This window comes from Jaculus jaculus, chromosome 17, assembly GCF_020740685.1.
Source record: "Jaculus jaculus isolate mJacJac1 chromosome 17, mJacJac1.mat.Y.cur, whole genome shotgun sequence".
NCBI lineage: Eukaryota > Metazoa > Chordata > Mammalia > Rodentia > Dipodidae > Jaculus > Jaculus jaculus.
In genome coordinates, this window is record NC_059118.1 from 40,260,434 (window position 1) to 40,331,667 (window position 71,234).

At 44.4% G+C, this 71,234-nt stretch overlaps 2 protein-coding genes across 7 annotated transcripts; one reads left to right on the plus strand and one right to left on the minus strand.

Moving 5' to 3' along the window:
• Nucleotides 1-21,653: 21,653 nt before the first annotated feature.
• Nucleotides 21,654-55,522, minus strand: Zic4 (Zic family member 4). Of its 6 annotated transcripts, none has more exons than XM_045136867.1 (8): nt 44,492-44,648; nt 43,952-44,140; nt 42,333-42,419; nt 41,199-41,449; nt 37,638-37,722; nt 31,164-31,772; nt 26,582-26,903; nt 21,654-24,286 (listed from the first exon to the last, which is right to left on the minus strand). In XM_045136867.1, coding segments are annotated over exons 5-8 (1,002 nt in total). In that variant the 5' UTR covers nt 37,708-37,722; nt 41,199-41,449; nt 42,333-42,419; nt 43,952-44,140; nt 44,492-44,648; the 3' UTR covers nt 21,654-24,285. The 6 variants fall into 6 exon arrangements, with proteins under 6 accessions (XP_044992802.1, XP_044992801.1, XP_044992805.1 ...); XM_045136866.1 differs by lacking the exons at nt 43,952-44,140; nt 44,492-44,648 and adding exons at nt 43,206-43,276; nt 43,370-43,792; XM_045136870.1 differs by lacking the exons at nt 42,333-42,419; nt 43,952-44,140; nt 44,492-44,648 and adding an exon at nt 55,421-55,522.
• Nucleotides 44,683-48,592, plus strand: Zic1 (Zic family member 1). Its single transcript, XM_004663634.3, has 3 exons — nt 44,683-45,866; nt 47,233-47,396; nt 48,019-48,592. Exons 1-3 carry the CDS (start codon nt 44,888-44,890, stop codon nt 48,214-48,216), a joined length of 1,341 nt encoding a protein of 446 aa, XP_004663691.1. The 5' UTR covers nt 44,683-44,887; the 3' UTR covers nt 48,217-48,592.
• Nucleotides 55,523-71,234: the final 15,712 nt, after the last annotated feature.

Below are 71,234 nucleotides of genomic sequence, written 5' to 3' on the forward strand. Positions count from 1 at the left end.
AGAGACACATTCATACACACACACACAAAAAAAAAAAAAATCAGTTAAGGATCCTTACATTTTTCTTTCATGGACACAGGATCACTTAGGAAGACTTAGGAACATAGATGTCTAGAGCACATGTCCCCTACCCTCCTCTTTATTTATTTGTTTGTTTGTGTTTTTTTTTTTTTTTGAGAAGTTAAAAATTCCTTAACTTTTTATTCCTGGTACCACTACCATAATTTACATGTCTTGATCATTTCTTGTCTGAGTAACTGAATGCTCATCAGGATGAATACATAATATTCAAAATAACTTCTTGTTTCAGAAATATTTTTCAGATCAGCAATCAAGTAGCCAGTGTCACTCTCCTGAGTTCCTAGAACATTCGCCCCCACCCCCCACACAAACACCCAGTATTCTAAATGCAGCAAAACTTCTTTCATTATTTCAAGTGCCTTTAAATATTTTCCCACAATGATAGCTTCAGCATTGTCTGGGAGCTTATTAGAAATGTAAATTCTCAGAAATTCTGAGAATGGAGCCCCACAATCTGGCTGTTATATTTGCATTATTTTTAAGGGAGTGAGTGATTCTGTAGTTGGTCAAACTGAAGATTCACCAGTGTAAAGGAAAATCCCAACAACTTAGTTGGCAAAATTGTTTAAGTTTTACCCACTGGAATCTGGAGACAAGTTTGAAAAAAGAGCAAAGGTGAAGCTCTGTAAAGCTGTGCACTGAGAGGTCAAGACTTCCCTCCAGCTCCTACCCCAGCTCAGGTCACTGTAGAACAACCTCAGATTCCCAGCTCCAGTCTGCTGGAACTATGAGGAAAAAGGAAGTAGCTGTCACCTGCCTTCCAAGGCAAACTCCAGAATGGGGAAGGAAAAACACTTATGGGCTCCTCAGGAAAGGCAGCTGTGGGTCAAAGGTTAAGACACTGGAGATTTATCTAAAACAGATGGATAAACTAGCTCAAATACCACCTGCAAATAGCACCTGCAAAACACTGGAGACTAAGTTACCCAAAAAATAGTTGCAGCAGCTCAAACACCTCCTGCAAAAGGCAGGTGGAGCCCTGCCTTGTGTGCAAGAAGGGGACTAGGACGGAGGAGTGGTGGAGGTGTGTGAGGGACTTGAGGGGCAGTGAATATGCAGAAGTGAGAATTGAAGGGGAGGGAGTACCAGGAAGCACGTGAGCAGTGTGAAGACATGCCTGAGGTGAAGGGGAGGACAATATAGGGATATCTGTAGCACTTTGAAAAAAAGTGTGTAGGAATATATACGGAGGTTGTGATGAAAGGTGAGGAGGTGGGAAGGGTATGAAAGAACTGAAGAAGATGTACTACATGGGGAGGGGCAGTCGTGGATGGTGAGGAGTGGAAAGCAAAGGAAGGGGTCAAAACGGGTAGGAGAGCCGAGTAGATGTATGTCTGTGGAGAGGGCTTGAGACACTGAGTGGGACAGGTGAGGAATGTGGGAAATAGGGGAAAGTGGGGGAAAGATAGGTATTAGCAAGGTGAAATGGGGATCTGACAATTGTGAATTATGCAGGAAAAAGCCAAGAAAATCCTATTTAGGGCCCCTTGCTAGGCACCACCTGCTTTCAAAACAGTCCGGATCAGCGCAGCCCTACCCTTGCTTTAGGTGCCTGCCAAGCTGACGCTGCCTGCAGAGGTGGTCTTCTGCCAGTCTGATGAGCAGGAGCGCCTGCTATGCAGGTTGGCAAATTAAGGGGCTCCTGAAATGTCAGGTGGAATTGCGGTTTTCTTCATCATTGGGCGGGCCCTGCACTTCCTCTCTATTACTAGCCCCGCACGAATTCTATACAAAATGGTTTTAAAGAGGGGACCCAAGTCCCGGATTTTGTAAGACCGCATTTAGGAGTGCTTTCTATGCACAGCGATCATGAATCTCACCTCATGGCCAAAGCTTGGCCCTGAATCCAATAGTCTCTGGATTCAGTTCCTGGACAGTATTGGGCCACTCAGAATTCTCCGCTAGAAGTGGATAATTACGGTATTGGCAATCACTGCCGCCGTTTATTTTGACTGCACTCCAAAACGGAACTGAGAAGAACTCTTGTTCTGCAGTAAGAAAGCCTAGACCGGTCATTCATCAGGAAACGCGTGCATTTTTACACCCAAATAAAGCACCTGGGTGTAACACATCTGGCGATTTCAACTCAAATGCAGTAATTCATAGTTAAATTTTCATGTCCAAAACCATCCCAGAGTGCAGCGGAATTCAAATAAGTGTACGTGCTAGAGCGCCTATTAGAGCCACTGACACATTTATAGGGAAAAATCCTTTGAGAAAATGGAATGGACTGGATTCTAAGGTGCTTCCTCCCATACTTAACTTGGCTTCTTCATTCTAATTTCAACGTATGATAAAATGTATGTATAATACAATAGGTCATGGCAAGTATCATTTTCTAATCAAGTCAGTATGAAAGTCATTGAGGTTAATGCATGCTATGCAGCCATTCAATAAATACATTCTAACTTTAAGGAACATTAATTTCAAATACACATGACTTTTAGTAGTAAGCCAGCAAATATTTAACTCATCAGAGTAAGTCAACCCCCTTCAAATTTTCAGATGTAAATATTAGCATGACTTTACATCTTTCTTACTCTAGGCAGAATAAAATTATTGTGATCAGCCTATTATTTCTGAAAATAAAAAAAATCCCTGCATCCCTGTCATAGTAATTATTCATTTGAATTACAAAAGTTTGGGTAATTATATTGTCTCTTCATTTATATCAATAAATTACTATAGGACCCCTTGAACACTTCTTATAGATAAAGCCACCTACAGATTAAACAACATAAATACTTAATTTTCTTTTATCTTTGGCCAGAAACAAGCACAAAACCTAGAATGCCAATCAGCAAGAGAAAAATTTCACCATCTCTCATATTCAACTTGAATCATCATAACTCAATAACTAAATTAATAGAAAGATTAAGTATTTGAACTATTGATGGCTGAAGTGCATCTGAAATATTTTACATAATATATGGATGTTATTCTAACTTTCTGCATTTTATTAGGACATTTCTATCACAAGATAAACAAATTTGGGTTTTTTATTCTTATGCTGATTTTTATAACAATTAACCTAAAGTTTAAATTCCCCTATTCCTCATCACAGACTATAGATTGGATTTCCCAGTTCACTCGTAAGTTTGAACTGACATTATTCAACACAAAGCACAGATGCAGAAAAGCTGAGGCTAGAAACATATTCCTACTTGGCTTTATTCATATCATTATGGAGTGTTTCAGGGAATAAAACCCTAGCATGTTTGTTTCTGTATCTTCCATTCACAAATTCTCTAAAAGATATTGTTCTGGGGGAAGGGAAAGAAAGAATAGACCGCCTAATCATTTTATTTTAAATTAACAAGTTAAAAAATAGTTAAGATTACACAAAATGGACAAATGCCTGGAAGAACCCACAATACCATTTTCAAGCATATTCAGTTACCTGCAATTATAAATCTATGCCAAAATACACCTTACCAATCATATTGGTTTCCAGAAAACACAATTCTGATGTGGTTTATACCAATCATGATGCTAATTAGGTAACAAGAATGAACTTTAAAAAAAAAATCTGGCCTGTTAATTCAGACATGGGTGACCTGGGGTTTGAAAAATAGTAAAGTCTTCAGAAGGGTCATTGAGAAATGAAGGGAGGTATGCTTAATTTTCTTCCATATTACTTTTATCTACTTTCCTTGAAAGCCTTCTTGTATTCTCTAGAAGGTGCTTATTTAAAATGGGTCATCTTTTTTGCACTCTGGAATTGCTGTGTTTACCTTTCTGCTACTTTTGCACGCACCTGTATTCGATCTGGAAAGTGGCTTGTGCTAAACTCTCTTTGGCCATGAACCACAGCCCAATAGAAAGAAGGTGATTTCTGTGCAGAGATCATGCAAAAGGACACCAAGGGATAGTTGGCAAGAGGAAAAGAATGTCCTCTCCTCCACCTGAAGACAATTAAGGCAGTGTGGCTCAGTGTGGCTCTTAGGTGTTCAAGTCTGTATTCCTAAACTGGATGCCAGTTAGTCCTGACTGGATAACTGCATCCCTTTGGGAAGGAAGTAAATCTCCCTGTCCCAAAGGATGCTCCTGAAACTATTCTAGTTTTGTCTGAATGTCTTTGACCTATCTCAATGAGCTCTGGTAACTGGGGAGGTTTTGTCCTCTTTTTGATAATGACAAGAGTGTGAAAATTTCTGAAGCAGGTAGGAAAACACAGCCAAGGATGATTTACAGTTTATTTTTCTGTGGCAAAGTTTAAGAAAAGGCAACGCAGCCCTCTGAATCAATTCAAATCTACAGGTTATGGTTTATAAGGGGGTTAGGCTAATTTTAGATTTTTGCCTACTGAAGCACTTGGTCTTATTGGAGGAAGTGTCCCGAACGATAAATTTCAGGAAGACTTCCTGAGTCCAAAGAGATCTTTAAGGTCCCCAGGATCCTCGTGAGTGGCCTCGCCCCTTCAGGAGTATCAACCCTCTGGGGTTTCCAGTTAGTATCTCCAGCTTCCCTGTTTCTAATTATCCTAAGCATCGGTTCCTAGCAGTTTTCTCCACCTTCCTCTCTCCTCTCTCCAAACTGACTTTCTTGTACCCATTGGATCAAACAAGAAGCTGTTAACTGCAAAAATGCCAATTTCCCTACACTGTTTCTGTTATTTCTGGTGATCTTACTATTTTGGAGGGGGAAAAAGAGGCCAGAGAATTGAATCTCAGATATAAATGGTCTTTTATTTATCCAGTAACTGGCAATCATCCGACATTAATTTATTGGTTTTAACAAATACCTAAGGTATTTACAAGACTGCTCTGGGTCGTGTGTGGCGAGGAACATCTATCTGGTGAATAGATGGTGTCACACGGTAGCATGCTCCCTTGTCAGGCACGATTGTGTTTTAGGCAAACATTTGCGCAAACATAAAGAAAAGGTCAAGGGCCGCTCGGCCTTGGTGTGCGCCAGTCACCCAACGAGCCAATGGGCAGAGGCTGCATTTCACGCGCTTGTCCCGCCAGACTGAGTCACAGTTGCTAACGAACAGAATCACCTCTGACACTTCCCTTGCCAATTCTCTCCCGCTCCCTAGTCCCTATCTTGGGCATCCTCCGTAATGCAACTGGCAAAGGTTTCATTTGTTTGACAACACCTGGATCAACTCTGCCCGATCTCTAACGCCCCACGGTCCTGGATGAGAGAAACTCGTAGTAAGGAACCGCAGGTCTGCGGCCAAGAGCGCAGCGCGCTGGCCTTGCTGTGTACGGAGCTACGGGCTTCAGGGCGCTCCTCGCAGTGGCGTCTGAATACACCACAGATCAACAGTTCACTTTACAGAACTGAATGCGGAAGCTGCGGTAGGACCATCGGGAAAGCGCATATTACTCGTACCCTGAGCCTCCTTTCGAGTTTCTCTGGGGCCACTTTTCTGCACTCAGGAAACAAAGCCATCGCTTGCTTGTGAAATCATGCCTCTCACACCATCTTGTCCACACCGTCACTCCTTGCTATTTTCCCAGTTACTGAGGAAAAACCAAATGATTTCGAGTGGATAACAACTTGAGCAACTCGGAAGTGGAGTATTTTTAGGGATAAGCAAACACTGGTGCCCGCTCCAACCCATAGCGTTTACTTTGCATCAATAATCATCTGGCTGGAGCCAATGACGAAGTTTTTCCAAATCGAACATTGAAGGGAAGAGACTTTCCCCTGAGAAGGCGCAAGTCGTCTACGCGTGCAGGGTACGCGGGGCCCTGGCGTCGGCGGGCTCAGCTGCTAGCTCAGCCAGGCTCCACAACCTGTTGCTGCGCAGCCCGCTAGCGGCTGTCCAAACCCGCATTCTCGGGCTGGCGGCGCTCCTGGACCAGATGACAGGGCAGGAAAAGAAATGAGCTGCTTTTAAAACACCCACGAATCCAGAAAGAAGTCGCAGGAGACAGCCATCCCAGGAAGAGGCTTGTAATTACTTCCTAATCTCTAAAAGCAACAGGAAAACCTTGCCCAAGTGCGATTTCACTGCATTGCAAAACCAAAATGAAAACAAAACAAAAGAAAGTGTAACTTACCCCGACCTGCCACAATACTACATTTTGAGCATCCTTTAAACACTGTGGATCTTCCTTGATCGCTTCGGCCTTTTCTTTCCTTTTGCCAGAAACTAATTCTCAACCCAACATTCGTTACATGAAACAAAAAAAAAAATCACTAACAAATAAAATAAAGTCAATTTCTCCAGTTTTCATATCTTTCTGGCTGGACTCTACATCAAATATTTCTTTCTTTCTCTCTCTCTTTCCTTCTTTCTTTCTCACCTGCTTGCTTGCCTACATGCTTGCCTGCTTGCTTGCTTGCTTGCTTGCTTGCTTTCTTTCTTTCTTTCTTTCTTTCTTTCTTTCTTTCTTTCTTTTTTCTTTCTTTCTTTCTCTTTTCTTTCCCCAAATCCTCCAAACACCACCTGGGCAGCTTCTCAGGCTTGAAGTTTGCATCGTTTGTGTGAGCAAGTGTACTAGCCTATGTGTGAGTGTGTGTGGGTCTAGTAGAGTTAGTTGCTTTTTAAAAAGACTTCGTGTCCTTGCAAGTAATAAAAGTATGACCCCCATCTTTGGTGTGGAGATTTTACATGCACCTCTCATTTCATTTAACTTTTTTCCAAGCTGAGAAAAGCTGCTAGCTTACTTTCGCCAGACTTCGCTCGTTATTCATCTGTTTAGTCGCTTCAGAAGCACAAAAGCAGATCCGCGCGTTATGAAAAATGGCCTGGGCGCGGAGAATGTCACAGTGGTCGGCGTATTATTTTAGCCTTCTTGAAAAAAGAACTCAGGGAAAGTTTGCTTTTGATGAATTCAATAAAAGGCAAAGCTGCAACGGAAGAGATTTTCACGAAAATCATACAGCATGGGGCAGAGCTTAGAGGGGCCAGATGGCCAAAGGTAGAGGGGTCCTCTCGTTTTCAAAACCCAGATCTAGAATTCCACAGAAAGTCCCTTAGTTTATTGAATCCTACGTGTATCTTTTCTTTTAATTGGTCTCCCACTCTTGTTTCCACTACATTTTTGGTTCTCTGTCCTACTTCCCACTGCATCAGTGCTGGTAAAACCCCCACCTTGGAATTTGCAGAAGTCACTTTTTAATTCTTCCTTTGATAATAGAATTAAACTTTGGAACAGTGCCCTGCCTGGAGGGACACTAAATTCAAAAGTTGTGGGCAGGCTCACTGGGGACCACTGTCAGGGTCTAGATTCAAATTCCTCTATCCTTTGACGTCTCAGAGAAGCTCAAATTTTTGAGCATAGAGTTAAAATCTTGGCCCCAAACACCTACACACACACACAACCTCAAAAGATGGCTCATCAAGTACCCTGGACACCATCCTTTTCTCAGCTTCTACCTCAGAGTCCATTTTCTGACCCATTTCTTTACATTTTCCCTATAACTTTCTTAGGGGTGATGGGCACAAACTGGGGTAGCCTCAGTGGTTTCTCTGACTTGGAAAATCAGTTTATGAAGTTAATATGTATTCTGTTTTAGGCCATAATTTTGGGACTACATACTGATCAAGTAGAAAAATGTCTGGCATGAAGCTGTGGGTGGAGGGTAGAGTTTCTGTTGGAAATCTAACTTTATGACCATTCTTCAGGAGATGGGAAGAGAATATCCAAAGCCCCCACCTGCCAAACCATCCTTAGCATCCACTCTGACAAGGTTGAGTGCAGCTTCTACCTGCAAGAAGCCTAGAACTGAGAAGAGACTGTAAATGTGGTCCTGCCCAGGTCAGAGGATCACCCCTCCTTCCCTTGAAAGCAATTTGAAAGCAGGGGCTACAGACTGTAGAGTAAAGACATAGAGGTGGAGAGAGGGAGGCATAGCTTGGGAATGTTCAGGCTTCTGAGAACCTAGGAGGGAGAAACCAAAGGCAGTTATTGAGCCTCAGTCTTCTCACTGGGACAGGCAGCCCAGGAAGAAAGACAGCAGGCCATTTTTAGGGCACTACTGTGCTGCACAGTCCTCCTTTGCTACACCAAAACTAAGTGACCCCTAGCCAAGTCCTTTGACTACTGCTCAACCTTTAGTTTCTTCATCTGTAAATGCACACAGGAATATAATCCATTTCAGAGTAGGATTTTTGTACATTTGATTTATTTTAAACAGAACTGTGAACATAAGTGTCTCTAGAACATGCAAAATAAATACTTTCTGATGTGGTAGGTGTGTCATTATGCTTGCTTTATTACAAACATTGGCATAGACTTGGCTACAGGGGGCTAGGAAACTGACTTGCTAACCTGAGTTTCCTGTGCTCAGGAAGGCCTGCTGTCTAGACTCAGGCTGACTCCAGAAGCAAAAAGTAGGTCTCTACCACTCTGGATGTCTCACAAGCTGACAGACTCTTTCTGTCAGCACCAGACCTGTCCCATCAGGACCTGGACACCTCCTCCTTTCCCTTTCTATGTGTGAACAGCAGTCCTGGCTTTTTTAGAGCCTGGTCCCTCATAGCACCAAGCACTGGAAAAAAAAAATCCTCCAAAGCTTAGCTGGACATTGACCTTACAACAAGAATCAGAGTTCAATTTTCGTTTTTGGAAAGGCAAGTCAACAATTGCTGGTGGGAAGCCTAGGGAGAAAAAGGGATGGATGAAAGTGTACTCCAGACTCTCACCTTAATTCTTTTCTCTCAAGTGTGATTGTTTGCTTGTTTAACTGTAGTGCAGAGGGTCTAGCCCATGGCCTTTGCTCAAGCCAAAGCAAGTGCTTTACCATTGAACTATATCATTTTGCCCCAGTACAAGTATTTTGTGCAGAGTATATTGGAAGGAAAGCTCTTCTGCAAGGCAAATTACCAAGGGTGTGGTGGTAATTAGCCCCTAAGAAGAAACCCAACCACATTAATAGTGCTTACCTCTCACAGTATCCCTCAGTCACTAGGCTACAACCCCATCCTGGGTTTGTGAGGTTTAAAATGGGGAATGAATGATTTCTGGTCCCCCAGATTTGAGGAGGCAGGGAGTACATAGCTGTCAATATTTCTCTGACCTGTATAATCACAGTAACTCCACAGCATCTAACTCCTGAGACACCAAACTGAGCTTTCTGGGTCTCAAAAGTAGAAGTGGAACAAATACCCTAGTCCTTGAAGGGAAGCTAAACCAAGGGTCCAGCCCCCACCTTGGTGCTCATTCTCACTCCAGCACCAGCTTGGAAAAGGGATCTAGGGCTGCTGGTTTGGAATGCAGGCACTGTAAGCCTGGTTACTCTCCATCCCTGCCACCAAGACTAAAACAGCATTTGCAGGCACATCAAGCAGGGAACACTCACACAGTAAAGAGAGGTATGGAGCATAAAGAAATTCCCAAGAACTTTGGATCTTATTCATTTATAAATAGGAAAAATTAACTGAGTTTCCTATGAAGTTGCCTATAATTTCAATGAAGAAAAATGAACTATGATATGCTGGAAAGATGTGTTTTGAAGTTGGATAGAACTGATTTAAACATCTGCCCCAACAGACCTATCACACCCTGGGCTAAAGATTTCTTATTAGTAAGGACTGGGCTTTGCACCAATTGTTTTAATGAAACTATAGGCAGCTCTGTCCCATAGCAACAGGACCAATTCCTACACAAGTGTCTACAGCATTTGCTTTGCCTCAACTATACTCCATCCTATCCCCGCTCTGTCTCTCACTCTTAATTTTCATTTTTACTGGTTTTCTGTCTTGAGCTGTATCAATCAAAAAGAACTCGGGTGTTTGAAGTGATGCTCCTCTGGAGGTAGGTTCTCTGGCATTAATTGTCCCAATAAACTGAGATACAGTGTTCATAATGCAATGGCACAATACAGAAGAGTCCACATGTTTGACTTAGTTAAGCTATTTGTAGCTTGATACTTCTAGTCAATGGTTGTGCATGTGGGTAACAATCATGTGCTCTATTTTCCTTGGGATGGCACACAATTACTTTACTGGTAGCACATAACAATTTTTGATGATTGCGGAAGCAATGCTTGCTTCACCAAGAAGTAACTCTCCTCTGTGTATTTTTAAACATAGTGGTTGGAAACATGTTAAAGTCACTCCCAACATCTTTATAGGTTATCATTGTGACTGTCAATGGGACATTTTATTACTAATGTATTTTTTTATAAAGGAGAAAAGGCTAAACATTAAGTTCCTGTTCATGGTGGAAGTTGGAAATACCTCCAGCCTTCTTGCCAGCCACCTGCCTGACCAGTGCTGTGTTCAAAGAAAGAATGGTAGAGAATGATGACAGGAAACCTTATAAAATTTTGTCAGGTGGGGATGGAGGAGTAGCCACCTCAAAAATTCATTTTCAGTGTTGGAGAGATGCTTCCTTGCCTGCAAAGGCTAAGGACCCGACTTCAATTTCCCACATAGAGCTAGGTGCACAAAGTGGCACATGCGTCTGGAGTTTGTTTGCGGGGGCTAGAGGCCCTGAAGTGCCCATATCCCCCCCCCTTTGTAAATACATAAATAACATATTTTTAATTTCATGTTCTTCTCCCTTAATGCCACCCATATAAACAGATCTTGTCCCTCTTAGACATAATCAAGGAAGATCAGGAGTACCCTACCCCTAATAGAGTGCTTTTCCCACATCCACCAATACCAGCAATGTTCTGAATGATGTATAATTCTCACAGACCAGTACAAGAGAAAAAGCAAGGAGTCTGGTGGCACAGCAGGGGTGGCGTGTGCTAACATGGGTTGATGAAATTTGCACTAAAGCTAATAAAATTATGCAACCTGATGACAGCGACATTGACATTCCACTTTCTGGGCCCCTTGTCCTTTGTTTAGAATCAGATGACATTAAAGCCCCTACTCTCCCCCACACTGGCTGGAGTGGGTGGCAATGATATGCATTTGTTCTATGTGATTTACTACTTGAATCTTAAGTTAAAGCTGATCATTTAACCCCTCTGGATTGAAATAAATTCACCATCTATAATTTTATTAAAAAGCTGAATGGCAATCAATCATAAGGAGAGCATGGGGAGTCAAAATTTTCCAGGGAATTATGTCAACTTATAGACACATGGTACTTCTGTGTGTTTTTTTTTTTTAATCTGTTTGTATGCTTGTTTGTTTTTTCTCTCATGGGCCAAACAGACACATATCTAGAGCTTTCTGTGAGGATCCAAGATTAGCACAGTACCAGTAATGAGTATAATTTAAGAAAAGGAGTTTTAATTTAATCAGGTAAAGAACAGTTTGAGATGGACTCTTGACCTAGGCACAGTTCTAAATGATCCCATTAATCTTTGAATTCAAAAACCTGTAAGACAATTAACAAGCTATGTCTCATTTTATCTAAAGAAAAACTTATAAAATTTTAAAAAGTGAAGTCCAATCAGGGCTCCTCTCCCCCATTCTGATAGTTCAAATAACTGCTCATCTTTGACTGCCTGTCAGAGGATTGACACTATGGCATAGCATTGGGATTAAAAACAGTGGCTCCTCATGAAAACATCCAGAGCAGGGAAAAGTTCCTAGTTGTCTTTGAAACTGAACTTGGCATTCATCCCTTTTTGGAGGATTTCTGATCAAAGTTGGTTTCTTGTACCTGAGCAGGTGATGTTTCTGCACAGATATCTGAATGACAGTGGGAGTGAATGGCAAGTCTAATAAAGCATGAGCATCAACATATCATTAAACTTACCAAGATGAGACTCAAAAATCACCAAAAAGGTAAATGTCTTCATTAGTCTGATCTCTGAAGACTGTCAAACATTTCATTAATTTATAATTTATGATTGTTTGACAAATATTGAAAAGTATGTAAATATGAGCCAGATAATGTCTTTCCTGCGGGAGATGAGGAAATGACCCAAACTGTGTGTGCCTGCTAGATTACACCAGGACCCAGCTCTCCGCTGTCACACTGTGTCGCCCCTTTAGCCAACATATTGTGCAAGTGACAAGTGAAATAGTGCAGATAAACCAATGGCTTAAAACGTAATAAAGACAACAGCCATTTGCATTTTTTACATTTTATTACAAAGGTAATTTACTATGACACATTTCTGAATGTAATTTATGAAAACATGTTAAAGCAATTACATAGTGTATACAGTCCTCAGAGCTACAAATTTCAGATAAATAATAATATTATGGATCTTTAGAGAATTTCACTATTAAAACATACTATAAAAGGGAATCTTTTATTTCAAAAATGGATTTTACATGAGAAAATAATGTCATTAAAATTTAAACTTAAGAATCAAATCTTGAAAAACAATATAAAGTACATGAATAACATTCCTTGCTGGAGTTGTGAAATTATATCTCCATGATGTCAGTTTTCTTATTTTACAGTACATTATAAATATCTATTTTTTTTTCTTTCCTGGAGTCAATGTTAAGTGCAAACTATGAAATGCTTCTTTGGAAACAAGTACAAGAGGAATACATGTCTCCTCTTTAAATTTCCTGAGATCATTTTTTTCTTTATCTATTTCTTCTCTAAAGCACAAGACCTTTTCAGTTTTGAAAAGTAAAAGAGAAATCCACTCCCTGGTGGCCAGTACTTCCTGAGCCCATTCTTCAAGCACACTAACCTGTCAGGAATTATCAAAAGGAGAGAAAATTCCATGGGGACAGAGAGACAAGAAAAGTTTACATAATAAACGATAACATAAAAACTAGGGATATTTCCTTACTTTTTTTAATCCCTACACATTAATTTATTTTGTAGTAGTTCTATATGTCCTGAGCCTTGGGATGCATGGTAAGCTATTTTATATTAAGCCCTCAACTGTTTTTGTTAACATTTTCTGGAAAGGAAAAATTTTCTCTTCCTTCTGTATTTATATTCTTTCAAAAATAATTCATAATGCAAACCTGAAAATGGACCCTTATCCTGACTTCAAAGAAATGTCCTAGGTCTATTCCACAACTTTCCTGTAGTCTTCATGACGGGCGCTGTGCTCCCACAAACTATAGAGCCCAACACCACACCCCTAGCCACACTAATCTCTCCAAGCTAAGAAAACAGGCCCTAGACACAGCTCAGATTCAAATGTATGACATCATCAGGATCTTGCAATGCCTATGTCTAGTCTTCCCTTTTTCAGCTGGGAGTCATAGTAATTCACAACTTTTGGTCTTAAAGGCTATAACCTCCTTCCAGTTAGGACACCCACAAAGGCACTGGGCCTTTTGAAAAGTGCTTGAGGTTGCCCAATGCAACTATTGAAAGTAGGCCATTGCTAATGATGGGTCACTGCCTTATTCAGAAGGTCATAATTTTCTTAGAGTGGGCAGCAGTGGGCAAGCGAATTCTGGAGTAGCTATCCTGAAAGGTCTTGCCTATAAATACTTCTAGCTAACCACCTACAAGATATTTTGTGACCAATTGAACTGGCCATGTGCCCTGTGGCTCACATAGTGGTCCTTTTCCACCAAGGACTATAAAAATAAACCTTTCCAGTGGGAGACCGACAGCCCACCAGGCTTTAGATTCAGGATAAGATCACTGTGTTCTCTTTGTAGGAGTATATCATCCTTCTACCCCACATTGCAGTGGATTCTCACTATACTACTAAAAATTGCTTCAGTCACTGATCCTTATCCCAGTTCACACTCAAGCCTAAATGCCTAAATTCAAAGTCTCCTGCCCCTAGCGAAGTCTCAAAGCTTAATCTCCAGACCCAGACTATGCAATACTTTAACTCAGTCCTGTGATCTAGTCTTTTTCTTGACAGGAGCATGGTTTCCCTGGACAACTGTGGTTGAGTGGAGGACTCACTACAAGCTTCAGCTTGGTGCAGGCTGGCTGCCACAGTCACAGTGCCGATTCAGACATGCAGCACATGGACAGAGAGAAGTTCCCTCTTCCTTGAGGGAGAAAAGAGGGGTATGGAAAGGAATAGGAGAGAGGGTAGATTTAAGAATGAGTTTAACAAATGGAAAACTACTTGCATGCTGGAGGATAGGGAAGACATGTAACAGGAAAGGAGAGCAAGAAAGAGAGAGAATGATATTTGCTTTGCTCTCAAGTCCAATGGACAATCTACTAGTGCCTAAGAAACCACCAAAAGGCCTCGCGGCTTCCTACTATGTTCTCTGTGTAGGACATTTCTGTGTGTGCCACCAAGTTTGATGGTCTGCAGTAAGTGAAAATGCAAACTTTCCTCTGTTTGTCAAGCTGTTGTTTCCAGATTGTCAGATGATTTGAAAGGAAGGCAAAAGACATGAAAAAACCTATACCATTGCCACCCAAGAAATGATAAATAGCGTCCCATAGCTAATCGCTGGAGGGTGCATTTACCAATTCATAATCATTTATTCTTGCTGATGTATGGCTTTTACTCTGAAATCTGAACTGTTTCTATCCGAAGGTGTAAATAGCTTCCCTTCCTTGCAGTAAACCTTCCTGCATTAGCAGTGATTGATCTCATGTTCAATTTGTCCCAGAGTGCTGTTTTACAGGGGGAGCACAGCTTTTGGAGATTAACTGGGAAGTGTGTTACATATTAATGAAGCCCAAAGATATGCTAACGTTTTGGTAATTTAGTTATTTGTGTCTATAGCCATCACAGTTATTCTCTTTGCCACCCCTGCGGTTGCTAGCCATCGAATTAAAAAGTATTCCTTAGAATTATTTTTTTCAAGTAGCAACTAAATTCCCTTCAATGCAAAAGCAAATGCTGATTTCTTTCTTAAGGGATGTATGCTGCTTGGCAAGATGTCAAAGTGTTTTCAGTGGTATTCGAGGGTCATGATAGTTTTCTTACCCCGCAACAGTGCAAAAGCAATAACTGACAAGGTGAAGAAAAAAATTCCAAGTCCGCCTCTATTCACAAAAGTGTTATTGGTATAGATTAGAGGAGGTAATAAAGTCTCTAGTAGAAAATGTGTTCTGGCAAGCAGTTCCCCAAAATATTGAGAAATATAAACTGGAACAGTGTTAGGAGTGGTCCTGCAAAGGGAGGCCAGTGGGCTTGCCACTGATTTGCACTCTGACAATTAATATGCCACCAAGTGAGACATCAAAGTCATTGTTTCCTTATGCTCCTGCATGGGGACTTTGGGTGAATTCTAAATTCAAATAAAAGCCACGTCCTGCAAAGAAATTGCTTTGCAACTCACAACTCAGAATGAACCAACTTGGCACTAATCAGTTCTTTAGGGAGGGTGGTAGTCTTGGAATGTTTTCTGGTTTCCCACAAAAGATTTGGGTTTGTCTGAAGATATGAATCCTCCAGCTCTGTGTAGGACTCAGGACCAGGATTCAGGAACACAGCCAGCTAACAGAGAAAACAAGAAGGGCAGAGAAGTGTGTGTCCACGCTCCTATATAAAGAAGATGATTCACTCACTTCCACTTCCACAAACTCTGAGTGCCCGCCTGAGCACCGAGTTAGGAAAGACCCAGAACCGTCTGTAGAGGCACGTAGAACCTAGATTCGATCACCAAAGAATCATCTCAACCGGCTGCTTGCAGCGCATTGCCTCTTCCTCCAGCAAAGGGGCTCCATAGCTTCTCCCCCTCCCCCCCCCCCGCCCCAATAACCTCACCTCCTCCTCCAAGAAGAGGAGTCTGCAGCTCTGAATCCTAGGGCCTTGGCAGTGATGTCAAGGGCAGTTTCAAGAACCCACACTCGTCCCAAAGCAGAGAGCCGATGGCGTGTTAGTGCCACTCGGCCAGGACACACCCTTTTTGTTTTCTCGGCGCGATTTACGTTCTTTTTAAAAATGTGATGAGGAAAAATAGAAAGGGTCTTGAAAACGTTGTTACAATGAAAAAGGGACAAATTAGACGACATTTTCCCTGATCAAAGGCGAGAGGGAGAGTGCGCATGGATATTCACAAAGCTTGACTTATTCACTTCCCTCCTTTGCAAGCAGGGGCAACAAGCGTGTCCCCCATTGACAAGGGACCCTATTCAGCCTGCAGGTGCGAAGTGGGCCAGAGCGCTTGGCCACATTATGTCAAGGTTGTTGGAGATTAGTGTTAGGCCTTAATAACTAAAGCGCTTGATTTACATTGGAAAAAAGCCCCGCCAGCCGTGAAAACAAAATCGTTGAACACGTGATCATTGGGAGGGTGGCTGATATCCTAATACTTGCATTGTTCTCTGTCAGGCCCACGCTGTCCTGGCCTCCCCAGGAGTGGCAAGGCCTGTGCTGTTGTAAGGACCAGATCACCTATCACAGCTCCTGCAGAAGCCTGGGAGAAAAGGTGATATACCAGAGGAAAAATCCACATGTGAGCTCCCAACTTTGGCAAAGCCTGGAAATGGAAGAGTGGGACTTGCTATGTTAGGACTTCATGTTCCTGGCAGCCTTGTGTTGCAAGATGTAGGAAGCTCTAGCTTCACTACAGTGGAAGAACTGGAGAATTCTTCTTAAAGTGTTGTAGGCAAGAACAGTTTACTCGCAGGTGAAATCAATTGTGGGTAACTGGGAAACAGAGGGAACTTACAAAGGACCTGGGTTCACCCGCTCAAGGAGGCTGCCTGGTGAAGGCCAAATTTGTTTCCCAAGAGAAAGCCTGACTTACTCAGTGACCTGTAGCTGCAGCCTGGGCCGCATCCAAGTTTCCCTGATTTGTTCTCTTCATGAGGCAGGAGGAGTCCACCTTGGCCTTGGCACTACTGGTCCCCTATCTTTTTACTTGAGGGCAGATTTCGTCCCCCCTCTCTATATTCTGTGTCTTCCATATAAACTCCTTCCCCCACCAAACCCTTGAGAAGGGTCCTAGAGGACAAGAGATCTGTAGTAGGAACCTAAAAGCAGGCATTTCAGTCTGGACATATATCCATTCAAATTGTGATATCTTTTGTGGAAGTCTAGCTACTTTAGGCAATTTCCATAAGATATGTCCTGGGAGAAAAGGTTCTGTTGGGGACTAGGTGAGAAAGCTGTTAACTATTGTCTGACCATGAAAAGGTCGTAAGTCAGTGCCTCAGTAGCTGACCTGTCAGTGAAATGTATAAAAGCTTTATTCATGCAGTGTTCTCAGCTCTCACAAAAGTGTTTTTATGATTCGATTTTCTTACCTCTTTTCTTAATTAAAAAGCTGAACCATTAGAATAGCACCTGCATCGTGTCCTGACAGTGCCTGCATACTAATTCCAGAGCCTTTACAGCCAGTAATTATAACATAAAATGAGAGATTGAATAAAACAGAAGGATTTTGCTCGCAAAGCCCTGCTAATCCCCCTTTAAAAGGGTTTGGTGAAATAATTCAGAACGATTTCCGGAAGTTGGATTACCACTCCTTTAAAAGAAAAAAAAACTTCTTACAATGAAATGATATTTCACACCTAAAAGAGGCTTATTTTCTACAACAGTATTGTCATCAAAAGTGATTGGAAGGTTGTTTTTTTATGAACAATGGAAAATATCTCATTACTAATTTCTTACTAAACACAAAGGCAGAAAATGCTGAACATCTTTTAATGGTATAGTTAAAACACTGACATTTTCTCAGGTGAAAGTATGGCATATGAACAGGAATCAGATGCTCAGGGAACTAACTCCTCATTTCCCTCAGAGGAAATAAAGAAGAAAACCTAAGGCAAGTATATTCTTCATAACCTAGAAAAACATTTCAGAGAAAAGCACATTTTACTAAGACACTGGGGCTATTTTTTAACCCCTAGTTAATGCGTTGTTCACTTCAAATTCTACAGAATTATACGAAGTAAGCCCTTAGGCACAAGTAGTGACCTTAAGCTGTCTGTAGTCATTCCCTAATTCTGGAAAATAATGCCATCTTCACCTGAAGAGCCTCATCTTTCATGGGTCAGCCAGTGAGAGACATGTCATAGGTGTCGTCTGAGTAAGCTGGAATAGATTATCTTTCCTCCTTTCTGATATCTCTATATAAATCTATGGCACAGCCCTATAGTTATTGGATGTGTGTGTGTGTGTGTGTGTGTGTACAACAGGATCTCTTGTTGCAGTAAATGAATGTCTATCCAAATTTTTGTGGGTGACTGAAGAATTGAACCCATGTCTATAGGCTTTCCAAGCAAGACTATTTAACTGCTGAGCCATCTCCCATTTTCACTGAATTATTTGTTTTGTTTTATTTTTTTCCATCTGCAGACATTCTCTGAAGCAGTCCATTTACTATGAGGTACATTTCTTTCCATTTTGCTTTAAATTGACCAATATTGTGACTCTATTTTTTGGTTCATGAAGAGAACAAGAAGAGGAAACTATAGAAAAAGTTTCAATATATACCTTCCCAGTCATACTGCATTAGATTAATCTGTACCACTTTTCTTTCTCCTATTTTCCACAAGGAAGCTTTCAGTTATATGCACAACCACTAGATCATTCAGGGGCAAAACCCAAGATCCCTTCTCCAAATTGGGCATTAAATTTCTCTTTTCCTGAATGATTTTGGGATCGCCACTCCACAGCTTTTCCAGAAAGCTCTAAGTCTTTCTCCTTGCTAGAGATATTTGGGTGAAAAGGCCAAGCTGGAAACCAGTAACAAGCAGACTATTATGTTAGAATACTTGGTTTCTGCGTGACTGAGATGTTACTAATTTTTACTGCAATGAAGATTTATTAAAATAAAACGATGGCTGTATTTAAAAGTTTTGATTATTTTTTGCTAGAAAGTTGTATTTTTGTCTGAACTTGCCTCCAAATGCCCTATCATTAGCCTTCTAGCTGCCAGCTCTCTCTTTCCACTTATGTTTTCTTTCCCCCTCATGTAGCTATGAGATGTTCACACAAGACTTACAATCAACTACAGGGACTTGTAATGAAATCAGCATCTGGGCCCACTGGGATGTTTAGTACAATGCCAAAGTCTTAACAAGTCATAAGGGTGACATTACAGTGATTGGCTTCTTCAGTTTCCTTCTGTTCTGAAAGACATTCCATTCTCACTAATTTTTCTTGGGCCTTTAGAAAATTATGTCGCTACTTCAGTGTTGGGCTGCATGGAGCTCTGAAATTATGAAAAAAGCAAGTTTAATCCATCCTTAGGGTTGCACGAAAGGGTATCATACTGACATGGAGTTTGGGCTCCCTTTGCATACCTTTTTTAAGAGTGGTCTGGGAATAACTGTCTAATTGAGAAACCATGGGACATATGTGAAAAATGGAGTCATAGATATCAGTTACTGTAATAGCTAGTATATATTTATAAATGTTTCAAGGATTATTTTACTTACCACTCCAAAGACAATACAGCAATTTGAAAATAAAATTTGTGAAGGACATTCATTTTAATTCTATTGTAGAAGTAACAGAGCTAAATCAGAGGCCAGTAGGCAAAAAGCAGGGCAAGCTGGCTCTTTCGTTGTAAAGTCACCACCCTCCTTACACAGTCTTGACCTCATGCTCTTGCATGGAATAGCAAGAGAGGAAACTGTGGGTAGGGGGAGTGTCATAAGCAGTCTGAAGTGTCCTCAAGCTTCCCTATGTACTGTCAGCTCAGGGTGGGTAGTGTGTGTGAGTTTAATAGAGGACAAGGGAAGTGACTCTAGGGTGAGGTTTGCCAAAGACTCACTTGGGTACCACTTAGTTCAAACCTGTGATAAAGGTTGCCCCATTCCACTCTGCATAAAAAGCTTGAGCAGGGCTGGAGAGATGGCTTAGCGGTTAAGCGCTTGCCTGTGAAGCCTAAGGACCCTGGTTCGAGGCTCGGTTCCCCAGGTCCCACGTTAGCCAGATGTACAAGGGGGCGCACGCGTCTGGAGTTCGTTTGCAGAGGCTGGAAGCCCTGGCGCGCCCATTCTCTCTCTCCCTCTATCTGTCTTTCTCTCTGTGTCTGTCACTCTCAAATAAATAAATAAAAAATTTTAAAAAAATTAAAAAAAAAAAAAGCTTGAGCAATGCATACCTGTAATCTCAACACTTGAGAAGTGAAGGCAGGAAGAGCAACAGTTCAAGGCCAGTTTAGGCTATACAAGACCCTTTCAGAAAGAAAGAATTAATGAAAGAAAGAAAGAAGGAAGGAAAGATAGAAGGGAAGAAGGAGTAAGAAATTAGTTTTGAACAAGGCTAGAGGGTAGTTTTAATGTCCCCTTGACCTTCAGCTGAGTTCTCTAGCACTGTCTCTGTCCTCCCTCCCTAACTCTTGGCTCTGCTGCCATATGTGGGACCAAGAATGTTCAAAGGTAAGACTTTCCTTCTCCAAAAGTCCAGCATGACATGCTTGGGAAGCCACACCTCCAAACATTGCCCTTTCCATTAAGGGAAGTGGTTGTAGCAAGGTGGTATGTAATCCATGACGTGGCAACTAGCACTGAGATGGATGGGAAGGTGCAAATTGGAATGGTTGAGATCTCCTGTAAAGTCCAAGGTAGGTGCATCTTTAAGGACTCTAAAAAGCTAGACTCTGCAGAAAGTCCTGAAACTTCTAAGAGCCTGGTTGAGGGTGGCAGATTCATTACTAACCTCCACTTTTCCCCACCACAGTTTCCCCCAAAAAAGATTTTTCATCAGGAAGTGCTCTTTCTAAGATATGGGTTCCATGAGACCAAAACAATGTGGAAGAGGCCCCTTTAGCCTGCCCTTGAGTCAAAGAGGGACAGGGTTCATCCAGGACAGGAATCTGATGCCCATGTACTTCCTCCGTCTGAGCCTTGACTGATTCTTACTGGCTTAGATTTCCTGTGGTGGCTGGCTGCCCTTTTAACCCAGGTCCTTCACCATACATCCTCTGACTTCTAGGCTTCCTTCCTTACCTGTGCTCTTCAGGATAGCCATCCTTGACCTGTGAGCTAATATTCTAGGGTACTCTCTAAATAGAGCTAACATTCCCACCCAGAGCTAAGAAGCCTTCATTCTCCACTGGGTGCAGCCTCCACTGGAATCAAGATTGCCTGGACCCAACTCAGTGGTTGGAGAGGAGTAAGGAATACAGAACCAAGATGTGGCACCTGCACAGAGAGGGGAAGGGGGACTAGAAGTGTGATGGTGATGGTTTCTACAGACTCAATGATCCAAATGAAGTCAGAGAGGATGGATGCAATGATTCGGATGATTCTGGTAATTTGGGAAATGTTCCTCATTGAAACCTGGATCAGATTCTAAAACTCACTAGATAGTCCAAATGGAATTCAAGGAAGAGTAGTATGGAAACATAGGACCTTCACAGATATCTGAAGAAGTTTTTGATCACCTGTGGGTTAGCAAGGATCCTATAGGCAACTGTGCCTGAGTTTAAGCAGGGCTTGGGTCCTACTTACTCCCACTTTTTTTTCTAAGCTTCTCCACTTCCTGCACAATACCAGGCATTTCTCTCTGGGAATCACAGGTGGTTTGTGGCAGGGCATGACAGGAAGGCAGCCTTACCTTACAAAGCTCACAGCTGAGCAGGGATTTGCCCTTCTTCCCTTTTATAATATATATTAGTTACTGACTTCAGAGTCATTAGGATTAAATTGTGGCCAGAGAGTTCTCTCCCATAATGATCATTTTGGCAGGTCCCCTATTTTTCTGTCTCAAGTGGCAAGGTCCCAAAGATGTTTCTGTCAAACCATGAAGAAAGACAAGGGAGTGATGACACTGTGGGAGAGTCACAGAGCTCTCCTAGGATGATGAAGCAATAACTGGACACTATGATTCAGAAGAGAAAGAAAAATATCACATCATTTATTTCCACATGAAATGGCAAATGGAGTTCCGTGGACATAAAGGCTTTTGCAGGAGATTTTATTTCATGTACATTCATATGTTTTCAAGACCATGTCTCTGCTTTCAACTTTGTTTTTCATTCAACAACCACAGTCAAATACATAACATTTTTCATGTTAGTTCATAATTTAACTTATGCTAAAGGGACATATGATAAATTACAAACAGTGTAGGTAGATAGAAAACAAAATAAACTAAGGTTTGACTTGGACTTCTGTGTGTAAGTTATGATTACAAAATATTCAACTGTGTGTATAATTCACATAAATTTAATCATCACATTTTCCCATAAATTAGTGAGATAAATAGACATATGGAGACCTAGAGTAAACAAATCAAATCAATACAAAAGGCATTTTGTAGCAACTACTAATAATCACATAGGTTGGGGGTAAGTTCTCTACAAATCATTTAGTCAGTGCACAGAGTTGGGTGATGGGCACACCCTTATTTATTTAAACCACCTTTAAAACTACAACAGGAGTTTGAAAACCTGAACAGCATGAAAGTTTCTTTTCTGGGCACAACACAAAATGTAGAACTATATATGTGGGTGGGGTGGGAGTTAGGAATATGCATGCATTTTTGGTCACTATCTTATAGACCAAATCTTCTGAACTCCAAGATTATGAAGAAACAGGAAAACATTAAAATGCCTCTTTTCCTTTAGGTTAATGACAGAAAGGGGAGACTGATTCCTGTCACTGGGAAGGACACACAACAGGTCCATTTATAGTAAAGTTTCTTTAAAGGAAAAACAACCTAAAAAGTTTCTTAGCTATAGCATTAGGTTCTAAGTATCCCAGGCAAGATTATTTGGAGCCCAAGGGTCCATTCCCCAAGGAGGCTTGTCCAGATCATTCAACCTGTGCTGATGGAAAGAAGCAGATTCACAGTTTGGGGTATGTACTTTCTGTTTGCAATCTCTCTGTACTATAGGGTCCTCATGTCCCAGAGCTGGTACAAAGTACCCCCCCCCAACATCTACACACTGCACCAAGTCCTAGCCCTGAGGGCTAGACCATGCTTTTGTTTATCGATTAGCAAGACTTACCCTAACGTTACCTATTGGTGGAGTGTGTGGATAGTTTTTTTTTAAAGAAGTTTGATTTTTATCTCTTTAGAAACGGTTTGAAACTAAGAGAACTGAGAGAGTTTGACAGAGAGGGAGAACAAATCGCTGACAAAGAACCTTTTCTGTTTCATCAGCGTTGTTAGGACAACAAGCAGGAATGTCTCAGATAATAACTCCCACTTCAAAGATTTCTCAGCTCAATCAAAAGCGGACCATCCTTTTTATTCAACCACAAGGACTGGCACTAAAGAAGACTCCACTGTTTGATTTTTTTTTTCCACGGTGTTTATTTTTCCCCTATTCACTGGGGTACTTGGATAAAATAAACAACAAGACAATTAAGGGAACATGGGCTTCTAACTTTCTTGCCACCTTCCATATCCCCTTGGCCTTGGGCTTTTGCGTTTGTGCCAAGGCCAGCCCAGGCCTACAGACACCACACACTGGCCTTTGGGTAGAAAAATTTAGAGGACTGCAAGAGATTGTCAGGATGGAGGAGGAGTAGAGCAATACTGGGGACCACAGTGGAAATAAACGTCCCTAGAACACAACGGGAACTCCCTAGATATCCCCAGATTGACCTTCTTCCTTCATCTTAAGTCCCCATCCAATTGTGTTCTGCCAAAAGTTGAGTTGGGGATGCTCCTTGGCTGTTTCTCAGGTTGTCCTAAAGTCGTGTACTGTGTCCCTCTGTCTTTGGGACACTGTCAAGATGCATGGAGTCCTCTGGCTCCTTCCTTTCTTGGAAGTCCTCACCGCCAAAGCCCCCTACAAGAGGGTGCAGGGTGAACCCCTAAACACTTGCGAGGCAGGTTCTGGGGAGGAAGTATATACTGGAGAGCAGTGACAGTATTAAATGGCGTGAAAGCAAAGGTCAGCACAAATGTATCTTAATAGAGTGTCTGCAGTGAAGTGTGCCGCCTTTGAAGCGGCCGCTCCCCGCGCGCATTTCCATGGCGAGCCTAACGCGGCATGCTGATGCACCGTCAAACTCACACTTTCAACCCCAAAACCCAACTCTTTGAACAACCCGAGCTTGATTAGACCTTTCTCCTTTTCTTTTACGTCTTACAAACCATTTCCTCGGCTTTAGAAACTCGCCATCAAGCCCAAATACGCCCTCTGATCACCGCAGAAAGCGGAAACAAAGAGGCCGAGCGGCGATTCAAGCGGCCCTTTTCTTCTCTCGCATTATTATCCATTTTTATTATGATCGGGAACAAGTGCCCATTCGCGTGGGTTTTGTTTACCGGAAATTAAATGAAAATGATTTAGTCTGCGTCAAACAAAAATATATACTTGTATACACAAGAAAAAAGGCCTGTTAGACGTAAATATTATGTCCTTGATGAAAAAGCCTGGATGGGCTCCAGGATCGCCCTTTCAGGATTTCAGTACAACTTGCCCATTGCCATAGAAATCCTAACTTACCATGAAGATGCACCGTGGCGTAGAAACCCTGCTTTGTGCGCGAGCCCTTTGATGTTGCGGGCGTGAGATGTGGGCGCTCAGCTGCGCAGAGCAAGATTACCTTGTGCGCAACGCGGTGGACATCTGTAACAAGCAAATGAAAAATTAAAGGCGATTAGTGATTGACCAAACTTTTTAAAATTTCATTGCATTATTTTGGATTGGGTGAAAAACAAAATGGGATGCCTTGAAAGAGAGAAGAAAGAAATGAGTCCTATTTGAGGAGGGGTGCCTTTAAAAACATCTAAAGAAGCAGGAAATTTCTGTATGTCTGTAATGTCTGTAAGGTCAATGCTTACACATGGGAACAAGTTGCTTGCTCCCAACTGTCATATCAAGCATGGCAGTCTCTGAGCCATGTTGTATTCGAGTCAAGGAGATGGCCATATCCCTGAAGACAGATTTATTAGAGATGATTTTAGAGGATTCTGGTTTGTCTTGGGGTAAAGAAAACAGGCCCACTCTAGTAAAGTAGATTCTAAGAAAGAAACGAGAGAAAACAGCAGGACACAGGTGCTTGTTGCAGCCTTATTCATCCTCTTACTTATTTATCTATTTATTATTTGCTATGGTACTGGAGATTTTCCTAGGGCTTCCTGGGAGCTAAGTGAGTGCTTTACCATTAAGTTATACTCCCTCTTTCCAGTCTCTGGGCTCCATCTGTAAAATGGAGCACCCAGAGGCTTCCTCCCAGGGAGAAATATTCCCCTCCCCGATACATCCATCTAATTTCTTGGAGAGCTAGGGCAAGTCTCCCAAAATTTTCTCCTCCCCCCCTCCGAGATCCTTCCTTCAGTTTGTTTCCATCTTCAAATCTCAGTTTGGCAGCAGCATCTTCCCCACAGTGGGAGACACACTGAGAAGCAGATCCCTGTCTTTCCTTTGGGCCAGAATAGCAAAGACCTTGATATCCTCTGCCCTCAACATCTGTTTGTTTTATTTCTGAAGACTTCACATTTAATATCAAATGTGTATTCACTCTCTAGACCCACTGTGCTTGCCTGTATAATACTTATTCCTGCTATAGTTCAGTTCTTCAAACCCCCAACACAGACTTTGAAAATAAGTCCAACATTGTGTGATTTTGTTTGTTTGTTTGTTTGCTTTTTAAAATAGGCCATCATAGAATTAATGCAGTCCACTCAGACACATTGTGGACACTGGGCTCAGTGACTCTGAGGACATTGGCTAGTGTCACACCCCAGCTCAAGCACCTGTGAGATTCCTAAACTGGTGAGGTGGGCCACACTGAATCTTTGAAGGTTCTCTGATGCTCTTTTGTACTTCCTGACAGTTGCACTTTGTCTGCACCCACAGTATTCAGCTGAAGTGGAAACCAGGCTGAAAGGCAGACTAGACTCATCTGTGTGCTGCATAAGGGACTAGGGTTGGAGGTAGGAGGCTCCTCATAAGGAGAAAATAAGCCAGGTATGGTGGTACAAGCCTTTAATTCCAGCATTGGGGAGGCAGAGGTAGGATTGCTGTGAGTTTGAGGCCAGCCTGAGACAACATAGTGAATTCCAGGTCAGCTTGGGCTAGAGCTAAAGCCCTACCTGGGGGCGGGGGGTGGTGGTGTTGAAAGAAACAGAAAAGAAAGAAAGAGAGAGAGGGGGGGGGGAGAGAAAGAGAGAGAGTAGAAGGAGGAGAAGAACAACAAGAAGAAAGATACCCTCCTTAAAAGAAGAGGTTGGAAAATGAAGGAGTTAGCAGGGTTTTGTTTTGTTTTAATTTCAGTGGAAGGGGAGAGGGTAGGGAAGTAAAAGAGAAAATAAATGGGAGGCAAGGAGGTGTTTGTACAATTCTGTCTGCCGCCTCCAGGGGTCTGAACTCCTCAGGTGGGGATTGAAGGAAGAGAGCCTGAAAAGGGGGCTGTGAGTGGGGGCTGAGAAAGGAGTAGCCTAGGATGCAAGGAAAGTTTCTCTGCTCTACAAGACATATGGGGAATTTGTGTCTCACTTTTGAGAACTGCAGTTTCCAGAATTACACATAAATTCTAGTAAGATTTTTGTTTCATCTGTTGGTTTCTATCTTCAACACTCAGTTGAGGGCCAGGTGGCACAGGATATGACTGCAGAATAAATATGGGGCCAATATTTGTGTTTTAAAATGGAGGATCGCTTTTATTGTTGTGCCTGCTTGCCTCCCATCCTTCTCCTTTTGTCTGTCTTCCTCCTTCTCACACTCCTCCTGCCTTTTCTCCCTCCCGGTGTTCTGCTCCAAAATAACCAGGCCTAGAGTCTTTGGCGTAAGTCACGCCAGGAAGTAGCCTTGGAAGTGGAGGCAATGGAGATGGTAGCAGCAGCAGGGCCCAGAGATAAAGAGGGGCAAGAGGGAGGGTGCTGCAGGGTCAGCAAACAGCCGGCGCCCTGACACACGTACCATTCGCTCTTGTCAGGGCCACACACCGCCACCGCTGCTGAGGAGACTACCGGGGGCTCCTGGCTGCAGTCTGACGAGGGTGACACAAGAGCAGATGACATAGGCATAGTCGAGTTGTAGCAAGAGCCGGGTGGCGGCGAGCGACCGTGCACCTTCATGTGCTTCCGCAGAGAGCTAGGGTGCGTGTAGCACTTGTCACAGCCCCGCACCTTGCACGTATAAGGCTTGTCGCTTGTGTGCACGTGTGAATGCTTCTTGCGGTCACTGCTGTTGGCGAAACGTCGCTCACAGCCCTCGAACTCACACCGGAAAGGCTTCTCGCCTGGGGGGAGGTAATGTGGAGACATTAGTGGGTGTGGGCCATGTTCCAGTCACAGGATTGCCACCCCACATTCCTCTTTTGTTTTCTGCAAAAGAAACCCAAAAATGATTTAAGAAATCTCTTTCCTCATCACCCCACGTCCGGCACCCCTCCCCCACGCAGAGCGCCCCTCTCTACCAGCCTCTATTCCTCCCCTCGCCTGCCTGAACCTGCAAGAGGGCGGGGGGGCTGAGGTCGGAGGAGGAGCGACTAGGACTCCATCTTAGTTGCTTTCTTGAAAATCCTGATCCCCTCCTATCCTTGTACTCCAACTTTTATCCGCACAGAACACCTCTGCCTGAAACATGGAGTTGATTGAAAACCACATCTGCTGGATTTAAAGTTGCTGTCCCCGCCAAATGTCTCTGCTCCCACAAGCCCTGCCCAGCAGCCCACCCCGCACACTCCAACCGGGCCCAAACTGTTTCCTAAAATAAATTTTGTGCAAACGCTAAGGAAACGAAAGAATTTAGGACAATGAACCATGGAGGTATGCACATGATATGTGCACAATATGGGTTATTTTGTAAAGGAACATTCTGAGCAATGATTCCCCTAAAAGGAAAATAAGGGGGGGGGAATGGAACCTCTCCCCTTTTCCCCTTCACCCTCTGAAGACACACTTTCGGCCCCATTCTTCAAATCTTCCGTAAACTACCCGAATCCCTCCAGCTAACGTTTCAGCAGTCGTAACACTTTATTTTGTGTATCCAGGATATAACGGAGATTCGGTTGTGTGGAGCGGGCTCTCTAAGTCCAAATTAACAGTACAAAGTCGGCCAGCGTCCCTCGACACTCCCGCCCCCGGCGGTCCGACCTCACGGGCCCCAGGCACGGGGCTGCTAGGAGGATCAGCTCGGGCGAGGTAGGATCTGAGGTTTCGGAAAAGCGCCCCTGAGCGCCGCAGGCTTCGGGCTGCGAGCCGCTGCAGTGGTCAGGCCAGGTCCAGGTCTCCAGACCTCAGAACAAGCTGCCGGTCTAGTTGGGCCAGCGGAGGCTTGGATTGGCGGAGGCGATGCACTGTAGAACCGAAGCAAGGTGTGAACGTTCACAAGGCTGGAAATGTTGACTGGACCAAGTTCCAATCCTAAACTGACTGCCGCCTGAATCGCTGCCCCGCAGGGGCCGACAGGAAGCCGAGACCCGGAATCCTAACTTCCCGGAGGAGCGGCGAACGCCGCGGAAAGGGAAGGGGGAGGTGTGGGGCGCTTTTAGCAAATGATTGTAGTCGGGCGCTCTGGGTTTCGGGAAACCACCGCTAGCATCTGGCTGAAGAGCAAGAGACGCTTCGCGGTTGGCTTTGTGGTTGTTTCTCCCGCCGTTTTCAGGGAAGACGGAGCTCTCCAGCAGCAGGTTACGACAAACAAAGCCGCCATTCTAGAGCTCTGCCGAGCCTGAGGTTTGCACAAAAGCCCACCCTCCTCGCGGGCAGCGGGCTGGGGAACCCCTGGCCTTCTCCCACCCGAACTAGAATACTGCTAACACATTACTAGGTTCTCTGAAAGATCTTAAATCCGGCCATTTTACAAGACATGACATCGTTTACGAAAAAGTGGGGGAAATGTACAGTAAATCCGTGTCTACTTGTTCCTTGTCTTCTTTCCTGATTGGTACCAGCATCTACAAACTCAAAACTTCTAAAATAACTTCTAAAAATCAATCAGTACAAGCCAGCAAAACAACGAGGGTTTGGTAGCAGTAGTAGTAGTTGTTGTTTTGTCTTTAGGTTCGCTTATGTATTTATTTTGCTTTGGTTTGGTTGAGAAACGGCAGAAATCCATTTTAGGTTGGGTCTCTCCCGCCCTGGAAAAGAAAATAATTTCTGCCAAACAGGTATCCCATCCTGTGAGCGCCTCGCTGGACAGTAATGTAAGATAGGAAACGATGTCGCTCCAGACATGGAACTGAGGAGCAAAGAAAGGGTTGACTCGGGAAGCCGGCCGCCGACAGGCCCGGGGCTGCCAGGTGCGGCCGCGCCCGGGTCTCCGTCTGGACCGCCCTCCCGCCCCTGTGCGCGGCGCCCGCCGTCCCCTCCCCTCGGTGCCTGCGCGCCCGCGCGCCGGGTGGGAGGACGCGCCGGGGCGGCCGGCCTGGGTCCCGCCTGCAGCCCGCCCCGCGGTCAGCGTGGGGAGCGCCCGACTCTGCCCGCCGCCAGGCCCCGGGCGCTCCAAAGTTCGCCGGCCGCGGGCGCCCGGCCGCGCCATTTTCTCGCACTTGTGGCTGAGACGTCTTTCCCGTTGGCTCCGCCCCGGCACGGCCTCTTCGCCACTTCGAGTCCCGAGCCCGACGGTCTGGCCACCCCGGAAGGTGGGGCGAGCAGGGCCGCGGGTCCCGGAGCAGCGCTTGGCGGGCGGCGGGGTTGGCCGTCCTGGCCCGCGCCGCCCTCGCCGCCGCACCATTGTTTCTGGAAGGCTATGGCTGCGGCAGAGAGAAACCTCCGCAGCCTCCAAAGCCAGGCCTGAGATCCTGGAGAATCCCAGCTCCTGAGAAACCTGCTCCTGTTCGCCACGACTCGAGGAAATGAAATACCATTAATATTTGAAAAGGCAATTATTCTCCTGTTGAATCCAGAACTGTCTTCATGAATAATTTGTGGCTAGCTCTATTGCCATTTGAGAAACATTTTGCGGCTGCGTTTCCTCCCCCTTTTCTTCCCATTACTTAGGAGGTTTGAGGGAGACAGCAGAGCAAGGGAGGCTCTGTGGATATTTAAAATATAGCCAGACAGTCATGATTCAAGACTGCGAGCGAAAAGGACGCTCAGAATTCTATCCTGCGTCGATGCAAACCTGCGAGCCCGCCTGGCACACTGAATCTACTTCTCTCATGCAGGCCTATTGAGCTAAGAATTTAACCGTTTTCTGCGTCACAGACTTCAATGGGAGGGCCAGCAAAGAGCAGTATAAGTTGGTTTGCTTCAAAATTCCTGTCATTAAAAATGAGTTCCTTCTCCAGCTCCAGATTATGCACCCCGCCTTCCATGTGGCGGCCACCACTAGTTCCTCCCGGAACAGCAGGGCTGTGCTGGGGTCAGCGTCTTACTCCTGCCCCTGTCCTTGGGGATAGAACTCGGAGAGAGAGGCAGCTGCATGCCAATGGGAGGCAGAAAGAACTCAGGGAAAGACGTTTGCAGACATATTTCAAAATACAGTACAAGATTCAAAGTATACAGTGGACTTGTCTTCAACTATGTCAGTGTTCTAGACCTCCCAGGAAAGAGATTTGGGAGTCTGCTTCTTCCCAGCACTTCAGCCTCGGAGACTTAGACATTAACAAACGTTGCTATTTCTGCAAGAATCGGATCCAGGCAGGACTGCACAACATATAAGTGGAGTGCGGCGGTGGAAATCTCCTGATATCCCTCCAGTCTCCTTTCCCGCCTCCAAAGTGGGGGAGGGGAGAAAGTCCGACTTCTTAAACTTCCAGAGAGGAGGAGTAAGCGGAGTCAAACAGTGGCTGCTAAACTAATTAATGTAACATCACAGGCTGTTCAAGAGGTGTGAAAACTTTCTTCTTGCAATTGTATTAATTACAGAAGCTTCTGGCCAGAGGAGTTCAACTTGCAGACTCATGTGCAGGATTTCTGATCGCCCCGTTAACTAGAACAAACAGATGTAGTTGACACACGTTGCTATTTCACTTCACAGCTCGGTAAATGACATTTAAGATGATGGGTCTAGATTGGTCTCTCTGTTGAAGTAAGAGTGAGGGCTACCAAATACACCTTCTGTGTGGCCAGCAAGACAAAAGAGGGGCAAGAGTTAGCCCACAAGTCCTAAAGAAAGCATTAAGGGCGAATCCCTCATTCCAAGTGATGTCAGGTGGTCAGAGTAAAACAGGCTATTTTCCCAAAGTGATCTTCGAATGTTAGACAATTAAATCAAACTCCAGAGACTGGGGATATAGTGCAGTGGTAGGGATCTCGCCTGTAGTGCTTCAAGCCCTGTGCTTGATCTCCACATCCAGGAAAAAGAAAATCAAACTCCCTAAGCTAGGAGCATGTGTTTACCATCGGAGATCCCAGAAATCCGGCCCACACTGCACCTGGAAAACTGTGAGTCTAAGAACAGAAGCACTTAATTACTTTATGGATTTAGCTCATGGAAACAATACCGAAATAGCCCCCTTCCCCACCTCCTCCCCTCAGTTGGATCTTAAGGGAATCCAGACCCAAGGGCCTGCTTCCTCAGAGGGTCGCAGAAGACAGCGCGGAGTACTGACCTGTGTGAGTTCGTTTGTGTATTTTGAGATTTTCTGATCTAGCAAAGACCTTCCCACACCCCGGGAAAGGACAGGGAAAGGGCTTCTCGCCCGTGTGCACACGGATGTGATTTACAAGTTTGTATTTGGCTTTGAAGGGCTTGCCCTGTCGCAGACACTCTTCCCAGAAGCAAACGTGGTTGGCTTGCTCTGGGCCACCGACGTGTTCCACCGTGATGTGCGTGACCAGCTCATGCATGGTGCTGAAAGTTTTAGAGCAGAAGCGCTGGGGCCCCGGGCTGTCGCCGGCCAGCCACTTGCAGATGAGCTCTTGCTTGATGGGCTGGCGCATGTAGCGAAAAAAAGCGCCAGGGCCATGGGGTGCGGCTAGGTTCACGGTCAGGTTCACACCGCCATAGCCGTGGAGTGTCGCGGCTGCCGCCAGAGTGTCGCTGCGGGCCGCAGGGGCTGACGTGAAGGGTTCGGGCTGCTCGTACACTTCTCCAGGGAGTCCCAGACGCTGGATTCCATTCAAAGGACGGCCATGGGAGGCCTGGTGAGGCTGTTCCTGAAGGCCCGTGAAGACCGAGGGGTTGGCGAGCTGAGGCCCATGGTATCCAGAACTGCTACCTGTTGTCGAGACAAATAACCTGCATGAGAACCCGTGGTGTGGGCTGCACAGTTCCCTGTCAGGGGGAAAGCAGGCCCGCACAATCGCACAGAAGTTTCTGCTATAAACGTTGTGGTCAAAAGCTAGTTGGCGCTATCAGGGAAGCCTGGAGGATGAAGCAAGGCCTAATGCCTCTGGCCAGGCTGCGGTTCTGGGATCACCTGCCTCGCCAGGAGCTGAAGAGGGATGGTGGTGGGGAGATAGGTGGAAGGGGCAGCAAGGATGAGAATGTGGGTTCCTGGTGATTGGGTTTCTGCCCCATAGGCCTCTGACCAGTGCCTTAAGCTCTCTTTGGCTGCCAAAATCGGAGGGTCACAGCTCCCTGCCCAGATGTGAAGGTGAATAGAAACCATCATTTTGGAGGAGGTGAAGTTGGACGTAGTGGTGAGTTTGAAGCGCCTACACACATTTATTAATTTTAGTGCCCGACTGGGCCAGGAGAGGACAGCCTGCTGCAAGCCTGTCTGGGTCCCCTGAGCGCCCCATAGCCAGCCACATATGCTGCTGTTTACTGACAGTGCAGAAGAGAAAGAACATACACATACACACGCACACACATATTTGTGGAAAAGTGTTTTTTTTTTCCTTAAAGTTCTGCATGTATCCCCCCCCCTCCCTTCTTTAATGTCTATGTGAAATCCTGAACTCAGCAGTGGCGGCAGCAGGGCGATTGAGGGATGAATAGATTAGGCTGGCCGGGCCACCAAGAGAAACAATTGCGTAGTTCGCCCATTGGCCCACAGCTCTACACGACGTCAGCAATGACAGGTTCTTCCCTCTCACTCTCCTACCCTCCCTCCCAACTTCACCCCTACCTCCATAACATTTCACGCATCTACTGATCATGTGCTCTGACCCTGGCATAGATTCTTTTATAGATTCATTTTTCTTCCATTAGGCAGCCTCTCCTTTCCAGAAAGCTGGGTGATGGCTGTGCCTCCCTGCCACTGAAAGTGAGCAGGGCTGGATTCCACTTCTATTCATTAGTCACTGGACCGAGGAAGCTGCCAGTATGTGCTGATCTTTGGGCACTTCTTACTCAGGCCTTTAGAAGGGTGCGGAGCTTTGAGTGGGCTTGGACACTTTTGTCAAGGGAGCTGAAGGGAGCAGAGAGTGAGGTTGGAGGCAGAAAAGGAGGTTGCAGAAAAAGCTGGCAGGAGTAGAGCAATTCTTCTCAGGTAGAGGAGTCTAGAGCCCAATGTTATGCTCTTACTTTCTCTTTCCTTTTAACTTTCTTCCTTCTTTCTCTTTCTCATCTTCCTTTACTCCAACCCACCCTCACTCCACACATTGCTGTATTTGGATCCTTTATTTTTCCCTCCCCTCTCCTTCCTCTATGCTTTTGTCTCAGTAGCCTAGCCAGTCTGTCCTCCCTGGTGACTGGACACTGGAATTCCTGAATTTCTCACTGACTAAAGTCAGGATTGTGCTAGAGGTGGTGATCTAAAATCCACCTCAGATCCTTCTCTCACAAATCATATCCTTCCACAGACCAACTGCCCAAAGAAACAAAGGAGCCTGGGTCTCTAGTAGGAGGAACAGTTCCCCTTTCCCTAAGCTTCTTGAACACTCTGGAGTCCTGAGCTGTGTAGCATTAAGCCACATGAAGTTTCTGGAAAGAGGATTGGAATCACTTCCACTTTCAGCTCTGGCCACTTGTTGCCTGCAGGTCAAGCTACTATTCCACCCTTGTTAGCCTTAGGAATCTAAGTAGTGGACACATTTCCCAAAAAAGGTTCCAGAGGGCCTAGACCTATAGTATAACCCAGGAATTGCCACTGGGATTGGTGAGGGAAAGCTGATTGAAGAAATCCTCAATTCTAGCATAAACAAAAGTAAATGTCCCTTTTCTAAGCAAAGCTAGGGTCTGCTGCATCTTCCCATAAGTTAAAGGGCTGCTGGACCCAGACCCTGCCTGTTCACTGTAGTTAGGAAAAAAAAGAAAAAAAAGAAAAAGAAAAAAAGCAGAGGATCTGAGACCTTCCTGGCATGGTAAAATGCCCTCAAGGCACAGAAAAATCTTAGACTTTTAAAAGGAAGTCCTATAGATCTACTGCCCTTCAGGAGAGGGAAGAAATCGGTGCTGATTATAAGAAATACTAATTTGGAATTGCCCACAGCACTGAGAACTATTACATATTTCATGATCTCTAAATTAAGATGATTTTTGCTTTGTTTTGTTTTTGAGACAGGATCTCATGTAGTAGAGGCTGGCCTCAAATATTGCAGCTAGCCAAAAATAACCTTCAACTTCAGATCCTCTTTCTTTCACCTCCTGAGAACTGGAATATCAGATGGTGCTGGAAATGGACTCAGGATTCAGTACTTGCTAGCAAACACTCTACAAACTGGCCTACATACACCAGTACCTTAAAAAGGTTTTTGTTCAAACTGATAACCTATAAAGCTTGGTAAAGTCTTAATTTAGCACCTCATCTTTGCTTGGTGTTGAACTTTAGCAAGGGATTAACTTCCACAATAATTTCTAAGGGCTTAGAAAATTACCAACTACCAGTGGAGTCCTCCTAAGCATCAACAAAAGGAGAGCATTTTCCTTCTGCTCTCTAATCAAGGCTTCCCACACATATTTTTAAAACTATACTCCAACAATGTGTCTTCTCTTCTGCCTCACTTTCTCTCAGTGCTTCACTTTCTGAGTTTGCCCCTTTACACACTGACACTTCCATCTCTTCCCCAAGATTGATCAGGCCTGGTCTCTAAAGAGTCATTCCTAAGTCTCAGTGAAGTGTTTCAAGTCTTCCCTCTGATCAGAAGGGAACACTTTTTTCAGGTGAGTGAAAGAGGAACCTATGAAGGACTCAAAATGCAAACATACAAGCAGTCAAAAGAAAACAAAAGGGTGTTCCTCCTTGCCCAGCTATTTCTGTTATCCATGCTTACCTCAATACAAAGATTAGTCAGCCTTTGGTTTCCAAATCTGAATGGAGTGCACTTCTAAAGTAGTCAAGTAATTAAAATATTTTTCAGTCACCTGTACCTGGATGACCTAGTAAAACTGGGATGGTTATCAAATCCACCACCCACTTTAGCTTTAAATAAGTCTCTGGATTCTTTAATACATACATCATCACTCCATCCCCAGCAACTCTGAATGACAATATAACCTGATCAGTGTTTTTAAAAACATTTTCAGCTGTGTTAGGACCCATTTGGAAGCCTGCTGAGCATGTTAAAGTAACAATTATGTGCTTGGTGCCTGTTTTCATAATAGAAGAACATGCTCACTTTCCATTAGCATGTTATAGAGAGCTGTACTATTTTTATTCATCCTAGTTCATGGATCTCCTAAATTCTAAGCACTCATCCATGGACCACAGGGATTTAAAAAAAAAAAAAAAGCAGACGTAGTATATACACAGACTGTTGATATATAGCCTAACATTGCACTTGGAAAGCCATGAACATGTGTAAGACTTTTCATGCCAGCAGTAAAAGGGCAAACACATCTGATTCAGCCAGAATCACTGACAGTACCTCACCCCATGGAATTCCTTCCCAGATGCAGCCTTCTCCTGAAGCACTGAAAACATCTGGACCCATCCTGAGCAGATACTTCTTGGGTAGCCAGGGGTCAGTTGACCTGCAGGTCACAGAGGTTGCCTGATCCTTGTAAGTTCCTTGGATCCATATGGTCCATACTTCAGCTGGCTAAGCATAACAATGGGACCAGAAATTCCTGGACAAGTCCATTTCCCCAAAGTCAGTAAGAAGAAAAAGATTCTTTTGCATCCATTAATATTTACAGACAAGGAATTCTGAGCAATTACATAAGGGTCTTCAAGGTGTCTCTCTAAAATAAGCCCCACAGCAGTAACCATATAATCACAATCATGAGACACCAATATTTTGGAGGTGTATTTTAGTCATACTAGGGACTTTTTTGAGACCCCAGAAAGCAGAGATCTCTAGGTTAAGACACTGTCAACTGACAAGAAGTATCTCCTTACTGGTGCCCACATTGAACATTCAGAACATTGTAATGTTCTGTTCCCCATTACCAAATGTTTGGTGAGTAAATTATATTTTTAGTTATATTATATTTTAGTGTTAGCACCATTAGGTTTGCTCTCCTAGTTGATTTGGAAAGAAAAAGAAATATCCTGTAGCTCCCAGGTCTTTGGCAGATGTCAAAAAGAAGAACTAAATTTACATGAGGGCTTACTTGGAGCAGATTCCACTATCGGCTCTCAAATGTCCCTCATTCTCCACAGCCTCTACAAATCAGTGCCCAGAATCATGACATGAGCACTTTCACTCACAATAGCCAGTACAATCAATTGCATAAGCAAGTCATTTTCTAGTCCTACTTTTTAGAAATAGGGCATTTGGTGGCCCAGCCATCTGCCAGAGCTCCTTACATTATTACTGGCTGAAATGTCTGTCCTCTCTCTGTTGGAAAGGGGGAAAATGGAAGAGATTATAGATCAATAGCTGGGATATTTCTCCATTTCAATCTTTAAGACAGTGTTAACTGACAAATGTCTACAGTAGGGAGTGACCAGAGGATAGTTTTAGCAAATGGGGCCATTGTCCAGAGCCAGACTCAGCATAGTCTCAGCCACCTAACTGCTCTGCTTCTAGATCTGTAACCACTTGTTCTGTCCTTTTTTTCATTTATGATTAGTTGCCACTAAAATGGAATGCATATTTCAGAGGTGCTATTATTCACTGATGTCAGGATACATGCAGTGGAAGTATCTCTAGTCTTATGAAAAGAAATAATGTAAGCCCCAGAAGCTTGCCATATGTCCAATTCCAAATTGTGCAAAGGTGATGATGTCTATTAGCATTTTGGAAAAAGGAAATTCTTCTTCTCAATTATGGAAACTTAGGCTTTAATCATCATTAATGAAAATGAGAATGTGAGAAAAAAATATACTTGGCTATAATGTAATTTCCAAGTAATGCTACTGCAAACTGTCTTCTGACAAAAGATTAAGGAAATATCACTGAAACAACTTCCCAAATAGCATTAAGGAATGAAAACAACTGAATTTATATAATATCCACATCCCTTCTGAGACTTCTGCCATCAAACTACCCCAAAATAATTGAAGAGAGCCATTTCCTGAATTACTCACTTAACTTTGGTTAAGAAGCTTGCCCTGCCTACCAATAAGGGAACATCTTTTGAGAAAACTGTTATCTTGTTTCCTAGTTGGAATGAGGAAAACTTGATGCCTGCAAGGGAGATAGAATGAACTCTAAATGATATGCTTATTCTAAATGGAATATTAAATTAAATTCTTCACAATGAAGGTATTCCTGACAGAATGGCTGTCAGTCACTCCCAGTTCAGACACCGCGTTATGGGAACATCATCTAGCCACATTGCAGAAGGCTGGTGTCCTTGGTAAAGATGATGCATATCATGTAAACCCTATCACCAAGATCAAAGTCTGCTTCTTTCATGGAAACCAGTACATGTCAAAGCTCATTCCAATCAAATGGTCTGGAAATGAATTCAAGATGAATATGTCATAGAATAATGTGACAGTGGAATTGCAGAAGGTCAGGGGTGGTTGTTTCAATGATCGAGTCGTCAAATATTAATTCTGGAACGTCCAGATGAGTCGGCATTGAGGGATAATTCTCTGGCTTCTGGTGGGGTGTTGTGTCATTGATTGGTGTGCAAATGTATCAAACACCAAGGTGTTATTCTAAGCGTGAAGTCAAGAAATGTGCCCAAACTCGCAACTCAGTATAGACAAAGATAAAACAAAACTTTATATATAAAAAAGAAGTAACAAATATTTCTCCCCAAATTTAAGCAAATATATATTTAAGTTAGGATTTTAACTTACTTGACTCTTTGAGGGTGTTTGTGTAAAGCCGTAATCGTTTCCTCATTATCAAGGAACTCTTGTATCGCATTTTCTGACTTTGAGCCTATTTGAGGAGAAAAGGGAGGTAGTCCTTAGTTAACAAGTGTGTACATGCTTCCCTGACCTGAATGTATGAAGGAAACAAAAGTTAATCTGAAAATGAACTGTCAGTCTTTCTTTGACAATTTTCAAATTTCAACATGAAAGAAAAAGACTGCTAGAAACTACCCATATATATTGCAAAGTGACATGCCTGGTAACAAAATAAATTGTTAACAAATTCTAGTTTCACAGAATTTTGTTTGAAAGCCCATGTTGCTCTGCCTTGCAGGTAAAAGCGATTCATTATTTATTAAAAATAATAATAATAATAACTTCTAGTATTTGAAATTTTTGTTTGAGAAGACCCCATTATTTCTCCAGGTTTATTATTTATGTTTGTTGAGGTGTGATGGTTAGGGACATACTCGAGGATAAAATTACACTTAATTAGGATAGGGAGAATTTCAGAATATATTGTTTGTGTTGGAGACCACTCTTTTAGCCTCACATAAGCTGTACCCTCAGAACCACTGGAGAGCTGTCATTGCTTCATTTTTCAATGTTAATATCAAATTCACCAGATTAAAAATGTCACATTTTGTCCAGACTGTCCCTATTTTGTAGTTGAGTTAGAAGAGTCTCCTCTCAAGATATAAGCATTCTTTGTCAGTGGCTAGAGCTTCCAAGCCTGTGGCCATCATAAATCCTTAAAAGCCTTCTGAGAACCTCTGCATCTGTCAGGCAAAGTTGAAGGCAGTGGAATAGCCAAACAGGCCATCAACCTAGCCCAGACACTCAATTTGGCCTGGAAAGACAAACACTCATTGAAAAAAGTCTCAGGCTGGACAAACACAGTAAGCCTCTGTTATTGAGGACGGCTGCCTGACTTGACACTCCGGCCCACAGAGCAACTTGACACTCCGGCCCACAGAGCAAGTGCCTGTTTAACTTGCTGACCCACAGGCCAAATCCAAATGGTGTTGAGTTATCACAGAGGGTCTCCAGTTCTCTATAGTCAAAGGCCTTTTTTTTCATCCTCTCACCCCCAACTTGGACCTGAACTATTCTAAGATTTTCATCTTTCTTCTCTTCTCCCTCCTTTTCGAGGAACAAGCCTGAGACATGGCAAGTAGACTCACCTTTTCCCAGAGGATTTTATTTATTTTCAGGTCTCTATAACCAAAAAGTATCCTTCCACAAAGGTAATATGCTCTTTTCAACACAGACCAGGAAAGAAAAGAGGGCCAATATTGTGTTCCTACAGAAAGGCAGCATGCTGGGTGTCTTCACTCTGAAATGTCCTCATGGCAGGATGTCTGGCACCACAGTTCCTGGTTGGTTGGCAATAATAGAATTTACTTTTTTGCTCCTGAGGGAAGCGGGGGTGAAGTCCACCTACACTGCTGGCCCATCCCTAATTCTAGGAGGACTGGGTCAGTTGTACCCTCGTTGTATGTAATTTCTTTGCCTGCTACAGTCAGTTCCATAGCACACAAGCAAATATCACAGGGGTTGAATCAAGGCAGGCAAAAGGAACCTTAAGTTTTGTATGAACTAAATCACCTAGTCTGTGCAGGGAACCAAAGTAAATGCCTCTTTCTTCAAAGTCTGATGCCACTTAGGGACCTTTGGGAGCTGGCCCTGGTCCTTGCATCTGGGGTTCCCAGGATACAGGAATTCTGGTATAGGTTTGGTTTTCCCAAAAGCTTGCTCCTGAGGTGTACCAGTTTAGTTCCAAGGACTCACTAAGGAGCACCTATGAGATATATTGTATTCTGTCTTTCATCCTGTACCTTGAAGGAGGAAAGGATGCCATGGAGTAGCAATGATTAATAGTGCCAGTTAAGAGCCAAGAAGGTGGGGGCAGTTGCTAAGACAAAAGGCACTATTTTTTTACTGGAGGTGTATGGAGGCTTCCAGTTTTGTGGCCAACCTCCACCAACAGTTCAGGCCTTTCCAAGGTCAGAGGTCAGCTAGAGTTAAAAATTTTGGTTCACGGTTGCTCTACACTAAATAACTGCCAGGGTGGCAGCCACAAGAGTGGATGTGCCTGCCAGGCAGAACTTGGCGATGGTGGGCTCAGAGCAAAAACCCAGAGGGTAGTTAGGAATTACCAAGCCAAAGATGAAACCTGCTCCTGGCTTCTGCTCCAGCAGTGCCAGCTGCATCTCCCCAGCTCCCATCCATCCGCCAGGCCCTCAAGCACCTCGCTTCTGGTCTCCACTACCTGTCACCAGCTGCACCGGGTACCTCCCCAGCTCCCATCCATTGGCTCCTAAATGGAGTGGAGGTCCTACAAGGCTTTTTCTTTTTACTATTCTCTGGAGGGTGGAGTTTGAGTTTCCCCAGCTCCAGGCTGAAGGCAGATACCCAGAAGCAAGCCTGCTTGAATGGATCACCTGCAGATTGTCCATTCTTGGAATTTAAGTGTCCCTTTTCACCCTGGCTGCAAACTGCTAGCTGCAGAGGCAGAGAAAGTATAATCCATGAGCCTCTGAGTCCACTGCCCCAGCCACTGCTGTCAGAGAAATGGGAGAAATGTGACCCTGACATCCAAAGGTATTTTCCTACAGACAGTTCCAGGGACAATAAAGCCCTCTTTCCATTCCTCAAACTTTGCTGCCTCTTTTCTGTTCTTTGGGCCATTTGTCAATCCCAAACATTTATACTCAGACTTTGAACCGGCGCTAACTCGCTTTCACATTCCACTCCAGTTCCTTTATTCTGTCCCTAATTTTCAATGCTCCTAGCTCTAGGACTGCTGCTTTCTCCCCACCCCTCCCCCACCCAAGGACTAATCACTACTCTCATTTACACACAAGAGAAAGAAAGCCAAGTTCGAATCCTGTAGCCCTGGAGAGGCCCGCAGAGGAGAGCACAACTTAGCTATCAGGGCAAACAGAGGCCGAAGGCGTACCCAGTAGCCACTCTCAGTCAGTATTAAACCGTGAAGTTCTATGGTGTAGCAGCCCACAGCAGTAACTTGTCTCTCTGACTCTGGAGTGAGGAAGCCGACACCCTTCCCGCCATCCCTTTGAGGAATGAGCAGAGAAACTGCCTGCAACGACCCTATTGCAAGCACCTGCCTTGCTCCCTCTGTGCACAGAAAGCTCCTGACCAATTCTGCCTCTCCTTTGCCCGTGGTGGGGACACTGAAGCAATTTGCAAAAAGTGGAAGGAGGAGGGCAACAAGCTGGTCTTGGTGCAGTTGCCAGTGGGAGCCCCATCTGTCCTCCTTTCACCCTCTCCTAGGAAGAAGGGACTCATCTTCTCAAAGCGGCCGCTTCGAAAGGGCTCCTCCCCCCCCCAACTTAGAGTGGGGGTGGGGCCTGCGCCTGCAGTTGGAGGGGGCAACAAAGGAAGAAATGGGGAAGCAGGTCTGACTGGGCCTCTTCCCCCAGTGGAATTTGGGTACAAATGACCCCCAAATGGACACTTGCTATGGGTCCGCTGGGAGTACAGGTCTCCCCAGTCTGGCCCCCGGCGTCAAGCACTTACCCTGCTCCACCTGTTGCCTGGATCACCTCATTTCTGCACATCACTTCGGGGTGTCTGAAGGGGACTGCAAATCCCTCTGAGTCTCTTTCGTGGTTCCACCGAGGCGGTCATCCTTCATTTCTCCTTTTCCAGCTTTCGTGAAGCAGTTAGAGAATGTATGATGAAGCAGAAATGAGCCGTCAGGATGATATTTTAATGGTTTATATGTCACGTTGGTGCGTGTGGCTTTGAACTGGAGCCGCTTGCGTTTCCTGCAGAGAGCACCGCAAATCCCACTTGATAACTTCTATAACCACAACTTTTTTTTTCTCACATCGACTCTTACCCTGTATATTTGGACAGGTTTCCTAAAAATATTCTGTCAACATACCCGTTAGATTTTCCACAGACTGGAGAAGAGAAGAGTGACTTTTCTTTTTTGAAGAATTATTTTCCCTCCCCCTCCCAATGGCCACCCTTCCCCCTCAGGTCCCCTCCCCTGTTTTTTTGAAAGGCAGTCGAGGTGAGTTCAATATTTCTTCTCCCTAGTGAGAGCAGTACAGCTTCAAGAGGAAATATTTCCTTGAATATGAGGTTTTTATAGTTCTAGGACCTAGTCTTTCCCAGGACAAAGGACTGAATGATTCTGATACACACACACACACACACACACACACACACACACACACACAAATACGTATGTATATATCGTGTGTTATTTTGAATAAAATATATAATACTTAAACAAACATCTTTTGCTCCCGGCCTGTACCCCAGTTGTCCCAGAGTTATACTCAGTAAGTGAGATATGCAGGGTGGTTCGACTCAAACTTGTTGCTGGAGGCAGAACATTTATTATTTCTCCTCTTTTACAACTTTTGTTTTTTTTTCCTTCCAAAGGACCACAAAAACAAATGTTGAGTTAGATCCCTCCAGACACAGGGAAACCTTTGAGACCTGCAGACTGACTTCTTCAGAGTTGGAAGCTGGAGAAAGGACAGCCGCAGTTCCCAAATCAGAATGGAATTAGTGAGAAGTCTAGGAAATCTGGAAGGCAAGAAATAGCCAGTGTTGCCCTTTCCTTTCTCCAGCTTGCAGAATTTAGAGCTGCTACGGGAGGAGATAGAGAGAAAATCATCTTCATTTTCCTTTTACCCAGGAACTGGTAAGTTTCTTAACCAACGCCGGTGAAAAGATGACTTGAAGTCTCTTTGTCTGGAAGACTTTAGGGCTCCGATTCAGCTGCAAAGAAGCCAAATGAAGTTAGAAACAAAGGGCAAATTGAAGGATTCCGACTCTTGGCTTTTTGTGTTTTTCCTTACTAGAAAATAATTAGACCTAATGAATATGCAGGCACTAAGTCTAAAACCCTGGGCTGGGCTGCTGGGTTTTTACAGAGCTGAGGAGAAATGCAACCTTCATCTCCGACCCTCATCTCCTGCGTTTGTTTAAGATGCATAAATGTCCCTCGGTTTTAATTGATTAAGTCACAGGGGACTTTTTTCCCCCTGTTTTTCAGTGCCATACTCCTCTACCTTCCAACAATCATTTTAATATATGTCAAAGGCTCTTTGAGGACAGGACAAAAACTAAGTAAGCGCAGTTGTTGAAAAGACTTAGAGCTGGGCAAAGACAGGTTAATCGAAGGCCGCATCACGAAAACAAGCGAGTGTTGTATGTTTGCACTGAATCCAAATGTCTGCATTTTCCTAACTAAATCAAAGGGAGTGTTATTTCTTTTTCTGCTCACTCATCTGAAGGTAAGTAAATTTTCTCTGGCGATCAAAAGCCTGGTCTACAACAAAGACCGCGCCCGTTTTTTCCATCGTTGTGTTGTGGCGAGTTGCGGAATTTCAATAACTGTGACAAGGGTGACTGATTTGTGAACTAGAAAAGGTTTGAATGTTACAAAATTTACATTGGTCCTATGTATCGCAGATTTAAATACCAAAACAGTATTCCGGGATCTCTGGGGAGTTCTGAACAGCCCAGAGGAACAATGGCGCGTTGGGAAATTTACAGTTTTACCTGAATGGAAGGGCCCAGGCTGGGAACATGAGTGCAGAGGGAGTGAGGTTAGCCGGCGCAGGCTAGGCAGACTAGGGAAGCGGAGAAAAAGAGATGTAATTGGGACATTGGTGGAGATGGGAACAATGCTTTCAATTTGCCATAAAAAAATAAGCCCAACAAACCTCAATAATCTGGAAAGTTAAGAGTTCCAATCCACCTGTGTTATGGGAGGGAGCACAAGCAGGAAGTCTGACTGATTTGATAAAGGTGGGAAAGGCTGAGGAAACCACTGACCACAAGTAATCAGTAAAGAAAATGGACTACCCGCGCTTCCGAATTTTAAATTATAAACCAGACGGAGGCCAGAAGCAAACTTCAAAAGAAAGCAAATAACAAAAGCCTCTTTTGCGGCCCTAGTAGGGGAGAAGGGAGCGATCGAGGAGAAAGAAAAGAAAGTTGCTGAGTCCGGACATTCTGGAAGTGCCTTCGCGCGGTTTCCCTGTGGATCTGTGACTGCAGCTCTCAGGAACTCACTGGGTCTCCAGTGGTTAGGGCTCAGAGGAGCGCAGGTTTGTGCAGGAAGAGACTGACCGGCGGGGTGGGGGGCATAGACGGGGGGGATGAGAAGGAAAAGAATCGTGGCAAAAAAGGTGTTTTTTTTTTTTTTTTCCATGAGAAGAAGAAGAAAAAAATGCCAAAAAAAAAAAGTTGCTACTCCTGGCAGCCCTGTTTGTCAAAAGGGAATGTCAAGCGCTTTACAATACCTGGGATTGATGAGGCGGGCGGGCCAATGAGCGGCGCGCGGCGCCTCGGCGCGCCCTCCGTTGGTGCTGGGACCGCGGGCGGGGGAGTGCGGGATTACCAATCCGCGCCAGTGTAGGAGGCACGTGACTCCTCCCCCCTGTTCCCATTCATCAAGGGGGGGGACGGTGTCGTCCTTTCAATTCATTTATCTGCAGGAATGATTGCTGCTATCAGTCTCGCGCTCACCACCCGGCTGAGGAGGTGAAAGTTTCTCCCCAGGAAGATAAACCGCAAAAGACAATATTGTGCATGATTTGCGCCTTTTCTTTGGCTTTTTCTCCCCCCCCCTTTTTTTTTTTTGCAAAAGCAGAGAGGGGGAAAAAGGAGAGTGAAACAGCGAGGAGGCGAGCCCGAGAGAAAGAACAGAGGAAAAGAGAGAGAGAGAGAGAGAGAGGAGAGGGAGCGCGCGCGCGAGAGAGCGAGCGCGAAGGGCTAGCGGAGAAGTGAGGAAGGTGCGCTGCTCGAGTAGGAAAGGGCTACCAGCCGCGGCTCGGGCTCACATTCCTGTATGCCACAAATCCGAGAGGAAGTTTTCTGGGGGCTGAGATGTTCCATGCCTTTCCCTGGGCAGCCTTGACGCGAGGCCCTCTCGGCAGAAACTGAGCGAAGAGAAAGCGAGACCGCGTCCGGCCCGACCGGGCGCCGACGCTGGAGCCCGCCTTCCTCCCGCCCGCAGCAGTCCGCGTCCCCTCGCCGGGCCGGGCGGGCGCAGGCTTGCGCCTCGCCGCCGCCGCCGCGGGCTAAGACTTCGCTAGGTGGGTCGACTCCCCCTCCCTCCTCTTCTTCTTCTTCTACTTCCTCCGCCTCCCGTTCCTCCTCCTCCTCCCGATTTTCCCTCCGCGGCGGGAGAGGGTGGGGGGGAAGGGGGAGGCCGGGGCTCGCCCCGAGCAGCCACGATGCTCCTGGACGCTGGCCCCCAGTACCCCGCGATCGGCGTGACCACCTTCGGCGCATCCCGCCACCACTCGGCGGGCGACGTGGCCGAGAGAGACGTGGGCCTGGGCATCAACCCGTTCGCCGACGGCATGGGTGCCTTCAAGCTCAACCCCAGTTCGCACGAGCTGGCCTCGGCCGGCCAGACGGCCTTCACGTCGCAGGCGCCGGGCTACGCGGCCGCCGCGGCCTTGGGCCACCACCACCACCCGGGCCACGTCGGTTCCTATTCCAGTGCGGCTTTCAATTCTACGCGGGACTTTCTGTTCCGCAACCGGGGTTTTGGCGACGCGGCGGCGGCCAGCGCACAGCACAGCCTCTTCGCTGCTTCGGCCGGCGGCTTCGGGGGCCCACACGGCCACACGGACGCTGCGGGCCACCTCCTTTTCCCTGGGCTTCACGAGCAGGCGGCGGGCCACGCTTCACCCAACGTGGTCAACGGGCAGATGAGGCTCGGCTTTTCGGGGGACATGTACCCACGGCCCGAGCAGTACGGCCAGGTGACCAGCCCGCGGTCTGAGCACTATGCCGCGCCACAGCTGCACGGCTACGGGCCCATGAACGTGAACATGGCTGCGCATCACGGCGCGGGCGCCTTCTTCCGCTATATGCGCCAACCCATTAAGCAAGAGCTCATCTGTAAGTGGATCGAGCCCGAGCAGCTGGCCAACCCTAAAAAGTCGTGCAACAAAACTTTCAGCACTATGCACGAGCTGGTCACACACGTCACGGTGGAGCACGTCGGTGGTCCAGAGCAGAGTAACCACATCTGCTTTTGGGAGGAGTGTCCACGGGAGGGCAAGCCTTTCAAAGCCAAATACAAACTGGTCAACCACATCCGAGTACACACGGGCGAAAAGCCTTTTCCCTGCCCTTTCCCTGGCTGCGGCAAAGTCTTTGCGCGTTCTGAGAACCTAAAGATCCACAAAAGGACGCACACAGGTATGGACACACTGTAGACACCCTGTTCCCATACCCTGGGCTTGAGATTCTCATTCCGAAAGTTAGGGCCAGGGGTCATAAACCCAGATTCCATGCGTTTCCGGGACTCAGGTTCCAGGAACCAGGCAGCGAAAATGCGCACTTGTTTTAAACTTGGGCCATGAAAGCATGAGAACAAGAGGGATCTAAGGATTCGATTTTTAAAAGGAGAAAGGGGGCCGAACCTAGAAAATGAGAACCCAAGTCAGGCTTGACAGGGCCTTTAGTGCGCTGGAGTACTGGCTGGCTCCACGCAGCTGGTCCGCGCCAGTTGTTTCAGCGTAAACAAATCTAAACTCTTGTTCAACACTCCATCTCCGCGACCTTGTGGAGTACTTGCTACAAGAAAGGGTTAAAGAATGTAGAAACAAAACAGAATGTAAAAGGTGGAAGTGAGAGATAGGAAGTCTTAGTTTGGGACTAGGGAGGCCTTTGTAGGTTCATATATATTTGAAAATCCTAATTTTAGAAGTGAGGGTGTGAAATTAGGAGTAAGGGTAATCAGTGGAAAGGAACAAAATCCTTATTGTTAATTTGATTCCATGGGGACTGTTTTTAAAACACTGGGTCCCAAGTTAACTTTAAAAATAAGGAAAGGTTAAGAGCATTTAAAAGGGGGGGAAAGGAGGGGAAAGGCATAGGGAAGGTGGGGTGTGGATGTCGAGAGTGGAAATGTTCTAGGCAACCCAGAGCTACAGGCTGGGACAGGCTGGAAATTCTGGGCCCTATGGGCCCACTAGGCCAGGAATCCTGCTGCCTTGCCTGTTTTGGTGTGCTTGGCTAATGGAGAACAGAATTGTGAACGTTGGGTTTAATGCCAGCCAAGAAAGAACTAGCAGGGCAGAGCTCCCCCCCTTTCAGACTAGGACTAATCTGTGAGTGTACGTGGGGCGGGGGCGACGAGGGGTGGTGCCGAGAGGCTAGGAGAGGGAGGGGAGGGGAGAAGAGCAAAGTAGCCGGGAATCAGCCCCCAAGAGAGTACAGGCGAGGTAGAAACTGCCCAAGGTCTAGTGCGTAGCCCTGGGCAGAAAAGCGGGCATCCAGAACTACTGCCCCTCTGGGATCTAAAATGTACGACTACCGCTGCTAGTGTTACTTGTAATGCAGGCCCAAAGTAACATGCTGTTTACTTGTTTTCAACATTAAGATATCAGTATAAATTCACAGCAGCACACAAATATATCAAGGGTCTAGTGTTTAAGTTCACACAGCACTATTCCTGGGCGGTTGGCTTTTAAGGCTTTCTTTTTATTTCATTTTCGAAAACCTCCACGGATTTATTGTAAACAAGACTCCCCCACCCCACCTTTCTCGCCATTCGCACCAGGGGAGAAGCCGTTCAAGTGCGAGTTCGAGGGCTGCGACCGGCGCTTCGCTAACAGCAGCGATCGCAAGAAGCACATGCATGTGCACACGAGCGACAAGCCCTACCTGTGTAAGATGTGCGACAAGTCCTACACGCATCCCAGCTCGTTACGCAAACACATGAAGGTAATTTGGAGGCCTGGCCGCTTGCGAGGGAGGTGGGGGGCAAGCAGGAGCCCTCTCTGCACTCTAGCTGGGGTTCCTGCGGGGCGGAGACGCTGGAGGTGGGGGAGCCGTAGCTCCACTCCTAGTGCAGCAGGGGCAGGAAGGGGTATAGGAGCACCCCAAGCCATCTTAAGTTCATTATTTCATAATGAAAGTAAAAAGACGCCTAGGCTGTGAAAGAATTGGCTCAGAGCTAGCAGTCGAAATTGTGCTGCGGGTCGCTTCGCGCCCCGCCGCGTGGAGCAGGCGACCTGGAGTCTGGCTCAAGTCTCAACACCAGCGGGACCTGGACCAACCGACTTTAGAGCGTGGCTATCCTAGACTTTGGCTGGGAATGTAGCCTTCTTCCCGGTCTTTTTGTCTTTTTGAGGACCCCAGGCCTCGTATCTGCCTAGAGCCTGGCCTGTGCAGGACTGTGGAGGGAGAGCCATGCCCAGATATCCACTAGTCTGCTGCCCCTGGAGTCCAGGGAAATCTAGGGCCCTGAAACAAGCAGGGCATGCGGGAGTACAGCCCTCAGCAACACTGGATGGCTTCTAAGGCGCCGTTTTGTCTCCATGAAAACCCGATTTTATTCCCGTAGGTCCACGAATCCTCCTCTCAGGGCTCGCAGCCTTCACCCGCCGCCAGCTCGGGCTATGAGTCGTCCACGCCACCCACCATCGTGTCTCCTTCCACAGACAACCCGACCACCAGCTCCATGTCGCCCTCCTCCTCTGCTGTCCATCACACAGCCGGCCACAGTGCGCTTTCTTCCAATTTTAACGAATGGTACGTTTAAAATCAGAAACAATACAAACCGAAGAAAACCCTATTTAAGAGACTGAACACAACACGTATGCCAATATTATTGAAGAAACCTTGTGGATCAAAACAGCCCCACATACGGACCCCACAATGCTTTCTTTTTGTTTGTTTGTTTTTAATTTTAATCTGCCAGTAGACCCAGGACCGAGTAGGAGAGAGGAAACAGCAGCCTTTAATTTTTTTCTTTTTCATTTCTGTTTTTGTAAAAGACTTAGTAGCTGAGGGGCCGGAGGGGTTCGAGGAGGAGCTGATGTCTGACCAAATATACCAATCCCAGGGGCCCAGGGGCCAATTTTTTGTTGGGTCAGAACAAGCAATCTGGGACTTCTTTTTTTTCCCCCCCTCTCTCTCCTTACCTTGTTTTTTTTTTTTTTTTTTTTTGTAAATAACAGAATTATTAGCTTCAAACTGTTCTGTTGGATTCTGTAAATAGTTACAGCTCGGTTGGAGCGGGTGGGTGGGATCGTGGAGTGGTGGTCTTTGCATTGGGGATGGGGGCTGGGAGGATGGGGAGGGGAAGGGGTGGGCGGCCGAAAGCCAACTGTTTGTACTGAATGGCGAGAATGTTCTAGTAAATGTGTACCAAATGTGAATTACTTTGTACGACTACAGTCTCCACGTCACCCTAACCGAATATTATTGGTATTAATGTGATTTTTTTGTATAAAGTGCAAACATTTTGTCCCAAAGTCTGAGTACTTTAGTGCAGTAAAATGTTTCATGTCCTGTCAAGAATTCGTGTAGTACGAGCCTGGATCTGCGTGTCACATTGTTCCATTTGTTTATGTAAAGTGATATTGAAAAGATATAAACTATAGCTGTCCGTTGCTTTGACAAAGATACAACCACAAAATGTATATAGTTCATAGTTTCCATATTTATCCGCATGTAAAGGGCCGGTTTATCCATGTTACAGCTATTCAATATTTATGGCTAGAAAAATTCGTATGTACACTTTAGTTTCCAGAACTGTTTGGTAACCTTTCGTACCTTATTAAAGACTCTGAAATCTCAGTGGTTGTAGCAGGAATTTCTTCATCACACTCCCATCTCCTTCCAGCAACCTGCACCAAGATTAGTGGGTCTCTGAAAAGCTCTCTAGCCTCTCTGGCCTTCCCTTTCTGTCACTGCAGGTCCTATAAATGTGATAAATGAACGCTACCCTGCTGGCTCTCCGAGAGGGTGTAATTAGTATTTATATCAAAATTTATGAAACAAATTTTCGGCCGCAGTATAATTTAAATGACCTTTGCAGACATAGAATAACAACCATAAAACAACAGAAATAGATTGCACAGGCAGCATCAATATTAATGTAAGGGAACAGTGAGAAGCTCAGGGGCTCTCTCAGTAGCCTTGCAAATGAACTTGCAGTCAGTTGAGAGTTCAACTGCACCCACCCCCCCCAAATTAAATTCAGTGGTTTGAAAGTGGGTTGCAGATTTACAATATTATATTTTAAATTACTGCCTTCAATTAAACCATTATGGCCATAACTAATTTTCAAGACATTGATGCTTATCCAGGCCTTCCATCTCTGTACAAAAATAAATGTCCATAGAGCATTTCACTTATATCATTTCAAATGTGATGCTAATTTAAATTAATTACTTCCTATGCTATGTTATTCCTATAATTTTGCTACTGTTATTGGTTCTCTCAAAAATATATTTAGAGAATTATTTCATGTAATGTGATTATCTCTCATCTCTTTTATTTATTTCTAATTTGCTTAAGAAATTTGTTCCATTGGTTGGTGTTGATACAGTAAATTTGTATATGAGGAGACCATATAAAAATCTAAATTACTTGTGCTTAATGACTGTAGCAGAACGCCTTTTCTGTAAATCAGATTGTCTTTCTTGCAGTTTAGTTTCATAGATTTGCAAGCTATGCTCCTTCCATGAAGTTAGTTTCCTGGGTGGGAACGCAGGCTTCTTTGTCTCTGGTTGTCGCTTGCTTGATCGCCCCATTAGGCAGACTTGGTAGCCCGAGATCACAAATCTGGTCCTTTGACTAAGGCAGCAAGGGTGCAGATGTGTTAGGGCAGAAGAGAGTTAGAGCACAGAGTGTGGTTCTCCTTCACCAGGAAGTCACAGTTCACACTCTGAGAACCCTGAATAATCTTACATCTATTTCAGAAACAGTGTCAATACTTCCCATTGACCAGTCACTGAATTAAAACGTTATGTTCTCTTTAAAAATACTTTATTGACTGTTTCTTTCACCTCTTGCTATTTGAATTCCTCACTTGTCGTCTACAAAGCCTTATTTATTGAGAAAAGGCTGTGCTTTGCTTCCAGGAGCACATCAAAAACTGGGGATAAGAATATTTAACTAAAAAAAAAATGTGATTGTTATTGTCACAGTGAAATTGGTCTGGCATGAAAAGAGCGCCACCTTGCAAAATTCATTGAGATTTAAGAAATTGAATATTCAATCAGGAATTGCTGTTGCCTCCCAAAATCTGTGGGAGTAAAACCTGGCCCCATATAGTTTTAGAGGTCTGAAATTCATTAACAGTATACATGACTTAAGTGACTACAGGCAATAAGCTCAATGGTCACAAATAGAAAAGAAGAGAAAAAAATAGCTCATTTCTCTAGGAAGAATAATGGGTCAATTAATAATCACTTCCTCTTTTTAATGTAGAGGAAAGATTTTCTGGGAACCTGATGTGAACATGATAGTGATAACTGTATTAGGTAACTTTCTCAGAGCATTTAAGAAGGCAGCATATGATGAGTTATCTTTGCTGTGACCATTCCTACATGCAGTTTAATTCAAAGTTGAAGTGGTGTCTGAATATGTTATATATCTAAGGACTTTTGCTTTAATATTGTAGCTTAATCGTTAAATATCACATTGACATGATTTAGGTAAAATATTTTAAAGACAAATTTTGGAGGTAAATGTTTATTTCATACCTACTTTATATTTCAAATATTTATGTAGATTTTGAAGCTAAAACAATTTAATAACCATTTAGATAGTCTTCTGTGTATAGTCACTTAGCAAAGGAACTGTTATCATAAAAGATAACATTTATGACAATCCCCATTCTTCATTCTACACCCACCATAAAGAAAAGATTATTAATGATGTAAGTCACCAAAATAATGCTTCAAACTTAAATGTAGTCTATTATGTTGCTGGTACCTTGAATGTCTGCTTATTGAGATGTATTCTTCATACTTTTCTTCATGGGTTATTAGGTTTTGAAATACATGAATGTGAATAGTGAAATATATTGTTAGACTCTATTTAGCAGGGGCTGAAAATGCTGCAAATGGCTGGTTTCTGTGTGTAGCTGTGGATTTTTATTTAGTCAGAAGGCCATATTAATTCACATTGTGATCACATTGTATTTTGGATACTATCAAATGATTAGGACAGCTAACAAGTTATTAAAATGCCATTTTGTGTCAACAGAAAATTCTTGCATATAAGCAATCATATTTACAAAATGAAGAGAGATGTGTATGTATTTCCAGAACAAGTATATAAATATACAGGCACCGCTTATACAAAGCTAAGCAATTTTCAGACATTTCAGATCCTTTGTTTTCTTCTTCAAAAGCTGCCCCCAACTGCTTTAAGCATTTGCAGCTGATGATTTGATTTTTTTTAAAGTCAAGCATTTATGTTAACCTTTAAGTAAACTACTTCCAAAGAAATATGTAACCTTTCAATTGCCCCATCTGCTTATTTATTTATTTAGGCTTTAGCTGACAATGAAAATAACACTAACCTTCTTTCCTGATAGGCATCTTTATTTTTTGATTGTGAATGTTTAAAGTGTTGGAAACAGAAGTATACACATTAAGTATACACCTGCCCCCCCCCAACTTTCTGAAACTTCCTTTTTGAGGCCAACTTGTAAGTCAGTTCTTGTGAAGATAGAAACTGGCCATAATACTTTGCAGAAAGTGAGTTGGATAGGTCTGAAAGTGTACTTAGTATGAGATGTTCTGAATTACAGTGGTCTGGCATACATAAAAGGAAGGTGCTGAGTTTATGTTCTTAATCATCTGTAGCTAGATAGGAAGACATCAGATTTTATACATTCTTACTACTCATTTCTTATCATTTTCTAAGTTAAAATACTATTTTCTCCACTTTAGGTACAGAGTTCTAAATTCTCTGTAACATCAGTTATAGCTTTCAGAACTATGTGTGACATTAGGAAACAAAAAGTTGTCAGCTGATATTACAATTTTTGGTTTTTGACTTATTGGAAATACAGTAACAATAGAAAGATTGCCCTTCTTCATGACAGTCCAGCTACTAGAGAGCTGTTTAACCCACAGTGCTTTTAACCACCCCACCCACTCACTGGCTGTCATATATTAAACTGGTTAGATATGGAACACAAGCCTTTTTTGGAGCCATCATACAGCAAATCTATTTATTTATAATAACTACAAGTTTGGGGCCAAAAATAAATAATGTTAGCATATAACACTACAAAGTCTATGGGAAATATAATGGTCATATATACAAATTATGAGGGATTTTTTTCCAACTGTGCAAGGCTGGGGAGTTCAGAGTTCTTTCTCGTTATGCTAACTAGGGAAAGTTTTTTTCCCCTCCTGAGAGCCAACATCACCAGCTACTTGGGTTGAAATGTGTTCAGAATATGAGTTACCAAATGATATATTAGAATTGAGTTTTTCAAGATTACGAGAGGGATTTTAGTTATATAATAGGGGCTTAAAGCCTGCTCACGAAGATGGCAGAGACTCAAGACTACCAGGCTGCTGCCTCCGTCCGAGGCTTGCTACCTGAGGAATGGAGGGCCCTGTGAAAGTTTGCGGGCCACGGGTCCACCCACAGCGCACAAGTGTGAAAGAACTGGAACCATGCCTTTCCCAACAACAACAACAACAACAACAACAACAACAACAACAAAACAGTTTGCTCACTTGTCTGCGTAACAAGCCCCACTGTGAGCGACAGAAAACCTGAACATAAACAAGGAGAGAAGTTTTGATCGGGATTCCTTTAACATCTATAGTCTATCACCAAAAAACTAAAGTTGTGGAGGGAGATGAAACCTGGAGCCAGGGTGGGATGAGCGCTCCTGAGGAGCTTCTGTTTTGAGCAGTCGGAAACAAGCCTGGGGCGTGGGTGTGGAAGGACTGAGCCGGCCTCCCGGTAGCTCTGCGCCAGGCCCACGTCCAGGCCCAGGGGGCTTCAGCCCCGGGACCTACGTCCGCAGCCCGCCCGCTGGCCACCAGCGCGCATGCGCGGCTCGTGGCCTGCGCCTCTCGTGCTGATGAGTATGCATGACGCCCCCGCCCTCTGGGGGCGCCCAGGGAGCAGGGCGGGTTGGTGAAAGTCTCTGGCCCGGCTTCCAAAATATTGCGTGGGGAAGCTACACGCGTTTGTTTTCCAACCCCGCTGATGCGAGGGTCAGGGAGTGTGGCCCCGGCGGGATCCGCCCTCAGCGCCCCAAGGGCCTGTCCAAGGTACTTCTGTACCCAGGGCCCACTGCAGAAACGGCCTCCAGCTTTACGCTAGTTCTCTCGGGACTCCCTCCTGCCGCTTGCTTTCCCCGCCTGTTATGGGAGCAGGATCTCTGGAGTGTCGCAGACCAGATGTCTGGGGAGACCCTCACCTGCGCCCTAGGGCGGCACTGGGGGATACCCCAAAGCTACCATCTTCCCTAACTTACCACCACTTCTGCGTGCTGCCCCTTGTGTCCTCCTGCCCTCTGGCTCTCTGCCAGAGACCCAACATCCCATTTAATACCTTAAAGGCTGTTTGCTTGAACTTGGTTTCTAGTTGTTTTTTTTTTTTTCCTCAACATTTTGCTTTTCTTTGATCAGAGACAGTCCTGTTGAGTTCATATACCTTTAACGTGATGCAAACCCAAAGGTTATGGAACTGGCACAGAGATCACAAGGTTTGGTGAGAGAAATCAGAGTTCTAGTTCTGAGTTATCCCTTTCCTCTCTTCCTGACGTTTTTAGAATTCTGTTCATTGCAAGGTATATAATTTGTAAGATGTAGCGTCCAAAATTTGTAAACTAAAGAAAGGCATTGTCTCTGGTACACTTTCATCAACATATAGAATTTTGTCTCTGTGAACTTTAATTAAAATCTCGGTCCCAGGATGACAGAAATGCTGCCAACAGGTTTCATTCCTCCTCTGGACTTCGCTTCCAGCTGAATAGGTACAGGTATTTTTTGTGCATCATAACTCGCCTCACTTTTCTGACTGCCACCAGTGAAAAGCCTTAGTCCAGTTAATATGGCAGACTAACCCACAGCCAGCTCCACCCAGTTCCAGTTCTGCCAGTCCGTGTCAGTTCTGGGAGACATAGAACCCTTTAACCTCAATACATCTGTCAAACTTGACGAGGAAGGACAGAATTTGGAAACGTTCTTTTCAGGACAAGGCCTTTCTTCTTAGCTGACCTGGCAGCTCAATACCAGGTTAGCTCAACCAATCTCCGCTTCAATAAGAAGTTGACTGGAGAGAAGCGGTTTGCAATAGGCCTCTGGCCTGCTTCGCTGTTACTTGCTCGTCAAGGGTTAGGTCTGCAGCTGAAGCCAATGACACCCTACTGTCAGTGTGCAGAACAAAGTGGTTGCAGCACAGGCTTCTGTTCTTTCCCAGGTCCTCACCGACCAGAGGGCCCAGAGGCTAGTGAGCCCTGAACCACACCCTCCTCTTCTTTGGCAGGGACGCTAACTAGTGCTAAAGACCTGTGCTGGGCTTGTTCTGTCCAGGAAACTCAGTATCAGCCAATGCTCCCACGGCTGTCCTCCACAGCAAGGCTCCCAAACCCTTCTCATTTGGCAAGGGGCTTATGGGGATGGAGGGGCGGGGCGGGCTGGAGTTGGGGGCTGCACACTGCCCGCCTGCCCAGCTCGACTCAGCTCAGCCACCAGCTTCCAGGGTGATGATCCCCTCCTTTCGGGGCTGGACTGTAGAGACGCACCCCCACTGCCAGAACGATTGGGCGGGCAGTGTGGCTTCCCCCGCCACACTGCCCGGTCCAGGTCCAGCCGGTCTGCGGAACTGGCAGCAGGGATGTGGGAGCCCGGGAAGTGGGACTCCGAAGCACACGGGCGCTCTCTTTTCTCCCACTTGAGCCTTATCCCCCACCCAAATTGCTTGTCTCCAGTAGGAATGACCGCGTGACCTCTATCAAAATGTAGACCCCAGACCTGGTAAGTCGAGTTCTTCCCTCAGCGCAGCTGCACCACCTTCTCAGCGGCTACGGAAGACCGCTGCTCGCACGCTTGGCGAGAGGCGCGCGCCTTCTACTGGGGCTGTTGGGAGCAGCCCAGCCCTAGCGGTCCTGGCCGCGGAGGGTGTAAGATCCAGAGGACCCAGGGTGGACGCCAGTGCTCCGTCTTCACAGTGAGGCCCAGGACCAGTCTCAGAGCTCTGCTTAGAACCTGTGGCCAACAAAGCTGTCTGTGTAAAATCAGCTTCCTGCCGGCCTCTAAAGGGGAAGGGCCGCGGGGCAGGAGGATGGCCTCTTTCCCTAAGTAGTTTCCAATCACTAACGTCGCCAACAAAATATACTTAAGCCTCCACTGGGATTCTGTGACGTTATCTTCATCATTTTTATTTTAAGATTTTGGCGCTTTACAGTTTCTCAAATATAAGTGCCTCTTGAGAACTTAACAATTGCCTGTCCACTAACATCTTCCCACTAGGAAAAAATACTGTTTTTAGTAGTTAGTTTTAGTAGACGTCTTAGAGCAAGTCGTTTAAAAGTCACTAATGTGAATAACGCAGGAAGGAGAGATAAACAGCGATGACATTTCTTGGAAGTCCTGTGAGCTCTATTACTGAAATGTGAAAGATAGACTTGGTAGTGGGGGAGGGGAAGAAGGGCGCTGCAAGAGGGCTTTTGAACCACTCTGCCTTGTTGCACAGGCCTGACCTTTGGCTGACACGGCCATGGAGCGGCCGTTCGTTAACGAGGATTTGATACATTAGACATTCCAGCTGGGCGTGTAAACCCATGCTCTGAATCCAGATTTCGCTCAAATTAGTGTTCTAGGAAATGATCTAAGTCCTGAGGCTTAAACCAAGTGTCAGGCAGGCATTGAAAAGGGCAGTGAAGGATAGTAGGTAGAAGGCACATTCCTAGTTCTAGCAATCTTTAAAAAATAATTTCTGAAATTCTTCAGGGCTTCACTTTCAGGCACCTTCTAATGCATTTCATTCTGAGAAATCTTAACATCTTAACACCAGTAATGTTGTGAATGGGATTTGGGACACACACATACACACACACACACACACACACACACACGCACAATTTACTCTCAGGAGATACTAGAGGTCTAGATGGTGAGGCACACAGAGGGAATGGTCACAGATTTTAAAGCTCTTTAGAAGTTGACTCGTTTGGACTGAAAATAGTTCAATCTGGAGACTTGGGAGTCCAGAAAAGGCCACTGGGCTACCACTTCGCTGCCGTTGCGCGCCAAGGCGGAGCCTGCAGTGCCCCAGGCTTCACTAGGAGGCTGCAGCTGGAGTCTCTGCTGCGGTGGGGTGGCGGGACTGAAAGGCCTTCGTCAGGAGCATACTGAGGCTCCATCTGCCCAGCTCCGCCAATGTGTACTTTCATCTCACTAAGCTGCCATTAAAACCCCGTTAAAAAAGGAATACCCGCCACAAATGCCTTTCCTCTCCTTTCCCCGTTTCAGAGCTGGCTAACTGCTCTCCATTGTTGGCAAGAAATTCGTTCCTGTTGGAGTTCACCCACTCCAGCGTGGATGTGGGCGGAGGCAAGGAACCTGATAGGGGCTGCAGACCCCCAAGGCTGTTCCCTCCAGCCCTGAGCTTGGAGAAGAACGCTGGAAGGCCGGGCTTTCCCCACGCGAGTGCCAGTTCCTCTCCTCGCCCGGTGCGGTGCCGCAGGCCAGCACTGGAGCTGTTCCTGGGAACAGATTCATTATTGGAGAAAACCTCTGTTTTCTGCCTCAAATCTTGGTTTGTGGAGTCTCTACTGCCATCCGGCTACCTTTCTAAAAACAGAAATTAAACAAGAAAGACAACTCCTTTTAAAGTAAGGAGTCTGTGGAGAGAAGTCATTCTCTAAAAATCCAAAGTCAAGAAATCCAGACCAGACAGGGCCTGCGCTAGCTACAGGGTTCTTTTCAGCCACAGGTCTCGCAGTTTCTGTTCCGTCTCGGACCTATGGTATTCCACACTTGTATTCAGCCTTAGAACATGGACTACGATAGGGGACACACTTTTCTGTGTGACGGAGGCCGTGGCCTTCTAAGGCAACCGAGTCTTTTTAATCTGGTAATTTATCCAATTTGAATGAATGGTAAAAATCTGGCCTAAAAGCAAGCAGGCAAATGGGGGTTAAAGGAAAGGCGGGCCAAGGACAGAGAGGAAGGATGGAGGAAAGCTCGATAGTTAGCTCCCGAGGCTGTTCCCAGCCACTTCTTCCTGCAGGTCACCGATGCCAGGCAGTTTTCTAGAGCAATTTTCGAGTTGTGCTCAGCTGAGGTAGGAATGGAAGGAAACAACACTTCAGACTTGCATTGCTTTTCTGGTCTGTTCTTTTGAAATTCCCACTCCCAGGGGCCCTGCGTACTACCCTTGAGTTAGGCCCACTGACTAGTTTCAGCCTGGGGAGCCCGGTGGTGCCTGGGAGAAGCGAACCTTAATATTCTGTGACAGGACTCTCCCCGCGCTCCCAAGGGAGCTTCCCTTCGTCTCAGGGGTTTCAACTTGACCTGCCCGGTCTCCAGGTCTCCATCCCGGTAGCCCCTAGCTCTTTTCCAGACCACCCGGTGGGGGGTATGGGGAACTGACTCAGGCCGTGCGGCCCTTGACGTCAGGCCGGGACCCGAGCCCAGCCGGCGTCATTAATTTTCAGGCACTGAATGGTACAAAGAAAGCTCAGGCCGCTGGGGCTGCGGGTTCTATATGCCATTTCCATTGAGAGGGGAGCAGAAAAGAGAAGAGCACCTGGAAGAGAATTTAGTTTCTCAAAGCATCCTAACTTTCCGCTTCTTCCCTCCCAGTCTGCCCCTGTGCTCTTCGGAGCTAAGTACGCACTTTCTACCTGTTTTGAGGGGACACTGCGCGGAAGTGCCAGTGCCTGCACGCGAGGAAACAGCGAGCCCAGGGACTTGGGCGCCAGCACCGCGGCCAACAGGAGCGCGGCTTGCTTTTGCTCTCTTGTGTCATCGTTGCCTTTTGGTCTGATCTTTACCCAGAAACCTGGCCCTGTTACTGCTGATCAGTAAAAAGATACTCCTTCCCTACCCAGTGATGGGGCCCAGACAAATCCTGCACTGAGCATCGGGAAAGTAACTACTTGTGCCATCAAAAGTAACTCTTTTTTCTTTGTTTTAAAGGAAATTATAACTCGCAGAAAACAGAATCTTGTAGAAATTAACCAGTAACTTCGAAATGCCCCCTAGTACATTTTCTATTTTTTTTTTTTTTTTCTACGACGATCATTCCGAACAAACCGAGCAAACCCAGCAGAGCTTGGTCACTGAGCGGAAATTCTCATTGCTCTTTTCCTCAAAGGGAGAAATTGCAACGCTGCTCCACAGGTTGACAGTGAAGTGGTTTTCTAGAAAAACATCAAAGCAAAATTAGCATTAAATATAAAACATCTAGTTTGTAACATCTAAGAAGGAATGATGTGCAAATTTAAATGACTTAAATATCATTTGTCATAAAATTTCTTTGAAATTAGCTAATCAAAAGAAAAAGTTCTTGTATATATATATATATATATATATATATATATATATATGTATATAAAAATATAAATGCAATTCACGTGTATCCCTGTACATTGTTGGAAACAAAGATACTGAAAATCTATCATCATACGTGTGAAGGTAAAAGATATTTTTTCCAGTGCTCACAAGCTTGGAATACCAAACCACTGTAATTATAATAATGTTCAGAAAAGTACCTTACAAGGTAAGAAAGTCCTGTCTAATAGAAAAACAATGGTCTGAATATTAATTTTGTTTTGAAACTTTCAAGGACTGATTTTAAGCCAGTGTAGTGATGGTGAGCATTTTATTCTGAAATTAGCAAGTAATTTTAACCAATAATTATGTGGCAAACATGAACTGATGCCACAGAGGTATGCCCTGAACATCACACACAATGAGAAAACAGCAGCTCACTCTTAAAGTGTAACAAATTAACAGTATTTTTTTTATCGTTATGCAGAAGAATTTTAGGCAGTTTAAGTAGCTATACTAGTAAATGTACAAAATTATAAAAGCTCAACACACTGAAAAAAATTATGGAATTGTGCTCTTGAAGTATTCAAAAAAGAAATCAAAAGGGATCTCATTTTTTATAAATAAAAATTGCCAAGCAAAGGTTAATGATCTGAAGGTCCCCCCCCCCCCCCCCAGTGGCTGTTACCTGGTCATAATACTTAGACTTTTAAGTAAAAGTTCAAACTGTTAACTGAATTGGAAAATATGTGGAGTTAAGGACAAGAGTTCCACAGTATACTGTAACTTCAGTGCTGCGCTATTTTATGTACCACTTTTATATGTTCCAGAACACACTACTCTTTTTAGCAAAGTGAGTTGAAGTTAATGCATTTAAGATATATTCCAGACTATGTGTATAAAATCCTGGCTGGGAAAAACAAAAATTAAAAAGTCAGCTAATGTCGTTATGATTCCTACGTCAATTTTAAGATTTAAGGAAACCACTGTATCAAAGTGCCAAGTTTCAAGGTTATTATCTGTGCTTTTGTGCATCTCCAAAGGAGTGATTTGTACAGTTTGGAAATCATTCTGTGGGGGCTCTGCAATCTTGGTGTGCTTCAGTCTGGATTTCACTTTCTGACCTGGTAAAGTCACTTGGCTTTTATTGTTTGTACCCTGGACAAAATGACCCTTACATTTTAAAACAATTCCTAAAGCAACGATATATACAGTTTTATGTGCAGTTTTATTTGTGAAAAAATTAAATCCAAATAATTACTGAACTGATTTGAGCATAGATGCACCTGACTAGCAATTCCTCTTGTAATTCCTCATCACTAACATTTTTCTTCTCTCAGTCATTTTTTCTGAAGCACTGTACTAAACATGGAAGGATACCAAAGACCTCTCTCAGTTTGAAAATAAAATCAAATATCTTTTCAGAGTTTTGTTAAAACCAACTATAAGGCATATTTTTATAAACCAGAGGTAGGTTGTAAGTAATATTAAATATAATATTCTTAAGTGTGTGTCTTAGGTTAGTGTCTATATGTAAGCAGATGCAAAATATTCTCACTGAGCCCACTGAATTCCATAAAAAGTCCTACTTTCAAAGTGACAGAAATAAGAACAAAGAAGAAAAAGGTTTCTCCATAGTCCCAGTGCTGGGCTACTGTGAACAGCTGAACATATTGAATAGTTTTGTTCATTCTACAAGTTTTGCAGCTGTTGCTTGTCACTTACCTATGACCTGGCTGCACTTGGGCTGATCAACTAATTAATAAAATACGCAAGTTTAAAGACAAACTCAGTCACTAATACAGTGACTAAAGGTATTTCAAACATAAATCTGAATGCCTGTACGACTATAATGGGAGAGACATTAAAAAATATAGAGAGTAAAATATGGCATGTACCATAACAAAAACAAATCAACTTGTCTGGGAAAATTTTAATTTGAAATTTTAATCTCTTTGGAAGCATTTGGATGTCATGTGCTCTTACAGATAAAAAAAGAAATGTGGTGAACTCTTTCTTCCTCTTTCCTTTGTCTACCTGTGCTGTCTTCTTTTTATTCTCATCACTTCCTCTTCCTTTCCTCATATTTGCTCTGGAACTCAAGGCTATGTAAACGTTTCAATAGCCCTCTCTTGGAAAAGCAGCAGTGGTGTGGTAAGCCTTCTGCCTGCATCCTCACCAGGCCTTTGTCTGTGGTGAGCAGGAGTGCCCTCATGCAGTCAGTCAGCCAGGGATCCCGTGGTTGACCTTAAGCTCTACAAATGTTGAGCTATAGCTTAGAGATTTTCAGCTTCCTGCATCCTATTTTTTATGACTTGTCCAGACCAAGTGGACAACTCCAAGTTCTGACAACTCCAGGCAAATGTTTGACAAAGACGTATCAGTCACTGATAAGTCTACACTTGGTGAATCCTTTTTTTCTGTTACTTGTTTGAGCTCAATACAGACTCTTGTCACTGACAATCAGCCCTTTACTTTTATTATGTTTTATTCATTCATTTAAAAATAGTTACTATAAAATGTGATCATACAGACCATTTATTTTTCACAAATCTTCAATTTGCTCTGAAATATTTTTTTTTCTTTTTCCCCAGGCTCTCTCTCTCTCTCTCTCTCTCTCTCTCTCTCTTTCTTCTTTTTTTTTTGATGTTCTTCTTATAATATCTACTAGTCACCCCATGAAAGCAAAAAATAATTGATGTTCTCTGAAGCTGAATGTATTTGATTTCTAAAAAATGCCCTAAGTAGAACTGATCTATTGCTAATAAAAACAAGTTGGAACAACTAGTTTATATACTACTCACATTCCTGTTTTCCCTCCTCTCTTGTACTTGGGGGTTCATTAGAGAGCAGTGCAACCCAGGACAGTCTTAATAGTTTTTCTAGCTCTTTGTATAAGAGAATTTTGGCAGGCAGGTTTGCAGTAGACTTTTGTATGTGTTTTATTATTTACATGTGATTGTTATCCTCTACAAGAAATTCATTCTGAACAATTTTAGACACTTACAAAAGTAGATAGCACAAATAAGATAACAGACTTCCATCACACACCTCCAACATTTATCAACTCCTGTTCCATCTAATTTTGTTTATACTACTGTCCATTGTTGGCTCCTGGAGTTAGTGTGAAGCTCATCATTATGAACATTATATTGTTAAAAATGTAAATGCATATTTCTTAATGCTTACTAAAAAGCAGAGTGCTTTCATGATTGTAGCTCGTGTGCTGTCCAGTTGAGTTTCTGGATGATTACTCCCACTCCTTTTAGTAAAGAATTGCTTCCAAAACCAGAACCATCATTAACCCTGGGATCAAGAAGCCCTGCACTGTGCAGAAGAATAATTCAGCTGATTGTCATCATCAGTGAAAATGGAAGTTTCAAGTAAGGCTCTCATAATTCCCAAGGTCCAGTACTTATAAAGGAATCAAATCATTCCTCCCAAAACTCTTTGAGTTTGAGATATGATGACTAAAAATTTATTAAAAAAAACTCATGTGAACTTAAACTGGTATAAAAAGTACTATTCTTGGTTGAAAAACTGTCAATAAAAATCATTGAATTTCAGGGGACTGGCAAAATGGTGTAGTGGTTATAGCATTTGCCTGAGAATCCTAAGGACCCAGGTTCAATTCCGCAGGACCCATGTACACCAGATGCACAAGAGGGCACATGTGTCTGGAATTTGTATGCAGTGGCTAGAGGCCCTGGTGTGCCCATTCTCTTTCCCTCTATCTGTATCTTTCTCTCAAATAACTAACTAACTAACTAACTAAATAAATAAATAAAATATTTTAAAAATCATTGGATTTCAGTTTCAGACAATGTAGTCAATTATCAATAAAATAATAAGAGTTAATGTGGAGGCTTCCGGTCAAGATGGCGACCGCCTAGCTGCACTACAAACAACGAGGGAAAAAAAGGCAAGTATTCAAGGGAAATTAGGAACTTTCTGAAGAGGGAGGGCACAGATTGGGATAAAAGAGGGAAGCACACACCCCCGCGACCCACGCCACCCCGCCCGCCGCGAATAACTGCATCGGGCGCGGCCCCGCGCCCAGCGGCCCGGCGCCCCGTGCACACCAAGCCCCACGCGCCCCGGCGGCCCAGCGCACCCCACAACCCCCGTGCCCCACACCCGCCGCACCCCCCGCACCCCCCCAGCACGCACCTCCCCCCCAGCGCGCCCCACGCTCCCTATCCACACACGGCAGACGCGGACCAAGCGAACCAAGGCTTCCCGCGCCCCGGGCATCCAGGCCTGCCCCGCGCCCCTGCGCGCCCAAGACCCCTGCGCCCCACCCCCGCGTGCTTCAAGACCACCCCACGCCCGCCCCACCCTCCCGCGCGCTCTACCCCCCGCGCCTTCCGTGCTCTCTATCCACACACAGCAGGCACGCTCCAAGCGCCCCGCGCCCCGGGCGCCCAGGCGTGCCCTGCACCCCCGCGCCCCCCGCGCGCCCTGAGACCCCCACGCCCCACCCCCACGCGCCTCGAGCCCCCCCCGCGCGCCCCGCCCCCGCCTCCCCCCCCAGCGCGCCCAACGCTCCCTACCCACACGCGACAGGCGCGCTCAAAGCGCCCTGCAGCGTCCAGCACCTGGGCGCCCAGGTGTGCCCCGATCCCCCGGCGTGCCCCGAGACTCCCCGCGCCCCACCCCCGCGCTCCTCGAGCCCCCCCCCCCGTGCACCCCACCCCCGCCGCGCCCAGACTGTCCCGCAGCGTCCCACAGCATCCAGCACTCCATCTTACCTCAGCGTGCTCCACGCCCCCTGCGCTAACCGCGACCCCCTGGACCCCCTCAGCCCCCTCCCCCGCGCGATCCGCCCCCTCCCCCCCTGCGAGTCCAGAGCACCCCACGGTATCCCACAGCGCCCCACGCTCCTAGCTGCCCCCCCTCCCCTCACGCCCTGCTGTTCTCACATCACTTGCCGCCGGTCAGTTTCTGCTGTGTCCTGATTCCGTACCCACATCATCTGCCTCTGCACTACAATTGCACGTGCAGTGGGCCCAGTCCCACAGCAAGAGCCACATAAGTCCACACTGAGTCACTAGCGCCAGCGCAGGTGCCATCCCCTACCTGTACATCGCCACCCATCCCCCACTCCCCTGAGGCGGAAGAGCACAGACTGTTTACAGACCCCAGTGTACCCAGCCAGAATCTAGGCACCTTCAAGGCTTGCTACCTCAGTCCCTTTTCAAGCTCAAAGGCAGGCAGCTTAGGTGCATTACTGGGTGAGAATTCAGGCAACTTTGGTGCCCCTGTCAGGCTATAGGTAGGCGGCTTTGGCAAGAGTGAGCAAAAACCCAGGCTGCTTACAACTGCCCCAGGCTGCCTTGGATTTGCATTAAGCTAGATCCCAGGCTGCTCCACCCACCTACCTGCCCATACACTGACATGGGTAGACCACAGCGCAAAAGAAATAACACGAAAAATAAAATGGAAGAAAATCCAGACAGATCACCCAGTCCAACAAGGATCACAACAAACCAAAACATAGAAGAGTGTTTAGGATCAGAACATCAAGTGGAAGCAATGAACAATGCAACCCTGACCAAACTACTGCTAGATCTGACAGGAAAGCTACAAAGGATAGATAATCGTATGGATGCTACCATCACTAAGCTAGAGCAATATGATAAGACACTGGAAGGAATTCAAAGAGAGCTAAGAGAGTTGAGGGAGAATGAAAAAAAAGAGGACCTTAAAAATCAGCTGGCCACACTAAATGAAAACATAAAGAAATGCAAGGATGATTTCCAAGAATCAGCAAGAAAATCAGAAAATGAGACAAAAAGGGAGCTGGACAAAGCGATGGAAGTGATACATAGGAAAGTAGTAGAAAATGCAAACTTAATTGAACAAGTCCAAAACTCACTAGAGGCTCTCAAGAATAGAGTCAGCGAAGTGGAAGATAGAAATTCTGATCTGGAAGACAGGATGGAAGAAACAGTTCGAGAGTCCAAAAATTTCAGTAAGTTCAAAAGTTCCTGTGAACAGAACATGAGAGAATTGTGGGATACACTTAAACGTCCTAATATTAGAATCATTGGAATACCAGAAGGAGAAGAATTTCAGACCAAAGGCATGGAGAACTTATTTAACACAATAATTGAAGAAAACTTCCCCCGTCTCTTAAAAGAAAGGCCCATCAAGATTCAAGAAGCAAACAGAACTCCTAACCAACTAGACCAAAGGAGAAACTCCCCAAGGCATATTATCATTAAGACTCTAAACATTGACACCAAGGAAAAAATCCTAAAAGCAGCTAGGGAAAAACAGCACACCACTTTCAAAGGAAACCCCATCAGAATTACTTCAGACTTCTCAATGGAAACCCTGAAAGCTAGAAGGGCCTGGAATGATACTCTCCAAACGCTAAGAAACTATGGCTTTCAACCTAAACTACTCTACCCAGCAAAAGTCTCCCTTATAATAGATGGTGAAAGGAAAACTTTCCATGATAAAACTCAGCTTTACAATTATATGAACACAAAACCAAACCTACAGAAAGTACTCCAGGAAATTCTCCACAGAGAGGAAACAAATAACCAAACACAAATGCCTACAAGAAGAAGATCACAGCAATCAAACCCAGAGTAGATACAAAAAAAAAAAAAAAAAAAAAAAAAAAAAATTCCATGGAAATGCCAACACACCTCTACCACCACAAAATGACAGGGATCAAATCAAATCTCACAGTCATCACCCTAAACATTAATGGCCTTAATTCACCCATCAAGAGACACAGGCTAACAGGGTGGATCAAAAAATTAGACCCCTCAATCTGCTGCCTTCAAGAAACCCACCTTACCACTAAAGACAGAAACCTCCTCAGGGTGAAAGGGTGGAAAACAATATTCCAAGCAAATGGGACTAAGAAACAAGCAGGTGTAGCTATATTAATATCAGATAAAGTTGACTTCAAACCAAAAACAATCAAAAAAGACAAAGAAGGCTACTTCCTACTTGTAAAGGGAACAATCCATCAAGAGGATATTACAATCATAAATCTGTATGCACCAAACACAGGGGCACCGCAGTTCATAAAACAAAACCTACTTGACAATAAAACAGAAATAACCACCAACACCATCATAGCTGGGGACTTTAACACACCATTATCAGTAATAGACAGATCATCCAAACAGAAGCTCAACAGGGAAGTAAGAGAGCTCAACAAAACCATAGAGCACTTAGACCTAACAGACATCTACAGAACTTTCCACCCCAAATCCACAGACTACACATTCTTCTCAGCAGCCCATGGAACATTCTCTAAAATAGACCATATACTGGGTCACAAAGATAGCCTCCACATATTTAGGAAAATCGACATAATTCCCTGCATGATATCAGATCATAATGCTATATTCCTAGAAATCAACAACAAAAAAACCAACAAGAGCCCCAACGGCAACTGGAAACTGAATAGCACACTCTTAAACAATAAATGGATAGTGGATGAAATAAAAAATGAAATTGCAAAATTCCTGGAATTGAATGACAATGAGAACACATCATACCAAAACTTGTGGGACACAATGAAGGCAGTCCTCAGGGGAAAATTCATAGCACTCAATGCCTTCATAAAAAAGACAGAAAAATCCCAAATCAATAGCTTAACCATCCACCTAAAGGCATTGGAAAAACAAGAAAAATCCAACCCAAAGAGCTCCAGAAGGAAGGAAATAATTAAAATCAGAGCAGAAATTAATGAATTGGAAACCAAGGAAACAATTAAGGCAATTGACAAAACAAAGAGCTGGTTCTTTGAAAAAATAAACAAGATTGACAAACCTCTGGCCAATTTGACCAAGCAAAAAAAGGAGAGACTCCAAATTAACAAAATTCAAAATGAAAAAGGAGAGATTACAACAGACATCAGTGAAATCGGCAGAATCATCAGGACTTATTTCAAAAACCTCTACTCCACAAAACTGGAAAATGTGGAGGAGATGGATAAATTCCTGGATGCATATCATCTACCAAAGCTAAACTCAGAGCAGATCAACCACCTCAATGAACCCATCACGCTCATGGAGATTGAAAAAGTAATAAAAAACCTCCCAAAAAAGAAGAGTCCAGGACCAGATGGATTCCCAGCCGAATTTTATCAAACCTTCATGGAAGAACTCAAACCAATCTTCCTAAAACTGTGCCACACAATTGAAGAACAGGGAAAACTACCCAACTCCTTCTATGAAGCTAGTATCACCCTAATCCCAAAACCAGGCAGAGACGCCACAAGAAAAGAAAACTATCGGCCTATTTCCCTAATGAACATAGACGCAAAGATCCTCAACAAAATTCTCGCAAACCGAATCCAACAACACATCAAAAGCATTATCCACCTTGACCAAGTGGGATTTATCCCAGGAACACAAGGGTGGTTCAACATACGAAAATCTGTCAATGTAATACACCACATAAACAAGCTTAAACATAAAAATCACATGATCATTTCGATAGATGCAGAGAAGGCCTTTGACAAGATACAACATCACTTCATGATCAAAACATTGGAGAGAATCGGCATGGCCGGTTCACATCTTAATATAATAAAGGCAATATACAAAGCTCCAAAGGCCCAAATAATTCTTAATGGAGAGAGACTGGAGGAATTCCCATTGAGATCAGGAACAAGACAGGGATGTCCTCTCTCACCTCTGCTTTTCAATATAGTTCTGGAAGTCCTAGCTCAAGCAATAAGACAGGAGAAGGAAATAAAAGGGATACAATTTGGAAAGGAAGAAGTTAAGTTAGCTCTATTCGCTGATGACATGATTGTATATGTAAGAGACCCGAGAGACTCCATCCCAAAACTCCTGAAGGTGATTAACTCCTATAGCAAAGTAGCAGGATACAAAATAAACGCACAAAAATCGGAAGCATTTCTGTATGCAAATGACAAAGACACAGAAAAAGAAATAAAGGACATAGTCCCATTTTCAATAGCAAAAAATAAAATAAAATACCTTGGAATAACGTTAACCAAGGAAGTAAAAGATCTATACAACGAAAATATAAAAACTCTCAAAAAAGAAATTGAGGAGGACTTGAAACGATGGAAAGACCTCCCATGCTCCTGGATAGGCAGAATTAACATCGTGAAGATGACAATCCTACCAAAGGCAATATATAGATTTAACGCAATTCCAATTAAAATCCCTACAATGTTCTTCACAGACATAGAAAAAATGATCTCAAATTTCATATGGAAAGGCAGAAGGCCTCGCATATCCAAACATATCCTCAGCAAAAGAAATACCTCTGGTGGCATCACCATACCCGATATAAAGTTATACTACAAAGCCATAGTAATAAAAACAGCATGGTACTGGCATAAAAACAGGAGTATAGACCAATGGAATAGACTTGAGGACCCAGATTTTGGGCCAAGCAACTATAGCTACTTGATATTCGACAAAGGCCCAAACAATATAGACTGGAAAAAAGATAGCATCTTCAACAAATGGTGCTGGACAAACTGGATAACCACATGCAGGAAACTAAAACTTGATCCACACATTTCACCATGCACAACACTCAAATCCAAATGGATCAAAGACCTCAACATAAGACCAGAAACTCGAAAACTACTGGAAGAAAATTTAGGAAGTACTTTCCATGATATAGGAATGGGAAAAGACTTCCTGAATAAAACCCCAGTGGCTCAAGTTCTTATACAGTCACTCAACCATTGGGATCATATGAAGCTGAAGAGTTTCTTTACAGATAAGCATATAATAAACAAAGCCAATAGAATACCCACAGAGTGGGAGAAAATATTTGCAGGTTATCCAACTGATAGAGGCCTTATCTCTAGAATTTACAAAGAACTCAAAAGTCTAAACAATAAGAAGACAAATACCCCACTCACAAAATGGGGCACAGAGTTAAACAGGCAATTCACAGAGGAAGAGATACAAATGGCAAACACACACCTAAGAAAATGTTCATCATCCCTAATCATCAGAGAAATGCAAATTAAAACAACTATGAGATTCCACCTTACCCCAATAAGGATAGCCAATATCAAAAGGTCAAATGAAAATAAATGCTGGCGAGGATGTGGAGAAGCAGGGACACTCATTCACTGTTGGTGGGAATGCAGGATGGTACAACCACTTTGGAAAGCAATATGGAGACTCCTGAAAAAGCTGACTATAGAAATACCAACAGACCCAGTTATACCATTACTGGGCATGTACCCTAAAACCTTCAAACCAAAAACCAGAGAGATTTGCTCAACCATGTTTGTAGCAGCTCAATTCGTAATAGCTAAAAGCTGGAATCAACCCAGATGTCCATCATTAGAAGAATGGATAACAAAGATGTGGTATATCTACACAATGGAATTCTATACAGCAGTAAGAAAAAACGACATAAAGAAATTTGAGGAAAAGTGGTTGAACCTGGAACAGATCATTCTCAGCGAACTTACCCAATCACAGAAAAAAAATCGACACATAGTCTCACTCATCTGCAACACCTAAACTGACTTTGCCCTAGATGCCTTACATACCCAGCAAGTACCTCATGGACTAGACAATAAGATGGATGGGAGGGCGGGGAGGGAATCAAAGGGTGGAAAACAGTAATCCGGACCCAAACGGCAATGGTACCATAAAATTCTACTTCCTAAAAGACAGACCAAATGACTGAACCTTCACTAGTCCCTTACAGGAAACACCTGAACCACAAGACACTGGAGAGGGTAGGATCAAGACTGACCTAAATCTCCTACATCTTCCCTCCCTCCCTCTCCCCTTCTCCCCTCTATCTCTCTTCTCTCTAACTCTTGTATATTAGTTATCTTTTTCCTCAATTTCTTAGTGGACACTGACCTGTAACCCCCACATCCAGCTTGGGCCTACAATCCACAATGAGCTTTTGATCAAAGAAACCTACAAGGTTTCCCAAAACAATGACAGACTTCTGTCAGAGTAATTGATGACCCACCAAAGGCCAGTGGTAAGACCCTATTGCTGAAGACTACATACGCAGCTGACACGTAAAATGGAATGACATGGCTGAAAGCCAGGAGAGAGTCAGTCCCCAGACAGTCAGCGTGTCTAGTGCCAGAAGGCGCTACATAGGCGACTGGGGGAAGTGACCAAGATCTGTCCAAGCAACACATTGTTTAACCTAAGTAGCAACAATTAACCGGATGTGATATCCATACAAGTGCAATAGTGGTACACAGCCATGGTGAGGAATCAATTGCTCTTGATTTGGCTAACTGATCCACTCAGTGGTACTAGACCCTTAGCTGGAGCTGGGAAACAAGTCAGAACCATACCCAAACACAAGCCCACTCTACAATATCAAGCTACCATCAATCACGGGGTATAAGAGGGCCTACACCTATCAAACTGTCTATCAAAAAAGTAAGTGTTATCTCAATTTTCTGGGTGCTAACTCACTCTCCGTTGGAGAATCTGCTTCTCTTTTCCAGATAGATGCAGATCCTAAGAAGAGAGCTGCCCCAACATACCTCAGAAGGGGCCCAACTGAAACTAAGGACAACTGGCGAAATAAGCAAGGGTGATGTTTTCCTGTGAACTGGATACCAGCACAAAGGGGAAGGAGATCAATTCAGAGAAAAATCAACTCCTACCAAATCAGAGAGCCAGAGCCTCAGAGGCCCCCAACACCTCAGCACTGAAGCAGACCAAAAATGAACCCAACATGGCTCAGGGAAATCTTGCGGAAGAGGGGGCGGAAAGAATGTCAGAGTTACATGTTGGGTCATGATTTTCAGAGACATTTATCATACTAATAACTGGGGGCTAACTCCACAATGCACGACCCATTTTCAATAATAAGGAGGGTCTAATGGGAGGGGGTAGATCACAGATGAGCCTAAATAATGGTACCAAACTGCCTGTATTTACTGAAAAGAAAACTAATAAATTAAATTTAAAAAAAAAAAAAAAAAAAAAAAAAAAAGAGTTAATGTGACTTTATTTTATTTTATTTTATTGAGACATGAGTCCCTGGATGTCCTGGAACTGGCTATGTACTAAGGATAACCTCTGATCTTTCTTGCTACCATGCCCAATTGGAGTTTATGTGATTTAAATTATGTTTTCTTAGCTGACTAAAAAACATGAGGTCATATAGTAGTCATTTTTAGAAACTTATGCTGAAATAACAAGATGTTTAAAATTTGCTTCAATCAACCTTGGGTGAAAGGAAAGTGTGAATTGAAGGGGAAACATAATTTTCATGGGTACTTAGTGATTCATGGTCCTATTCTTTCTACTATTCTATCCACTTGGTT

What these genes read in the sequence shown, in the direction of transcription:
- Zic4 (XM_045136870.1), bottom strand. Translation starts at nt 37,707, where the DNA reads ATGCGATACAAGAGTTCCTTGATAATGAGGAAACGATTACGGCTTTAC. An exon ending in AAACACCCTCAAAGAGTCAA is followed by an intron (nt 31,773 to 37,637) that starts GTAAGTTAAAAT and finishes TCTCGACAACAG; the next exon opens with GTAGCAGTTCTGGATACCAT. An exon ending in ACACAAACGAACTCACACAG is followed by an intron (nt 26,904 to 31,163) that starts GTCAGTACTCCG and finishes ACCTCCCCCCAG; the next exon opens with GCGAGAAGCCTTTCCGGTGT.
- Zic1 (XM_004663634.3), top strand. Translation starts at nt 44,888, where the DNA reads ATGCTCCTGGACGCTGGCCCCCAGTACCCCGCGATCGGCGTGACCACC. An exon ending in CCACAAAAGGACGCACACAG is followed by an intron (nt 45,867 to 47,232) that starts GTATGGACACAC and finishes CATTCGCACCAG; the next exon opens with GGGAGAAGCCGTTCAAGTGC. An exon ending in CGTTACGCAAACACATGAAG is followed by an intron (nt 47,397 to 48,018) that starts GTAATTTGGAGG and finishes TTATTCCCGTAG; the next exon opens with GTCCACGAATCCTCCTCTCA.